Below are 72,089 nucleotides of genomic sequence, written 5' to 3' on the forward strand. Positions count from 1 at the left end.
CACCCTTCCTTCCCCAGCAGGACCTTTTCTGACCCACCAGTTTTAGTCCTTTCTCTGCCTCTCACATCTCCTGCTTTCTTCTCAGAGAATGAGGCAGGGGAAAGGGATCATTTAGGAGGCTTGTACTTCATCCTGCTCAAAGAAGGATCAACACTGAATTCAGACTATGTTGCTCAGGGATTTATCCAAAAAAGTGATGGAATTATGTGAACAACCTATGTCAGTGGCTGACTGCACTCCCCATGGTGTGACTCTTCGCTCACTTCCTGCTCAGATTTTGGCTAGCACATGGCTCATGCTCTGTGTTATTCCCTGATGCTGGGGTCACTGCTGTTTGGCCAAAGCAAAGGCAACATGTGTGCTTGACACAGTGGGCAGAAAGGACTAAAGGTCCTTATGCAGCCATTATCACCTGGAGCCTGCTGTCTCCTGCAGCCATCATCTTTGCCTGTTGCTTGTCTGGCAAAACCCACTGACTCCTGGAGATGGTGTAGACCAAATGTCCAAGCTGGAAGGTGTCAGCTTACCCGAACAGTTTTTGAAGTGGCTGCAGCAGCAGCTGGATTGCTGAGGTTTTCATTCTTCACAGTGTGACACCTGTCCCATGGCAGAGGAGGAAGAACAAGAGCTCTCCCCAGCAGCTATGTTTTGCTCATAGGTGCATGAGTTACGAGCTGTGAGCTATGAATAAGAGAGCTTGTGAATTAGAAATCAATCAATTAAATCCCAGCTAGGGTGTCTCCTGTTCCTGTCATCCAGCTCCAGGTCTAATTTGTTTTCCCCATCTCTGCTAGGATCTATGTAACCTGCAAACTCCATGAGAATCTTTCTACATCAAATATTTAGCTTCCCTCTTCCCTGTATTTGCACCAGCTTCCTTCTCAGTGCTGTTTGGACTGACCTTGAAAAACAAGCTTAGACTTTACTGATGAAATCCAGACACAAAACTGCTGGGAACAGTTTCCTCTTCTTTTTGAAAGTTCCATAGAGATAGAATATGCTTAACATGAGAAAGCATAAAATATTCTTCAAAAGCATATACCCTGTGAGAGTCCAGAAGAAAGAGAGGAAGGAAGAAAGAAAACTCTTTTTAAAACAAAGCAAAACTCACATTGCATTTCTCCTTTCAAAGTAAAATCTCTAGGTCTTTACAAAGAAAAGTAGCCAAATTTTTAAAATAAATTCCAAAGAACGCATTTTTTTTCCTAGCCTCATCTTTAGAAGAGTAGAACTTTGAGGGCTAGAGACAACCCAAGATAATTCAACTTAAGACACAAACCAGAGACACAGAAACTGTCAGCTCTAGCAGTATAAGCTTGGCAAAACTATGGGACCTCTGATGTCGAAGTCTTAAATTGACAAATGCTGAGCAATTTGAGAAACAGTCAGATATAGGAGAGTCACATAATGAATATACTCTGTATGTTGGCAGGGTGTGTGACTGCACATCATATAAAAGAGATGAGATGCACATTACATTAAATACATTACATTCAAAGCAGCTATATATATGTCAGCTATATATATGTCAACTGCAGATTATTAAAAAGGAAAGAATGATACAGCTTCACACTTTCTGTTAAAATGTACTGGAAAGAAAAAGTCCCTTATGTTTGCCACGCTGCTACTTAACACCACGAGAAAAAGAACCAGAGTATGCACAAAGATTGTTGCATTTGCAGAAACCTATCTTAAATGCTAGATATCCTTGATAAAAATGTGGAATATTATATGAACCAACTAGATACTAATTATTGCCTATCACACTTATTTAAATATCTCCCAAATGCAGAATACTTCACTAACTCCCACTCACTGAAGCATATGTGGGATGGTGGTCAGGATGCAGTTTGCTACCTTCTGTATCACCAGCTTGTTAGCAGAATGATCAGGGATGAACTATTCTCCTTTTCTTATGCATTGATCAGAAAATGCTGATATGTTAAAACTCAGCTTTGTGCAGAAGCAGGTTAATTTTGAGAAGACAAATTTTCTCATGAAGCCAGTAAAAAGCTAATCTGACAGCAACAAAGTTGCAGGATTTGTCAGTAGAAATATCTGAACAGTCTGTCAAGTTACACTCTGCACACACGTGGGAGTTCTCGTGGTTTACAGAAACACGCTTCATGTTTTTTGTGAAGAAACTTGAAGTTCAATTTAACCCCTCTACGGAAGGGAACACCTTTGAAAATTTTTCTTTCAGGAGACAGAAGTTTTCCTCCAAGCCAAGTCATGCACCAGACCCTTTCCAAATGTCTGCACTTTGCTCATTTGTCAGCAGCAGAAGGAAGAAATACAGCCAGGGGAATGGCTTAAATTAAGCACACACAAGCTCACCAAAACCACTGGGGAAACTTACACAATAGAAGTTAGATTTGCAAGTTTAGCTACCAGGTCTTTAGGAAAGCAACAGTAACAACATAATTTTTTCTGTAATCAGACAACACTAAAAATCAAATTTCTGATGAGAGATTCTGGGCATCATTAATGTACTTCAGTAATAACAGACAACTTGCTGTATGCTAGCAGTTGTTTTACCTATATGCAGCATTACACAACCTTGGTTAAATGGAGGGCTCCTGTATAGGATTTAAAATGCCTTTTTGGCAAATTCAGCACATAAAATATTAAAGATCAAAAAAACAAAAGAAAAAATAAGCAGCTGCAGCTTCAGCTCCACAACACATAAATAAAGACATTTTAAAAAAGGACTTGCAGATATTTTGAAACTGTCATTAAGCCTCATAAAAATCCCAGTGTAAAAATCCAATACACATATGCTTATTGCTGAAATGTCTTCCCAATGCCCAGAGAAGATGAAATAATTATTTTATTAATTTACCATAATTCTGAGCTCCAAATCTCTTTTATTTATTATCTATCACCATGAGAAATCAATCAAATCACAATTCATAAAAACAGACAAGGAAACTGCAATATGCAGAGCACCTTTTCTTTACTAAGTAAGCTTATATAACACAATTCTCAAGTCCTAAAAACTATTTTTCAAATAAAGTACAATTCATTACTTAGGCTTTTACTTTTTATCTATTCCAATAGCTCTTCAATGCTTCTTTAAGAGCAGGGAAAAAATAGAATAGCTCCTTGGATCATACAATATTTAGAATTAATAAAAGGCATAAATATTATCTACTGAACAAAGCAGCCGGACAAAAGAAAAGGAAAAAGGACATCTGTTTATTCTTTCTACAGATCTGGATATTTTTTGTAAAACAGAGTTAAGCATTATATTCAAAGCTGTAGAAAAAGCCTCTGAGCTACAAGTGTATTTTTTAATTGCATGGCTGATCCCAGATCTATTGGATTTTTGTTTTTACTATATTGCATAGAATGGATCATAGCAAGAAGCAAGGGAAATATAAAAAAATATATATGAAGTAGTATATCCATTGGATAAAATGCTCAAAAGAAGATAAAATTCTATTCCCAAATGCCCAAGACCAATGTGTGTATACATATTCTCAAATATATACAGATATGTCTACATACTGTGTGTATATATATATATATATGTATACATACACACACACATCTATATATGACTGCAGAAATTATGGAGCCAGAAATCCAATTCCAACCATGGTATTGTGTCTAATTTCATTGTCCTTCTTCCTGTGCCAGCCTTGTTTACACAGAAGTGTACACGTATACCTTGATGAGAAGCAATGTTTTGAAGATTGAGCTGTTGAAGTGTTTTACGTGTCCTTTTCCCAGCAAAATTAATTCTAATTAGTAAATGCTAATAGATTGTAGTAATTTATTGACTTTTTGTTCACAGGGAAGAAGCAAGACAGTGGCTACAATTCTGTATATTTGTTTTCATTATCCCAGACATTTAGAATTTTTCCTGACCCAGTATCTTTGGGGAAAGGAAAAAAACTCCAAAACTTAGAACCCAACTAACAATTTCATTTTGTGTTGAGGAATCTACTGTTCAATGTTCTCTCCCCACACTTTATATATTAAATACTTTGTTGGTGAAATAATGCAAATCTGAGATGCACTTTTAGATTTCCTTTTCAATTGATAACAATTTGATAGTCTGTGGTCCTGGTCATGCTGCTATTTTTGGTGAACTCCTCCTTTGGTTTACCATATAGATAACAAATTGTTTCAAAGCCAAAACCTCATTGCTTTATAGTTGCTATCTAGAGTCTCCCATTGTCTAAAATAAATTGGCTTTCTGGTAATCACATGGTGGTTATATCACAAGTATGTCTGGTATGTTTCCTGTTTTGGGTTTGCATATTAAAGTGAAGAAAATTCTTAGAAGCCTGTGGTGAACTGGGAGAGGCTGAATTAGCAGCTTTATTACAATTCAGTATTTTTTCTGACAAAGGCATAGGTAGAGAAGAAAATGGCATTAAGCAAAAAAACAGAAATGAAGGGCTTCAGAGGAGTCGTACTGCACCAAAAAAAGTACCGTCTCCATCCAAGGATATTTTAGCCCTTCTTCGTGGTATTGTAAGCTGAAGTTCATCCCCTTCTTCTAATTTTGCAATGCCTGGTAAAAAATTAGGAATATTTTTAAGTTAATATCTCAAATACACTACTTTATAAATGGTTCTCAAAAGTCATAATGTGTCATCTTCCAAATGTAAGCATGGTTTGCTACTTGCGATGAGTGTTTTTATCTTTAGGTACAATCTTAGGTTTGCAGCCTATCCAAAGCTGACACTTAACATCCTCTGTGAAGATGCACTTAATTTCCACACTGCACTCAGCATAGCACAGTTCACTTCAGCAAACACAGCAAAAATTTCTAACAGTGGTGTACCCAGGTTCCTCATGTTACGGTGATGAGACAGTCAAAATCAGCATTAAGTATTACGGGCCCCAGACCACTCTGTTCCCACACTTCTGGAGGAGGTCTTATGAGCTTTACCAACCTAATGAAGTTACCAGACATCAGCTGATCCACTGCAACTGCAGAGCACAAAAGTTTGCTTCCTACCAGCCACACATCAGCTGATATGATAACCAAGAGCATGTCCCCTTTGAGCTGCAGCCACTGAACTGAGAACACATCTAATATCTGCTGTGACACATGCTCAACAGCATGAGAGAGCAGTCAGAACATTTTTTCCAAGTGAAAACAGAACAGTGTGAATTTGGGAAGCAGGAATCGTGAAGTGGCAAGATAGAGATCCTAGTTAGGAAAGGGAAGCAGTAATACAAGGATAAAATCAGAATATAGATGAAATTGAAGGTGGTTATGTTTCCAGAATGTGTGACTGAAGGGGCAAAAAATCAAACAAAATGTTTGGACAGTCTCAATTGCTGGGAAAAAGTATCTAGTTCATTAGTTGGTTAGTTTGAATTTATTTTTATTTGGAAAAAAATCAGCTTCCTTCCACATCCCATTTGTTTAATGTCATTACTTGCTGACAGTCAACTCCATCCCTCAGTGTCACCCACTTTTTCATAAGGTATTGAAAAAAATATTGCTGGAAAATGACCAAAGAGAAAACCTTCAAATCCACCATTAAGGTGGAAAGGCAGACAGTTGAGAGATAATATATGGGGCTTTATAGGCCTTGACACTAATTCCTTAAATGGTACTGCAGGAATATACACATATATTGAGCATTGAGCTGCTGGACTTGCATTAAATATTTTAATTGGTCTTTCTTGTGGTGTTTCTAATTTGTGCAGTCATAAAGACCACCTTATAGGAATTAACTGTTTGTCATCAAACCAAAGACTAAAAGTCCAGTAGCCTTTATAAGGAGTAGAAATATCACAGTAAGGTATGCAAATATTAGATGGCTAAAATCCATACATGACATTACAAAGGAGAATATAGCACTTTAATATTTCTTGGGATGCTAAATGTGGAATTCACCTCCTAAGTTAAACTGAGTTCTTCAGTGAGGACAGTAGGTATTCCTCTTGCCTGCTTCAGGCATCTAACTGAAAGCACCAAAATGTCTAACCACATTACAGAGTCAGTGGAGAGAGCAAAATTGTTCAGATCACCAAGCTAGATGCATAATCTCCAATTGCTGATACTTTATATAAAACTGCATTTTCTGAAAGTATTCTGTAATTTTTCAGTTAGCTAGATCCATGAATGCAGACCCTATTCTTTATTACTGCTACAATACAATTGCCCAGCACTACAGATTCTATTTGATACAGCTTATTTGCAAACAAAGAAAAGGAAAATGTAGATATTTACCAGCAGTATAGCAAGAATTATTTGGATAAGACTGTGGCATATTTTGGATGCAGCGAAACAATGTCACCAAGCTGAGATCATCACCAAACACATGAGCCTTCTTCCTCTGTATTAAGTGTCCCATAGCAAATGTTGTATCTGTATATAAAACCTACAGAAAGAAGAGGTGAAAACTTTAAACTTATTGTATGGAAGCATTAAAAATCCTTACAAAAGTCAGGTGCTGCAGTGAATTGAACTTTCTCACCTGGCCATATATGAAAAAATAACCTGTTTCTTTGATCACTATTTTGTTTCCTTGTTCTTCCAGAGCTGTTCCACGTTTAAAGCTCAGGAGCCAAGGGACAATGCTTGAATCATCTAAAAGACAAAATAATTTTGGGTGATTGGAAAGGTTATTTTCCTCCTTTTCACCTGCTGACAATTAACAAAGATGAATTCTAGATAGAACTTCCAGTTTCACTAGGTGGATTTCCCCACTGAAAACATGATATTTGCAAGAGACCTCCAGATGCAGGGACCTCCTTGTTGTTTTTTGATTTTTTTTTTTTTTTTTGGGGGGGTTTTAAAAAATTATTTATTTTATTTTTAAATTTGCTGTTAAAGCTCAGTTACTGCATTGAAGTTAGGTAACATTTGTTAAAAATGTTATCCCATGGAATAGTTAACTATAAATCATGGCACGTATTCTTACCTTTCTGTTGGATATCACTTTTGCTGTCAGCAATCAGTTGCAAGCAGGCCTGCAGCACTGCAAAGTGAAAGCATTTTGAAATCAAGGAAACATAAATCAGTAATAGAATAAACTTAAGAAACTACTTTAAGAAAAAAAAACAGGACATGGAAGAAATCTCTCAGTCTCACCACTTATTTTCAAACAGAACCTATTGGTTTTAACACAGACTTTACTCAAATGTACAAAATGAAAATTCCTGTTACAACACATACTAGATGACTTTCAGAGATCATGGAGCAAAGTGGGAGGCCTCAGGTAGCAGCACAAGTAACGTTTGTTTTAATATCTGGTCCTAATATAATTGTGTAGCAGTAAGTCAAATAAGCTAGAAATCATTAGGTCAATTAGCCTTGTTAATTTTCTAAGCAAAAGCTTGAAAAAAGCACCAAACCTGCCAACTATGATAGATGGCAGATTTTATAACTATGTTTGCCATATTATTTAGAAAAATTACTTTCTGTTTATAGTTGCTGTAAAATATTAATCATATATACTTTCATAATAAATTCTTGAAGTCCATATATATGTACTTTCAATGTGTTTTCAGATACCTACACTTGATCAACCTATACTAAGAGGCAAAATAGAGAGATGACCCTTAGAAAATTAATGCACACATAACACATAGTATCTGTCAAAATGTGTTGCTCAAAACTGTAGAGATTGGTGACACTAATGAGAAAATAGGTATTTCTCATTAGCAAAAAATACTGCAGAATGTTAAAATATAGATTTGCAAATGAAACAAAGATCTTGTAAAAAAACTTGCTTAGCAAAGTGTCAGGCAACTGGATAAAAGGAAAAAAGAATAGCTGCATTTGCTTGGAGCAGATTTTAATTGAAACATCTGGTTCTCATGCCACTTTGAAGGATGGAAAACGGAGTAGTAATACTTACTGCACATGACAGAGACCAAATGAATTTATAAAGGGTCAAGAGAAGAAAATTCTGCCATGGATTGCTCCATTTTGTTTACCACTTTTCAGACAAGAAGGCTATGGATCAGATTTGGCCACACAGATTTGGCTGTAACGGGGAATGCCATGGATATGTGGGATTCTGTTTCTGCGTCTGTCAGTGGTACCCACATGAGCAACCAAGTGTCCAGTAGCACAAACCTCTTTCTGCACAGCAGGTAGCAAGAGGATTTGGGCAGAAAGCAGTCTCTTTATGTTTCTAAGTCTCCTTTTTAAGGGGTCCCTTTTGAAAACAGCACAAGAGGGCTGGATGCTCACCAGCACACAGCAGTGCCAACTGGCAGCACACAAGGATTCAATTCCAGAATGATCACACAACCTGCAAGCTCTATTCACGGTAATAGGAATGTTGTCATCCAAACTCCTGTGTCCTACACTGAAATGTGTCCTTGAGTCCTATCAATACACATCAACAATGTGCTACAATTTATAGATTTTTCAAACCAAGAATTTAAGGGCATCTGAATTATCTACCTCCTGGTAAGAAATCAAAAAACTCAAGCCAACACAAAATTAAAAAGTTATTATACTTCATACATTTTTCTATCACACTTGTGAGCAAAAGAGTTTTCTGGAAAATAAACTTCTAAATAAAATTAAAATGTGATTTTATGGACACACAAAGCACATCAGACAATTAATTTCAACAGTCATTAATTCTTCTTTGGAACAAAATGCCTTCCTAGTGAATGGAATTTGCTGATCACCTAGTATTTCAGTAACCTAAAACAAAATTTCAATGCCTGCTTTTAAAAGAACTCACTAATGTGGGCACCAGATTTTTCACTAACCAAATGAGAGGATTTGTGATGCTTCCTACTTCAGCTGCATACCAGTGAGCAGTGTCTACAGCAGTGAAAGCTATGGCTCTTTAACTCTTGTTAAACTCACTCTGCAAACTTGGTGGGCACTCTTCAAACAATCCTAATTCTCAGTTTGCAAGTGTGGATTTCTGCCCTGAAATTCTAGTCAGCATTGCTGAGAACTGCTCACAGTAATTAAAATTTGCAAGATCAGTGCAGTTTGAAATCATTTCCATCTTTAAAAAAAAACACACCAACTCTACTTCATTCTACAGACATCAGATCTGCACTTAATCTCTAAAAAAACACCTCTTTTCTTTTTATATATGCAGACAGGAACAAGCCCCACAGAATGTAGTACACTTGCTTTTGGAGAAGATGCATGCAATAGTGTCCTTCATGACAATAAGAACTAGCACAGTGGCCATTTTGCCTAAAACTACAAAAGACAATACCTAAAAATGTGCTTGAAGGATTGAACAACAACGTGCTTCAAAAATATGTTCAGAAGTCAAAGCTGACACATAACTATTTCCAGTATATACAAGTACTTTGACTTCAGTGGAAATACTTACATGCCTAAAATTAAGTAATCCATTGGAAAAAAAAAAATCCAAGTAAACACTACTACTAAGAAGGAGAAGATATGGATATACAAATTACATTTTCTGGGTAAATTAACAGGAATTTTCAGTAAAAAGTAAATGTTGTTAAAAAACACCAGCAATTCTATTCCAAGAAGTACCCTAATCTTAAGTACAATGTGGAGAATGCATCTATTACAAAATACACATTGAATGGTTGCTATTTAATCTCTTTTAGCTCAGTGTAAGTGAAATCTGAGCAACATCTTTGTAGTCTAAAGGATTTTTGATTAATAATGAAAGCAAAATACAGGATTAATACAACACATCTTGAAAATGTGTAAAAATATCTAGACTGAGTGTTACCATGAGATCTATCTGTAAAAAAGTGTATCTAGAACGACAAAGTATGCCCCATCCTCTTGTGACTTTATATAATAGCTTTGCTTTGATGAACATTCTTTTTCCCAGCTTATTTTAATTGCTCTGCTGGCTGTTGGTTGGCAGAAGTTCATTTCAGAGTCTGTCTTATTCCATGAACAGAAGACCCAATTCTGAAGATGTTAGTCAGTACAGATGCCTTTATAAACCACAGCCAGCTCATGAAATGATGTATTCTCTACTGGTTGAGAATGTAGTCACAATTAAAAAAAAACCCTGCTATCTTTTGCTGAAGGACAGCAATCCAGATTTCTGCCTATCTCCATGATTTAAGAATTTATATTGGTACAATAAAATTTTCTCTCACATACAAACTTTGTTATTTTTAAAATTGCATAATAATTTTAGCATTTTGCAATCTCACTTAATGATCCAGCCAAACAAAATCACAAAATTTCAAGTTTAATATTTGTGAGCTCATTTATAAAATTTAAAGTTTTGATATCTGAGATCTGAGACATCTGTGCCCATTTTTGCTGAAATAAAACGGAGGAAAAACCCTAACGTTGAAAAAAAAAACCAAACCAAACCCAGACCTCCTTATATAGGTTCCTTTTTTGTCTAGATCTGTTCTCTGTAGGCTTCCCAAAGCACATTTAAGCACTAGACAATTTAATTTATAAATAACAAGCATTTTCTTGAAGCATTTGCAGTTTTTCTTCCCTTAACTTCTTGGTTTCTCATCACAGGAGATCTTCTAGTTTTTGTTTTGCATTTTTATAAACTGATTTTCATGAACTCTATCACAGCAGAAACCAGGACAACTAGTTAATCTAGTGCTTTTTAATAGAGATGTCTTTATATGGCATTAATTATGGATTCAATCAGTCCCTGCATTAAAATGCCTTGATCATAGTTGCATGTATGACTAAGATCTAACAAACATCTTCAAAGAATTAGCAGCATTATTTCAACCTTCACATAGTTGCCAATAACATGTTATATTTAGAAAAACAAGGGAATTTTTTGTTAGGAATTAAGACTTTTGTTACACAGTATAAAACAGAATGTTGGTTATAAAACTTAGAGCCTATTTGGTGTATTTTTGACTGTACAGTGTTCTGCATAATACACAGTACTGATTTATTCATTCATTCATACAGTGAAAGTCTTCATGTAAAACTGCAGGAATTGCATCAAGTAATTTTCTATCCTTTTTGTATAGAAGGGTCTATTTCCTTTTGAGTTAGACTGTTGTCAGCAGAAACAAATAAGGATAACATATTTTCAAGAAGTAGGCCTTTCTTTTTCCTTTTTAATTTGATTCTAATTTTCATTTCATATTTGACCTCTTCAAACAATAAAATATGAAGTATTGTGACTATTTGGCAAGGAAATTTTATATGTGGCATTTGTTTAAGCTAGTAAAAAAAGTTTACATCTCAATTCAAAGATCACTAAAGTCAAGTACCACTTGTAAAACCTCTTGCTATCCCTCTGTCACAGATATCTAAAGTAACAATATACACAGTCAAAACACTTCCAACCAACAAATGTACCAGTTTTCTAGTACAGCAATTTTATCAAGAGCAATGGCAAAATTCTAATACCATGCTTGGAAGGTAATAGTTACTTCCCATGGACACAACTGCTAATGGAGTAGAACCTCAGAATTGTTAGTAAAAAAAGCAATTGCCAAGTCACGTGCCAGCTTACCCTGCCTCACTGATTTGTGGAATTACATAGAATAGCTCCTCAGCTCCTTCACACATGCAAGGAGTTGGACAACCTCAATACACCAAAGGAAATGTAGCCCATGGGGGCTCCAGTCTGATTTCAGCAGGTCACCTACATTTGCATTTACAGAAGACCTGATTCTCACCTCCTTTGGTCATGGAAATCGGAAACTCACAATAATGATCAGAATGAGACACTGAGAGAGTGTGAAAATGAAACCTGACATTCATACTTTGGCTTAGGCAATGGAACCTAAATCTTGTTCCTAGGCTCAAGTGCACATGCAGCTTAGGAAGAAACACACGATCAATAACTGTGAATAGAATATAGAATTCAGGAGAGGCCTTCTGTTGTGCACCAATTTTCCTCCATAGATTAAATTTGTAAAGAGAAACACAAAAAGTGCATTTGTTGTAAGGTGTCCTGATATGACATTTGCCAGAAGCGTACATTTCAAAATCACCCATTGCATCAAGAATTCTGGTTCTGACTGCTGACTGTGCAGCTTTATTTGGAATTGATGCTTGAAACACTTTTCTTCAACCTACCCAAGCTGGAAATTTTTGCAAGACACAAAATGTGCAGCTACTGATGACTAATAATTTTATGCATAAGCATAGACAAATGTAAACCCCATAAAAAAAGAAACAACATTGTGTTAAATTCACTTTCGTTCAATTGTTCTTTTAATTAAAATGCTTATTTGTGGCCACTTGTATGCATTAAAATGGAAATTCAGTATGTTTAAGAAAGGCTGTGCTGGGTGTGAAAAAAGAATGATGGGGCATCCATTCCTGGAATTTGATGATTAAAGTCTAAAAATCCCGGAACTGAACAATAACTTTATTTATAAACAAAATATTAGTTCTATATTTTACTTCTGCTCTCTGTTGAAACACAGGAGAAGCAGTTAGATACCAGTGATGTTTCCAAATATTAACTTTCTAAGGAATTGATCTATATAAAAGTAAAACGATGGCTCAGCAATTAACTATGAAATCAGACTCTACTTTGAGACCTTGCTGAAGCAAACAAAAGTAGGACAAGAACAGGCACCTCACTCAATACCCTGATTTATTTTTTATTATAATAGAATAAGTGCCACACATCTGCAGGACAGTTTGGAGACTGATGGGATTCTGGTACCCAGATATGAATGTCAAACGATCAAAATGCAGGGCCTGTAATTCTATGTACATGACCAAGTAGTAGACTGGATTCAGCACCATGAACAACACCATGTTCTTCTATTTAACTCACTCTGCTAAAACAAAATTTAACATTGACTAGTAGGTTCATGGCCATCAGTGAAATATGATCTGAGAAAATATAATATGTTACTAAACTCTGAAAAGCTAAATTTTTTGTAATTAGAGCAGGCAGAAAGCTAATTCTAACAGACAAACTTTGATAAAAATGCAATTTACTTTTTTTTCTTTTTTATATACAAAAATATGAGGTTCATGTTACAAAACATTTTTGTAATAGGTCAACTTATGTAGCTTTTCCCTTTAAAATAAATGTTCATATTCTGTGTTTTCTTTCATCCATCCAAAACAACTTTAAAGCCAGCTGTACCTTAAAAAAAAGTTTACAGAAATAAGTAGCTTAATTGAAATTTTATGTTTTACAGGTAAACAGGTATAATTAGAGGTGGCTACATGATGAGAAGAACCAAAAGTCTACTCAGAAGCACAGCTGAGGAGCCCCAAACCCTGCTTGCTTCAAATAGCAATAAGACTAAAGATGAAAGCTATTGTGAAGGAAACTGGATCGCTTGCCGAGTATTGGTTCTCTAACATTCATTTAAAAAAAGACATTTCCTTATTTTTTATGATACTTGCACTTCAGATCACTTGTTTTTATTTGGGAGTTCCTAGGGTGGGGAGGGCAGGGGAGCTCTGTGGTTCCTGTGGAAGGAAACAGGCTACAAGAGATACAATTTAAGCAATCGTGATCTCAGTCCTGTTTGCGAAATCTTTCTTAGCCAAGATCTTGAATCAAAGACTACTAACGAAATAGAAAAAATCTCCTATAAACCTGTGGATTTTAAGAGATGTCCTGAATGAATGTTTGTTTTTTTTGTTTTTTTTTTTTTTTAATATTAGAATTAAGTGGAGTGATTGTACTCTAGAACTTTAATTTCATTTGGCTTACTGAAGCTCAAGTGAAATATATTGCATGTTAGTTGCTCACTGACAAACACATTTTTATTCAAAGCTTCATTTAGTCTTTACCTATAATTTACTCCAACTTCTCTAAATAGTTTAAGATATCAGTTAAAATAATATAAAGATATACAAAAGAAGAGTGAACTGATTTAGCAACCCAGGAATATTTTAGTTACTCAGTGCAATTAGAGTATGTGTGAAAACTAGTATAATAAAATTCTGCATTTCATCTTATAAGGCTGCATTGTGTTTGGAATAAGAAAGAAATGTAGGCATTTTATCCCCAAAGGAAAAAAATATATCCCATTAATTTGTCAACTCTATAATACACATTGGAGGTCGTTTATGGAGCACAGTTTTCAGTGCTCCTTGCAGAACCTTTTAAAAAGGAGAACTATGACAAAAAATAATCTTACTGGATTGGCATTCTTTTATTAATTTTACTATTTATTGATAGATTGTTTTAATGTAGAAATTATGCTAAACTTCTCAATTCCTTGTAGTCTGCCTCTTTTGTCAGGTACAAGCCAGCCTTTCTTCTTGAAAGCTCCTATTTCCCTAAAGTTCTCATTACTTCTCTCTTTTAGTGTGAGCATGTTTCCCAGAAAAGTGAATTGGCATTTTTATTAATAGATTTGCCTCCCTACTTTGATCAGAGAGAATTGAACAGTTAAATAACTGAATGATTTGAAGTTGCCTTTCTCAACTCTAACACATTATGCAGATTTGGCATCTAGCATTCAAAGTTTAACCTGCAGATAGCATAAATATCTGGTACCTTAAACAGTTAGTCCCTACTCATGGCAGGGTGGTTGGACTACATGGCCTTTAAAGATCCCTTCAAAACCAAAACATTCTGTGATTTAATATTCTGTCTTTTAAGAGAATATGCCTATGGTTAACACCATTCATCCACCAATAAATTTGAAAACCAGAACAGGAGCATGGATCAATGGATAGGAGAAAGAAAACACAAACACTACTCCTGCTTTTCTCTAGACAGTATCCAACAGCAGCATCCCAACCCACTTCATCAGCTGGTATTTACCTTTTTCTTCTGTGTTGACAACAGACCGCCTGCCCCTGTTTCTACTCCCGTTCCAGATTTCCTTTTGGAAGCTCTCGGCTGTGCCAGTACCAGCAAGCCTGCTCTCCTAACAAGGAGAAGCAACAGTCAGTGAGAGCAGCCCCACATTTGTCCATGCCCTGCAAGTCAAAACCAACTCCTCCAGCTTACCTGCCTGGAGCCAGCTGCAGACACTTGCAGGAAGGAAGAAACAGGGGTACCTGCTTTATTTTCAGCAGGGGACACGAGTGGTTGGTCTAGTGGAGACCTTGCCTGGATGCTGTGGATGAGCTCGCTGCGCAGAGCTTCTAGTTCTGTTTTCAGGATGATAACATGGTAAAGAGACACTGCTGCAAGACAAGAGGACAGGAGCATTGCAAGCCACAGGAATGTGACAGGAAAAAGTCCCGTGGTGCCTGAAACAGCACCGGGGGGGGCAGAGGGAGAGGAGGCGGTATCCTTCTGTTGGATGACGTGCACACAGTCCACGGATTTCATCGCTGCTCTTTCCTTACTAAAGGCAGAGGGAGAGTTCAGCTGTCCCCTTCCGAGGTGCAATCCATGTTACCAGTTGCTCTCTGAAACTAAGGGCATCCAGAATAAGTGAACAAAACGCCCAGATCATTTCCTGTCATATGAAGCTGTTGATAGCACCATTAGACTTAATGTACAGAGTGAACATCTAAGATTCTGTCTTCCCTTTGTTTCCACCTCTCTGTGCTGCATTTTGGAAACTAATACTTTCTCACACGCTACCTTCCTCCTTTCACTTTCCACTAGTAATTCATGTGGCAGCTTGCTATAGCTGTTTCCCATAATCTTTAAATTTAGGCACAGCCAGTACCACTGGTGATTTGGAGCCTTATCTAGAAGTGCAGAAACCATGTAAAATTTCCTGGCAGCAACCATGTAAAGTTTCCTGGCAGCATTTCATCCAGTGGTACTTAAAGGACATACACGTATGACAGGCATGTGCCTCTGTGTGTGTGAAGGCATATAGATGTACTCTATATATACATGATATCATTTATATTCAGGTGTTTATATTCATATCTAAAGTGCCAATATGCCTACAGAGGAGACAAATTATTCAAAATAATTTTTTTGTCCTTTTCTAAAAACAATAGTGAAAAACATTCCCAGGTATGAGTCACAAATTACAGGTTTCTCAGTTGTATGAAGATGCAAATTCTGCAGTTCAGTTCATTAAACTAACTTGAAAAGGGATGACATTTTATTAAACTTTTCTAATAAATACAGTCTCTCTAAAGAATTCAAGAACCTGCATTAATGCAAAAGGGAACACGAAGAAGCACAAAGAGGAAATTCAGTGGGGTAGAACTAGAAGAGGTGAAAACTAGGGGATGGAAAAGAATGAGAGAGGGGGAAATATGAACAAGATGAAAGGGCAAATATTAATTCAGAGAATTTAAAATTAAAGACAACCCAAAACTTTAAACATGCATGCTGACAATACTCAGGTGAATCCTGAGTGTTTGGTTTAAGTTAAAATTTTAAGATTTTATAAGTCTTTTCATCTTAAAACTCTGTATTAGGAATTTCTTTCTTCTCTGGAACAACAGGGCTACCTAGACATCCCACATATGTTCATGAGATTTTTTTACTATCTTCTTACAAAAAATTCAACTTTTACCCCTATGTTAAAAGTTCCAGTGGTTTGGGACAGAAGAAAAAAGATAAAAAGTATCACAATTATGGCTAAAATCAACAGGTCAACCCCTCTTTACCATGCAAGTAAACTTTATCTTTGCAAAGAGAAATCTTTTACAGGTCAGTTCAAACAGGATTTTTTGTAAAAAGTCCTGATGACAGCACCTACCAGAATAGCTCAGATCAAGTTAATTCTGTTGGGAAGGAGAAGGAAGAAGGAGCAACAATAGAGTAACAATTTCTGTAGCCTCTCCCTCTCCTGTTTCTTAAGGCTACAAGAAATTTAGTGTGATTATAAGCTTCATCTTCCATTGTGATGCAAGGCACTCTTTTCTTTATTTTGCCACTTCTAGCAACCACACACATCCTACACAGATAAGTAAATCTGTTCCTAAATGCAAAGGGAAAAAAATATATCCTGTATCTTGCACCTAGAAGTCACATATATACTGTGATAAATTATATAGAAATCAGTGTGGGGTGGAAAAAATAGAATACTATATCATTTCTGTTTCTATTTTAAAGGCTAAGTTAAACTGTAAATGGGGCTACATTTTGAAGTAAATGTAATATGAACTAATATAATGGGTTTTTTTTAACAGAATAAGCAATTATTGGTACTAAGCAGACATGCCTTCAAGTATCCCTAGACATCAGAACATTACCAGCCTAGTACTGACAGTTCCAAAAATAAAAAATAATGTGGAAAAGTTGGAAAAGAAGTGCTATTTTAGAAAATGAAACCGAGTGAGAACAAGAAAGTTATAACTAGCTATCCAGGAATACCAAGAAACTATTGGACAGTGAGGTCTCTGCAGTCATTAATGTATCAGAAAATAACAGACTGGTATATAAATAGCAGTGCTCTAGCCACTTCTAGAGAAAATAGGCTGTTCCCAGCCTCCACACCCTCTTTAAATAGGGTCATTATTTGGGCTGACAAAGTAATTGTAATGACATAGAGGACTTCCGTAAGATACCCGGCTCCATCTTGCTTATAATTCTGATCAATGACAATTTCAAAGGGGAGATGAGGAAAATCTCATCTCCCACACATGAGAAATTGTTAAATTCAACAGGCATTTGTAGCTAAGCATTAAAGGGATTCCTTTGTTGGCAAGCTTGTGTTGTTCTGTAGATTTATAAGCAGTTATGTGGATTGAAAGAAAATGTAAGTTCAGACAACTTCTGTGGTGACAAAAATGATGGAACAATAACTAATGACAATAAGAGGTCAATCATGAAAACCAGTATGAATTACCTAGAAATAAGCTTAGCTGAACAACTTCCACTATAATCAGATGGAGCTTTAGTTAATTGCAGATTGCTAATTGCATCAAAGCAAATCACAAAAATTACGTCAAAAAGCCCCCCAAAAATCACCAAACCCAAAAAAGCTCCCAAACCAAACAACAACTCCATGATAGTTGCAGAGCCTAGAACTTAGAGTCAGTGTCTCAATGCTTGCCACTGTCTTGTCATAACATACTCTCCTTATGATTCCTCTCGTTAGCAGAGCTGCAAAGCGGTCCTTAGCCAGCTTAAAGCAAAATCAGTATGATTAGCACATGCTGCTTCTGCTGTGTTTTAAACTAAGGTGCGACTAAAGAGCACTAAGGAGTACTCAGATCAGCCTCCCATAAGCAGATATGGGAAGGTGATGGCTTCAGCTGATCATAAGCTCTCAGTGGAATATTCTTGTTGAAATAGAGGTATACTATTTGGATATATATGCTGCGGGGAAATAGCATCATGCTTTTATATTGACAAAACCTATTTGCTTGTAGCTAAGTCTGACAAAACTGAACTGTGAAAAAGGTCAAAAATCCAGAATGAATATAATACACCTGAGGAACTAATCTCAGAAATGGTGTTCAGGTTTTGGGTAGCAGCCTGCTTCTACTGGACAGCTTTCCTGAAAATACTTTTGCAAACTTTTGTACCACATCAACAATTTTGGTCTCAAGAAACACATGCAGTCAGCAAACCTTAGGGGCTGCCTCAAGACCAGTTCAAAGCAGCATTTTCCAAACTATTGCTACAAAAGAAAATGTCATTGCATTAAACTGCAGAAACCTAGTCCTGGCCATTTAACTCTGCAAACAAACAAGATTAAAAACTTATAATAAAGGCATTCTGAAAACATGGTCATAATTTGCATGCACCATACATGATCTGTGCATATATACCATAATGTCTCCTTAACCCAAAGTATGAGCTCTGTTGAACACTCAGATTAACTGACTAAAAAACCTCTTTAATTTAGCCAAGGAAAACTATTAAGAAATGCCTTGGCTAGTCTAAGAATTCTAGTTAACCAAGTCCTTTACTTCCAGGAAAAAGAGCAAAAATTTAGGTAAAATTCAAAATAATAAATAAATGAAAATCGAATTCCAACATTACCACTGAAGATGCTTAAAGGTGAGAATGTTTCACTACAAGACAGGAAAATGGGTTCCTGAACCCATTATTAAGGGTTCCTGAGCCCAAAATTAAGGCTGTTTAGAACTTCCAAGATGTTACAGCAGAAACAAGCCCTGTAATTTTATGCAGGTAATTAACTTTTTTTTTTTTAATTTCCATTATGCAGAGGTTCAGATTAAATTATAAAGATGGATCCTACTAATCTGAAAATTTATAAAAGATCAACATTACATCTGGTGGGGAACCAAGGCAGAGATAGCAACCAATCATACAGGAAATTTGTGGTTTAACCAGAAACTGAATTCTTGATTTCCTGAAATCCATTTATGTACTTTAACCACAAAAGCATCTTCTTTGTGGGAGAGGAAAAACCCATAACGAAGTTCAATATACAAAAGAGAAGCAGTTGATATGACTGTGAAGGCTTGCGTAAAAACCCAATTTACTGAAGAAACATGAAAGTTTACTTAAAAACAAATGTTCTGTTTTTCAAAAGGAGGTTGTACAGATGCTACAACCCAGAGATCCAGGCAAATGTGTCAAAGGCCACACTAAAAGTATGCCTCCAGTGGCAAGGGTCCAGCTTCACATACTTCTGAAGCAGCCGCAAAATGGTCCCTGTGGTTATTACAAGAAAGAGACCACGATATCTCGCCTTACCACACAAGACAGTGCAGAACACAGAAAAGGCCAAGGTTCCATTCTGAAATTTTCCATTTAATTTCAAGTCCTTTCTGAAGATGGACAAAACTGAAGATGGACTATTTTGGGGGAGATCAGAATAAATCCTGTATTATAGTTTTCTGCTAATGAAGAGATCTGCATTAAGAGTATTCACAGATACCCCTCTGAAACAGTATACATTCCCTGCAAGAATGCTTAATTAGTTCTTTCAGCCATTAACTACAACTTACACAGTAGCAAATCCAGGCAAGGTCTGACTCACAAATGCATCCCAAAAGTACTCTATTTCTGGATACCCCACTCCTATGGTTGTATATCTTATTAACTTCTAGGAAGTGTTGAATACCTTGTAAGCAAAGGATGTATTATACAAACAGTTTAAGCCTTTTTTTGATAAATTATCTTGTTAAAAGGAAAACAAAAAATTCTATGAGATTTTTCTGAGATGAAAAGGGTAATATTTTCTCTTTTCCTCAACATTTCAAAATTGCCGAGGATAACACAAATGTCTCTGCACATTTTAGGTATGCCATCCTTGTTTCATTCCTTGCAATATATTACTTCTCTAGATATCTAGACAATTTGGGTCCAAATGAGTACTACACAAAGTAAACCTACATCTGACTTGCATCCACTGTCATTTTTTACGTGGTTATTACAGTGCTTTCAAAGAGAAGAGGAACTGACACAGAAAGGAAAAACAATTATTATAGGTGTCTTTCAAAGTATGCAGCAGAACCACCTAGAAAATAATTTTCAAAACATGTAAAATATAAAAAGACAACCCAGGATTTATATACTACAGCAACTTAATGCCAGCCTCCTCCCCTTCCCCTTCCCCCCCCCCCCCTCCAACCCCCCCCTCCCCCCCCATGATGTTACAGCAATTGCTTCTTACTGCCCAGGGAAAAAGGAGCTCTGTCATATAGCTGAAGCCCACTCCTCTTACAGTCTCACTGGCTTTGCTATCCAGCAACATGGAGAACTGCATTTCTCCACCTCTTTGACACTATGCAATAGTTTTTGCACAGATGGGCTAAAAATGCTTTTGTATGATAACAAGATAAACACTGAGCTATGGCTCTTCATGTGGGAGTGGCTGCTCTGCTGCTGCTACAGTCTGAAGACCTTCAGTAGAGGGCACAGGACAAGGATTCAAGTATTTCAAAATTTCCTTGTAGCTGTATTTGCTACACTGTCCCTGAGTCCTAGAGGACAGACAGGAAAGGGTTCTCTGCCTGACCTTTCCCTTTGAATTTCTGTAAATAGTTAGCCCACACTAGACGTTAAGTGTAATTCAAACCAGCTGTAGAACTTCCTTTCTTTCTGTTCTCAAGCAGCACAATCGCTTCCTTAGTTACTCGTCAAACTAGCAGCAACACCTCTCTGAACTTGGTATGTGAACATACATTTCAGTCAGCCACCTTGCAGATTTGCATTATTCAGCTCATTGCTTCACAGTATTAAATATGTATCTCCAGCTGGGAGTGAAACCATGTTCTTTAATACAGTAAAACCAAGTCTGCTCCTAAGCTGCATTGCCTTTCAGAGAAAGAAAAACTGCTGTTTTTCCCAGACATACAAGAGTTATTCTGCCCTCATCCAAGCTGAAGCATAACAAATTAATCACACTGATGTTTTCAAAACAAATCCAGAAAATAATCAGTGTATCTTCCTATCTACTTACAGAGACAGAACTCAGTACAAAATCTAAAATGAAGACCCTGAATAGGGTCCAACAAGAGATTTAAAGCTCAGGCATGTTCAATATCTTTGGAGAAAATAATTTTTGCTAAGCCAATGGTTCAGCATTTTCTCAAAACCTTACTTGTCTGTACTTGATCTTTTGAACAGACGGAAAGCCCTTGGTCTAGGTTTCATTGCAGAGTCATAGAATGACCAGGGTTGGAAGGGACTTTAAAGATTGTCTTGTTCCAACAACTCTCTTGTGGCCAGGGACATCCTCCACTAGATCAAGTTGCTGAGACCTTCATCCAGCCTGGCCTGGAACACTTCAAGGGAGTGTTCCACAACTTCTTGGTTACAGTGTACCTGTTACAGTGCCTCACCACCTTCACAGCAAAGAACTCCCTCCAAATATCTAATCTATACCTACTCTCTCAAGTTTAAGCCTTTCCCTCTTGTTCTGTCACTACATGACCTTGTAAAAAGCTTCTCCATCTATCTTGTAGCCTCCCTAAGGTACTGTAAAACTGCAATTAGGTCACCCCAAAACCTTTTCTTTTCCAGGCTGGACAAGCCCTATTCTCTTAGCTTTTTCTCATCACCGAGGTGCTCCATCCCTCTAATCAGATTGGTGGCCCTCCTCTAGACTCCCTCCAACAGCTCAGTGTCCTTCCTGTGCTGAAGAATCAAGACCTGGATGCAGCACTGCAGTGAGGTCTCACCAGAGCAGAGCAGAGGGACAGAATCCTTTCCTTTGCCCTGCTGCCCACGCTGCTTTGGATGCAGCCCAGGGCACGTATGGCTTTCTAGACTGTGAGTGCTCATTACTGGGTCATGTCCAGCCTCTCATCCACCAGCAGCCCCAAGTCCTCAGCAGGGCTGCTCCAATTTTAGTTTCAATGTTCATATGCCCTCATGAATGTTTACTATGATTTAATCGGTACTCGCAAATTCAGAGAAAAATTCAGGTGTTTTGCCTGATATGAAGGCCTACACTCACCTACTAAGCAAATGAATATAACATCATGAGACATTCCAAGACACAGTTTGTATTGCACTTGGTAGCCCAGGTGCTTATCAATTTTCAAGTAAGAAAAAGCAAATGCAAGACTTGTGTTGTCCAGAACACTACTGTGGAAGCAAGTTTTAGTGACATAGTTCATAAGACAGCAACTTGCTTCTCATTCAGGGTACTATTCACATGAAGTACCCAAATCTGGAGTTGTTCCTGTACTGTCATTTCTTCCTTTACAAAAATTAGAATTTTTTTTTCATTCCAAATCAATAGGTATCTTGAACGGAGTGTCCAAATGTACCACACCTACACCCCCCACCCACAGCCCCGTTTCCTAGGTACCGGGTTAAAAATGAACTATAAGCCTTGCAGTAATTCAGGAGAGGACATAAATTTTGCAGCTTCAGAACAGACATCAGTAAGCCCTTATTTTCTGGGTATTTCATATTAACCATGCTGAATGGGAGCAGAGGTGATATAAGCTTAGTAATGCACTGTAAACTCTGTTAGAAAGTAGAAATTACTTCAGACCGAGTATCCCACTCCAACTGTATGAATTAACTATAATTCTGAGTGGCATTATAGGATTTAAAATTGACATTTAAAATATTGCCAGCATAGGTGGTAAAACTAGTCAGAAACATTTCAAAATACTTCCTAATGGACATAATAGTTAGACCATCTCTCAGACCCCCAGACAACAGAGGAATTTTGAAATGCAAAATGTGTTAGAAAGTGATGCCACCACATATCAGTTTTACTTACTAACACTTCCTGAAAGTGAGGATACATGACAAAGCTTAGAAATATATTTGTAATATGCTTTTCCCCCTGATGTAATAGCTTTCCACAGAGGCCACATCTAACAATGTCTATCCATGTGCTCTGGCTTTAGTCAGTCACTGAAAACGATACCTTGGGGTTGATCTGTCACTATGCAAACACACTGAAGACAGGCCACAAACTAGAATAAGACATTAATAGCACTTTCAATGTATCAATTTATTGCATATGTCAGTACATAAAAATAGAAAAGTGTTTTTTGTAAAATTAACTTTATTGTAAAAACCAACTAGAATGATAATGTAAAACTTTGCCACAATTAGCACATATACAATAACATTTATGCTTTGTCTACAAAACTTAAGAATACTTCATAAGACAGTTTTGGTTTAACTATATATTAAAGAAAAATCAAATAAAAAGCTTGCATCTCATAATCAGTGACTGTTTCTGAATTCAAAACATAAGTGTTATTTAGAACTTCAATATGCTATCTCTATTTACACTTCTGTGGGGTTCTACTCTTAATTATACAAGCAGGATGGCATTGCAAATTATACCTAATGGGATACATCAGGCTGATCCCACTACATGCATGAGGCACTGATTTTATATTTGGCAGAAGTGCCCCTAGCAAAATTGCCTGTCATTAACAAAAATAAAAACGTATTTTTCAAGAATTGATGAAATACAATTGGAGGTACGTCTGCATCTTTTTGCTAACAGAAAAGACCATACCTTGGACTCTCAATTCTGCCTTGCATTCCTCACTGTGAATATCCAACATGAACCCAATTATTAGCTTAGAGATGCTGATATGCATATTTTGTATAAATAGTTAATCCTTCTGCCCTTCAGCTGACAGATTGTCCGTAGCCTACCAAATGCATTTGTGCTCTATTTCTAATTTTACCTGAGAAATGGACATGAGGGCAGCTAAACCAGTTAGTGTTTCTCCAGAAGAAAGCACAGCTTATCTCTCTGCATTTCACATTTCAGAAACAAATTCTGGGAATGTAAACTTGGGTTAGTAGGAAGCCTCAAGTATTTCCACTAATTAAAACCACAATGTGTGCACACACAAGGTTTTATGCTTTCTTACAAGGAACTCTACTGCTGTTCAACTCCTGACCCCTCCCCAGGAACTTTGTTTTTATTTTTTTTTTTTTTTTAACTTAAATTTCTTCTAAGAAAATTCCTTTAATGAACATATTTAAACTAAGGCTTTCTTACAAACCTGTGAAAAGAACTCGACTTCTTCTCAGACTAGAAATTTATATCTACAGGACAAATATTTGGGAAACACCTATACACAAATGGATAACTTTTATGGGAAAACATATAATGGTATTTAATAAAATAAATGCACCAGTATCATAACACATAATTTGGCAATTTAAACTTATTACTACTATGTTGCTTGCAGTTCAGTTTTTAGCAGCAGATAACTGTGGTTTCCATCACACAGTCCATGAAATAAAAACAAGTCTTCACTTGTCAGAACAAGTTTCCTCCCCCTTCTTCCTCCCTCCCTCCCTCAAAGAATTGTATGCAGAGCAGTGAATACTTGCATAAAAATATCACTTCCCTCCTATTTTCCTTCAGTGGACTTCATAACCAATGCAATGAAAAATAGCATAAAACATTCATTCACAAGTGTATGTGGCCAACCCATTAAGTGAGAAACAAAACTGTGCATATGTGGAAGGTGGAAGAAACCACACAAGGGTAAAGGATGCATATATGACTATCGTGTCAACTCACACCCAATACCTGCAAAATTAAAGTTTCATATTTATGCCCTTCAGACAATATAGTGAAAACATATATGGTTTGAGAATAAAAAGTAATGTTTAGATACAGCCCACATTGAAGAGTTTCAGATTGCCATAATCTAACACTACACATTTGATTTTGTCTTAGCAACTGTGTGCTCAAATAGGAATACTTAATTTGCATACAAGTACCACATAATACTAAGGGTATTCTGGGGTTGAGGGTTTTGTTTTGATTGGTAGGAAGTGGGATTAAATGCTATGTTACTTTAGAAATTGATGCTTTGTGAACACCCTCCCTCAACCCCACAATGGTATTTAATGTCAAGATATCACAACTTCTGAAACAACTACTTTCTCTTCATTCTGTCTCCAACAATTAATCTACTCTTTTGGCTTCATCAACTGAATTTTAGAAAAGTAGTATTTGACTGCTAATTTTCCTTCTCTCCCTCCACCTCTATTCTAAAGCAATGTGAAATAGATGAAACAATGTATGCAAGGAACTTACATCTCACTGTAGAGTACATCAGGGAAAGGCAATGCTATGTCTATCAACTCTTTTCTGCTACACAAACACAGCCTCATCTCCCAGCCCCCAGTCAAACTTCTCCAATATACCTTGCCCAAGTACCCCTCTCCCCAAAAGAAAAAAAAAAAAAAAGAAAAAAAAAAAAGAAAAAAAAGTATCACCACTGTAAGGCTGAAAAGACAGTTTTGGTTTCACTCAGATTGAAAAGTATGCTCTATGTTTTTACATCTATAGACCCACAAAGATGTATAGTTTTTTTCAATCAACTCTACAAAAACCTTAAAAATAGTATCACAAGATACTATTATTACACAAGATAATAATAATAATATTATTATCACAAGATACTATGCTCACCAGAGAAAGCAGCAACTTCTGGTATGTAGATGTTTATTAAAAAAAAAAAAAAAAAGCAGTTTATGAAAAAATGTATCATCCTATCTACAAACTGCTGACAACTATTACCCACATGTACGTAAGAACTATAATTCCATTAGGAGGCATAACCATTAAGGCACCAGTTCAGGAAAGCAGTTTTATTCAACCAGAGAATTTAAGCACAAGCTTAAAATATGACTGTCCCTCAGGAAACAGATTTTAAGTGTGTGCTGAGATGCTTTTCTGAATCAGAACAACATGGCAGAAAAGTTTACTTAAAAATTTGAATCCAAAGGGCAACTTTAAAGATTGTGTGGAAGATTTTCCAATTTGTTCTTTCCATTAAAAAAGAATATTTTGAAGAGGCAAGCTCAGCTGCAGCAGATGATAATTAAACCTGCAGAAGAGATCTAAACAGCTCCTACACTCCATTAGAGACTAAGCTAACAGCATGTCTTTGATCACAGAATCATCAAGGTTGGAAGAGACCTTCAAGGTCTAGTACAATTATCAACCTAACACAACCATAATGACCCCTAAACCATATCCCCAAGTGCCACATCCAGATGACTCGAGTGATTCCAGAGCTGGTGATTCCACTACCTCTCTGAGCAACCTAGTCCAATGGCTAACCACTCTTTCAGTGAAATTGGTTTTATAATACCTAATTTGAACCTTCTTTGATGCAAGGCCTTTTCCTCTCATCCTTGCACTTGAAAAATGGCAGAAGAGGCTCACCCTCACTTTGCTACAGCCTCCTTCCAAGTGGTTGTAGAGCAATGAGGTCTCCCATGAGCCACCTTTTCTTTCAACTACACACCACTATATCACTCAGCTGCGCCTCACAGGACTTGTGCCCCAGACCCTTCCCTGCTCTTTTATACATCTCTGGACTTGCTCCGGCCCCTCAAAGTCTTTCTTGTAGTGAAGGGCCCAGAACTCAACACAGGACTTGAGGTTTGGCCCCACCAGTGCCAAGTACAGGGGGATGATCACTGCAGTGGTCCTGGCCACACTATTTTTGATACAGGTCAAGATGCTATTGGCCTTCTTAACCACTTGGACACACTGTGGGTTTACATCCAGGCAGCTGTTGACTAGCATCTCCAAGTCTCTTTTCTGCTGAGCAGCTCTCAAGCCACTCTTTCCCCAGTCTGTAGTGCTGCATGGGGTTGTGACTCAAGCACAGGATCCAGCCTTTCATCTTACTGAATCTCGTGCAGTTGGCCTTGGCTTGCTGCTCCAGTCAATCAGTAACTGCAGAACCTTCCTACCCTCAATGACAGGACCATCTAGGACTATCTGCTCATTTTCATTATCCTTACTGTAGCAACTGCATCTATATCTAATCATGTGATCACTGATAATTATTTGAATTTGTTTCTTTAGGAAGTATAAATAAAGGACACAAACATTTAACTACACCAGTGTAAAAGTCTGAACAGAAAAACCTACTTTTACCTTGTATGACCACCCATTTTGCCTTAATAATCACCTCAAATGCACAAGCAGACTAATACTAACAAATAGTTTGCCTGTGCATTAGTGAGGAGAGCTTGAGGCAGAAAGGAGCTTAGATTGCACTGATCTCTTTTAGAAAAAGTTACTTCTGTTTTCTATACAGAAATTGCCTGGGTAAAATCCTGAAGTCACAATGTTAGGCACATACAACCTTCTGTGCACTATTATAATACAAACAGCAAAAGAAAATAAGGAAAGTATCTTTTCATCTTCAGCTGCAGTTTGACATATGTAAGTTTGCAAAACCATAGAAACCAGTAATCACCCAGGACAGTATACCTGCAAGTATACTCTACCATTTATGTTATTTCATATTATTTAGCCCGTTAAAGTCTTCCCACTTTGCATAATATAAAATTTCAAGAAATAAAACACTAATCTCATGCATGGCACACTTTAAATAAACTCTAAGAGAAGCAACTAATCATTGTGCTAACCATGGCTGTCCAAAAAGCTCACACATACAGCAGTGAATACCAAAGAGCCTCCCGTTGTTCTAAATACATTCTGTACTACTTTTGTAGCAAGTTTCTTTAATAGCATCTGTTGTACATATCAAACAAGTGGAATATATGGACAGAGATACCAAAAAAGTATGAGAAAGACATAAAATGGTTCATTTACAATGCTGCAAATGTAAAAGTTATCTGGAACACCTTAATAAAATATCAGACCTTTCCAAGTTTAATTTCACTCTTTAGGCAAGTACAGACATGACATACATTTAAAAACAGACATTCTTTTACCACTTATCACAAATCAAGGTACAGTGCAGGTACTTGCCCCACTCCACCCCAAAGGAGAATATCACTTATATTATTGTTACGTTAGATGATGTTTTCGCCATTTCTTCAGGGGAGTGACTCTTTATTACTTCTTTGATGAACTGTTCTAGTGCAGTAAAATAACCCTGGCACTGCCAAGTGTCATTGTGAGTTCCATCAGGAAATATTGCCAATCTCTTAGTCCGAGCTGGGGATAATTCGTAAAGTTGCTTCATCATAACTGGTGGAATTAACTGGTCAGACAACCCAGAGATGAAGAGAGAAGGCATTCTGCACTGAGAGATTTTTCTGTAGGATAGGAATTTATTTTTGTAGCACCACAGCGGAAGATACCTCATTGGAAAGAAAGAGAACAAAGTGCTGGCCATGTATGGGATGCTAAGAAAGGTGTTCTCCACCACGATGGCAGAAATCCTATGGGAATTTTCAGAAGCTAAGTGAATAGCTACTGCTCCCCCCAAGGAACGGCCAAAAAGAAAAATTTTTGTTTTATCAAGATCAGACCGAGTCATCACATAGTCTAAGACAGCCTCAGAATCTAAGTACAAGCCTTCTTCGCTTGCTTCTCCTTCGCTTTTGCCATACCCTCTATAATCGACCAGAATTAAGTTTACTTTCAGGTTTACCAGCATTAACAAAGCATTTGGCAACCTGTGGCCAATGTTGCCTGCGTTCCCGTGAAAGTAAATGATGGTTGGAGAATACGCTGCATTGTCCCCTGTGTATCTCAGCAGAATAAGATTGAGAAGAACTCCATCTTTGGTTTTGATGAAGATGTTTTCATGTGGTATACCAGTGGGCATAGGAACATAAAGGCGTGATGAAGAGGGCTGTTCAGGAAAGTAAAGCAGAACATCCTGGAATTTATATAATATACCTGCTATTGATACAAATATTAATATAAGGAGTATAATGCCTCCGTACAAATGAAAAGTCACTATCAAGGGCAAAAGACAAATACGGCAGAGACTCCAAGACCAGGAAGCCAAAGCTAGTAGCCATCTTTTAGCAAAGGTCCAAAGCATCCATGATTTTTCCATTGTGGAAGTCAGTGATCTTTTACTCCAAGTAAATCCTGCAAAAGAACCCAAATGTATACATATAAATATAGGAAAAGGAAAAAGGTAGCAATTTAAGCATTTGTACTTGCGGACGATTAATAGCAAGTCAATGTATTGGAGCATTAACATAAAATTTGGTGGCAAACCCCTTTGAAGTTTTAGAAACCTTTTGATTCTGTAAAACAAGCAGAAATGCAATCATAAGGAAAGGCTTTAGAACTCTACAAAATCCCATTTACAGTATTTCTGCAGGCAGTCCATTAACAGCACTGGAAGACTGGTTGACTGAGACCACAGTAACCTCTGCTTTCCCTCAGACTTTCCTACTAAGCAAAAGAACAACCACACAGACTGTATCACTAGTTTGTCAAGGCTGCTCAGCTGCTCATATACGTAACTCTAGAATTCAGAGAACACAAATGAAAATAGCCTTTATTTCTAAGTTGCTAAGTAGCATGCAGTAAGCCTGTGCACGTCACTCTGCAGCCAGTGAAGGCTCACCATACATCCCAGCACTGCTATAGATTAGTGGCTGTCTTTCAGCATTTCAATCAACTGTGGTTACAGAGCAACACCTGAACTGCTCAGAAGAGAGAGACTCCTCTATATTAAGACATCACATTGTATGTGGTAATGTACCATTTATGACAGCTTTTTTTGGCTATATTTTGATTGCTTCTGATTTATAACAATAATTTTCCACTATCAGATCAGTAATCCTCATGAAGTCTTTAGCTGTATGGAGGATTTTATCATCATGCAAGACCACTGAAAACAGTCCATTAACTACATTATTCTCTGATCAGTGAAATGCACTGCTGAAAATACCAAACATGAAAACAGACTCATGATAAAAGCATAAAATGAGGAGAGTTATGTTAATGACAATGGATTAAACCTTCTTTCCAGCCAAAACTTATGTCGCACTCCTGGTTCATATGGAAACAGACAAAAACTGCCAAACCTACACAAAAACTACAGTAACCATTTAGTCACCACTGACTTGAATAATCACACTACCTGGAAGGGAAAATACAAACTCACTTGTCTGAGAACACTAAGCTACATAGCAGATAATAGTTACACTTTTGACACAAAGTTATAATCTCCTGAAATGATATAGCACAGCAATAATCTGAATTCAAACTCCAAAGGAGTTTGACATGCAGAGATGCATCCAAGCATTTTATACCAGCCGTCTTGGTAGGCTTGAGTGATAAAAGGTGACCTCTGCAGCTACAGCCTTTGCATTCCACAGATATAGGCACCCAATATGACCAGGAAAACCTGCTGTCTCTATTTTATGCAAAAATTAGAAATAAATCAGAAATAAAAATAGTATGTCACATCTTAAGATTCACATCTTAACCAAACCCAATGTGATATTAAGCTTTTATATAGTGTGTCTACTCCAAAAACATAAAACTGGTGAAATATAAAGTAGTCTGAAAGAGCAGTTATCTCAACTTTGTTCTCTTATATTATTTGTAAGTTCATGTTTATTATCTATACCCAAGTATACACAAATACTGTCTATAGGAAAATTTAATTCCTGTGATCCATTTCCCTTGAACTCACAATGATTAGAAGACATATCAAGTAGCTACTTCAATTTTTAAGATCACTTCCTAAAGAAGTTAGCAAACATTTCCTGCATTACATTTCAAGACTATAAGAATATCGATAATGAGACAATAAAAACATTCTCCTTACCTACACTATTCAACATTTTGCTGGCTTTCTTAGAAAATGACAGAAAGTCCAAAAATTTTTTCTCAACAAGATATTCACAAGAGTAAGAGACCCACTGTTAAACAAAACTACTAAGCGACAAAGAATTAATAAAAATCTCACTTCAAGTGATGAAGTTTTGCATCAGCTATCCCACGTGCATTATGGATTATTATTTGGAGACTGATACCCACAGTTGATTTTATAAGCCATGTTAGTTTCATGAGAAGTGCATCACTTCTATTTTTACTTCAGCAGGCTAATACTATCAATATATTATACTACTAAAATTGCAAAGCCAGTACATCCTACAACTAAAGGTCAACATGCAGTAAACAGTTAACAGGAAGAGGAAACTACACAGCCACAAATATTTCACTCTCACTACATATTTAAACAAAGCTGACTACACCACCATATTGAACAACTACATTGCTACTAAGTTTTTTTCCTGGCAATATGAAACTTCACTGGTTCCATTCATTTCCAGGCCTTCATATCTTGTTGCAAGAATTGTCAGTTAGGAAACTAAGATCAAAATTTTTCATAGGTTCCTTCCTATCTTTCAATACCAATTAAAAGATCACTAGAACAGAAAAGGATGGTCTCTCAAACAAGCATACAGGCCTAAAAGAGACTCTAAGCCAAATTAATATAATCTCATTTTCAATAAAGCTACAACCCACACTTTCTATGGAGCTCAAAGCAACACACCTTCCAAACACTATCTTGGAGAGCAGAAGATGAAACAAATAGAATAAAATTTCCACTTGAAGGACAAAAATAAAAAGGGTAAGCAAATATAGTAATATTCAGTGAGCAGTAAGGTCAGCACTTTTTGAAGTGTATGAGACTTGAGACTGTTCAACATACTGCAAGACAACACACACAAAATTCTCTTTTTGGTCTTTATTTCCCACTCCTGGTATACTGGATGGGAAGTTATAAACCTTTCAAGCAGTTTACAATATAACACCTTATGATGAAAATACTCTGTCATGAATTATGAAGAGCATGTGTTGAATTTATTTTGCATCTCTAATTTTATGACTAATAGGGGGCCAGAATAATCTGGAAAAGGCATGAGAGTGGGAGAACAGCATATTTAGATTTCGATGTCTGATGTGGTCAACTTCTGAAACAGAGCAGACCCATCAACCCACCCAACCTGGGCAAACCCGATCCTCTCTCTAGCCAAGACTGCTTCTGTTCCTAGACTACAACAACTAGTCACAGACTTGCCCACAACTGTCTGATGTCCCAGTCATATCAAGAAGCATTCGGCCCTTTAAGTTCTTGGAGGGCATTTTTGTGTCACTGAAAAAAATTTTTTTTTTGAAGAAATATTGTATTACAGCACGGTAATTCATGTAATTGTTGTAACTTTGAAAACAAGATTTTCCTGTAACAAGGAATCACATCCTATTTTACAGCATTCACAATATTTCATAATCACTGATTATTTAAACTAAGTAAAAGTCTAGGTAAATAAGCATAAGGTCATTTAAAATACATTTTTCATCTTGTCACTCTGATAATGTGCATTAGAAAGGCTAGCCTTCAGAAATCCTGATACTTCCTACAACTATTTATTTGGTGATGCTTGTAAGCTTAAAAGACAAACAGAAGACAGTACTGAAATACAAAGCCTTACAGGGGAAACCATGGCTATATAGGAACAGCAATGCAACCCAACTCAAGGTTAAGACCTAATGCAAGTAAGACTTGGCCAGACTGCTGCTGTACCTTTGGTTTAAACTGCCATGAAACTGTATTGTCTCTCAAAACAGAAAGGAAATTTGGAAGCAGTGATTTTCACTTTTGTGTTGGGATATACACACATGTTGATATATACATGCACCCCCCTGTATCTGTACATTTCCACTGTTTAATCCACAGCCTAGGAACTACAGCAGACCTCTACCAGATGAGTTACAAGTCCCAAAATTAGGTAGCTACTGAAAATACAAATCACTCACAATAAAAAATTTTGAGAAAAAAAAAAACTCTTTATCATCAAGGCATTTTAACAATATTCTATTTTGCCCTAATGCTATTTTTAAATGGTTAACACCATTATCAACTGAAAAAAATCACAAAAATTCAAGTATATATTTAAAGTACTAGGGAACAATTTTTCATTCATTTTGAATGGCAGCTGAAATTACTCATGTATCTGCCACAGGTTCTGTTGTTTTGTCTTTGTCTAAATTTTTAAAATTAAACAGTATTATTTTCATACACTAATCATATCATAAAACATTTACCTTTAGATGTGATGATTTCCCAGGCTTCATCTCTGCCTGAAAGACAATTCCATTTATGATTTTTGAGTAAAATTGTTTTGAATTACACATGTAATATCTTGTTACTTGAAAGAAGTGATAAGAGCCAAACCCCCTAGAAGTTACAACTGCTTCACTAATGAAACTGTGCATCTCATGCTCCTCCTATCAACCTGAAGGCTTGTTTGAGACATTTGATGAACTTGAAAACATCTTATAACGAAGTTCAAGAATCATAATGAAATGTCCTGGACTATATACACAACACACAGTGTATGAAAATACTGTAATATTATAATAATATACATATATAATTATAATAATTTTACTAACATAGCATATATATATAGTGCTTAAAAACAAATATTTACATTCTCTCTTTAAAACTTTTAGTGCATAAGTAGCTTTAAAGTTAGTGTTAAGAAGCACGATCAGGTTTTTGATGGCTGCTTCCTGATTAAAGAGCTTTAAAAATAACCTTAAATCTTAACACTCACTGCAATCCTTTGGATTTCAAAACAAACAGACAAAATCAAATAATTCTCTGTGTTCTTAAGAAATAGCTAAGAACATCTCTTTGTCTCCACTTCTTTTTCCTAGACTCTACCTCCTCCAGATGAGATTTGCACAAGCGTTACATTTACTCATATTTACTCAGAAGACATCTGTAAGTAGAAATATTAGGTCCTCAACTATAAGAGGTTAGTTTCAGAGGGGGAACTGATCTGGAAGAAAACCTACAAGCTTAGTAAGTATCAGAAAAATATACTTTCTTAGTACTAAAATCCTACAGAAACACTCATTAAAAAAGAAAAGAAAAGAAAAAGGAAAAAACAACAGCAAAGTAGCAACTCTTAACAAAGGAAAAAGTGCAGTAAGAATAACTTAAGCGTCACACATTTCATGGCTCTGGCTTTAAAATCGAGTCACTTGTCCTGCTTATTCCAAACAGCCAACATCCACAGCTCTGCATCCAGTTGTACATATTGATAACTGAAAATGTTTTCCCCTTAACTCCGCGATACTTTTCCTCCCAGCTGACAAACGGTACAAAGTATCATCGTGATTCAGTATCTCGAATTTCGATGATACTGTGTAAAAAAAACCCCAAACAACAACAAACCAAGGTTGGCTATACCTTAACTTTCTAGGGACCATAGGCTCCGAAAACACAGTAATTTCGAAGCTTATTAAATTGCTTCCTTTTTGACTGAAGTGCAACACCCAGCTCAGTCTTTTCAAAACGACCACTTGGCCCATTTAGAACACGGCAGTTACCATCAGCCCCACCTTTTACAAGTACCCATTTACAGGAATTGTTCCATCTGGCAGTGGAGACAAACGAAACACTGGAGCGAGACCTTGCTGCCAAGAAGCTTAAGGTCTCCGGGGCTTCGCAGGAAGGCACCTGCAGGAACTTTTATCGGCGCTGTCACGGGAGCAGCTCCTCGGCAGCCACGTCCCGCTGTGCGGGCGCGGGAGCCGCACACCGCCCGGGGCCGTGTCCCGCCTGCCGCCGCCCCAGGGAAGAGCCGCGTTAGCTCCGCGAGACCCCAAACCGGACCCCAAACCCGCCGGCCGCCCCGGCTCCCCCGGCCCGGCCCCAGGGGCCGGGACCGTCCGCCTCCCGTGCCGCGGCCGCGGCGGACCCGAGGCCCGCCAGACCCACCCGCCGCATCCTCCCGGGCGGCCGCCGCTGGTGCCTCGGGCCAGCGCAGACCCCGAAGCGCAACTTCAACCACCGCTCCTTCCTCCCGAGGCAGGAAGTCACCGCAGCCGCGGTTCCGCTTCCAGGGCACAGCCCGGCCGTTCTCCCTTCTCTCCCCGCCTTTCCCCGCCCCGGACTCCGCCACCGTTCCCCGCCCCGGCCAGGGGGAAGAGCGCGGCGTCACCGGGCTGGCCCTCCTCTTCCGGGGCAGTGGGAGGCCGGTTGTCAGCCCGGCTCCGCAGGTAGCCGCGGCTCCCCGTGAGTCTCCTGTGGGTGGCCGTTCCTGCATGCCCCCGGCTGTGTGGTCCCGTGCGGAGCGGGAGGTGCCCCGCGGGCGGTGTCCGCTGCCCCCGCGCTGTGGCCATGGCAGCGCCGTGCTGGGGGATGTGGGGTGCGCCTGTGCGGCCCCTCTCCGGCCCCGTTGGACACCGCTCCCTCCGCCGGCACGGAGCAGCCGGGGGACAAAGGGCGAGGCGGGTGGTGTCGGGGGCAGGCTGCGTTCTCGGCGAAGGTGGAGGAGGAAATCGGTGTCCGAGCACTGAAAGCTCCCGCCTGGGCAGCAGCGGGAGGAGAGCGCGGTGCCTTCTCCTGCCGTGTAGACCTTTGTCTAGGTGATGTCAGTGTTTCAATGTCGCAGCCTCGCTGCTGAGTTTGACCCTTAAATGAGGAATCAGCTGGAGACCTTTAAGACAATGGTTAGATCTTAGGTAGAAAAATGAGAAAAAACGTAAATCCTAATTAGAGATGGGTTTTTTTTAGACAGAGTAACATGCTGGCGCTTTGTTATAAATATATAATTCTGTTTTGTTCCCAGTGAAAAACAGACTGATGGCTTCTGCACCTGTTTCACAGCCTCCTCCTAAAAAAACAGTGGCCTCTCACGTGCCTTTTGCAGATCTGTGTTCTACTCTGGAGCGAATACAGAAGTCCAAATCTCGTCCAGCGAAAACCAAGTGTTTCAAGGATTTTCTGGATTCCTGGAGGAAATTCCATGATGCACTTCATCAGAAAGAGAAAGATGTCACAGATTCCTTTTACCCAGCTATGCGGCTTATTCTCCCACAGTTGGAAAGAGAAAGGATGGCATATGGAATTAAAGAAACTATGCTTGCAAAGCTTTATATTGAACTGCTTAGTTTACCAAAAGATGGAAAAGATGCTGCAAAGCTTTTAAATTACAGAACGCCTACGGGCTCACGTGGAGATGCTGGAGATTTTGCAATGATTGCATACTTTGTGCTAAAACCTAGGAGCCCAAAACAAGGCAGACTGACAGTAGAACAAGTCAATGAACATTTAGATGCGATTGCTAATAATAATGCTGCTAAAAACAAGGGTCAGTTAAAGAAAAGTCTTCTTCAGTTAATTACCCAGAGCACAGCACTGGAACAGAAATGGCTTATCCGAATGATTATAAAGGATCTAAAGCTTGGTATTAGTCAACAAACTATATTTTCAATTTTTCATCCTGATGCTGCTGAATTGCACAATGTTACTACTGATTTGGAAAAAGTTTGCAGACAACTGCATGATCCCTCTGTCTCACTTAGTGATGTTTCTATCATGTTGTTTTCTGCCTTTAAACCAATGCTTGCTGCTGTTGCAGATGTCCAGCAAATTGAGAAACAAATGAGTAACCAGACATTCTACATAGAAACCAAGCTGGATGGTGAACGTATGCAGATGCACAAAGATGGGGATGTGTACAAGTATTTTTCCCGAAATGGGTTTGATTATACTCAGCAGTTTGGTGCTTCATCCCTTGAAGGTTCATTGACGCCATTTATTCATAATGTATTTAAGAGCAATATACAAAATTGCATTCTTGATGGTGAAATGATGGCTTACAATCCTGAGGCACAAACTTTTATGCAAAAAGGAAACAAATTTGACATAAAAAGAATGGTGGAGGACTCTGATCTGCAGACCTGCTTCTGTGTATTTGATGTATTGATGGTTAATGATCAGAAATTGGGGCATGAAGTACTAAGCAAAAGATATGAAATCTTAAGTAGTATATTTACCCCAGTAAAGGGCAGGATACATGTTGTCCATAAGAGAAGTGCCAGAACAAGAAAAGAAGTAATTGATGCTTTAAATGAAGCCATAGATAACAGAGAGGAAGGAATTATGGTGAAAGACCCTATGTCCACCTACAAGCCTGACAAACGTGGGGAAGGCTGGTTAAAAATCAAGCCAGAATATGTCAGTGGGCTGATGGATGAACTGGACCTTTTAATTGTTGGTGGTTACTGGGGGAAGGGGTCTCGTGGTGGAATGATGTCTCATTTTCTATGCGCTGTTGCAGAGACGCCCCCTCCGAATGAAAAACCGACCATTTTCCACTCCATTTGTCGTGTTGGCTCTGGCTATACTATGAAAGAGTTGTATGATCTAGGCTTGAAACTGGCTAAACACTGGAAGCCCTACCATAGGAAGGACCCTCCTGGTAACATTTTGTGTGGAGCTGAAAAACCTGAAATGTACATTGAACCTTGCAACTCTGTCATAGTTCAGATCAAGGCAGCTGAGATTGTTGACAGTGATATGTATAAAACTGACTGTACTTTGAGATTCCCCCGAATTGAGAAGATAAGGGAAGACAAAGAATGGTATGAGTGCATGACTTCAGACATGTTAGAAGACCTCAGAAACAAAGCACAAGGAAAGCTGGCATCTAAGCACCTTCATATAGATGAGTATGATGAGCCACATGAGAAAAAAAGGAAAACTGTTTCAAAGGTGAGGAAGGTAATTGGAATAGCTGAGCAATTTAAAGCTCCTGATCTTTCTAGTGTAAGCAAGGTTTCAAATGTGTTTGAAGACGTTGAGTTTTGTGTTATGACAGGAATGGGAAAATACTCAAAGTTTGAGCTGGAAAGCAGAATAGCCCAATGTGGTGGCAGTGTGGTACAGAACCCGGGGCCGGAGACTTACTGTGTCATTGTAGGAGCTGAGAATGTCAGAGTGAAAAACATCATTGCTTCCAACAAATACGATGTGGTGAGGGCAGAGTGGCTCCTTCAGTGTTTTCAAACCAAAATGCTGGTGCCTTGGCAACCAGCCTTTATGATTCACATGTCTCCTGACACAAAAGAACATTTTGCTCGTGAGTATGATTGTTATGGAGACAGTTACACAGCAAACACAGATGTTACACAGCTCAGGGAAGTGTTCTCAGGAATTAAAGACAGAGAGGCAATGCCTCTGGACTTGATTGCAGAGCTAGAAGAACGTTATTGGTGGAACAGTTGTCAGCTTGGTATGTTCAGAGGAAGCACTATTTATGTGGACTGTTATGCTGTTGTTAATGAGCCCCAAAGCAAAATCCCTGGAACTACACTTTCAATTAGAGCTTTGGAGCTCCGTTTTTATGGTGCAAAAGTAGTTTCTCACCTTAATGAGGGTGTCTCCCATGTTGTTGTAGGAGAAGATTGTTCACGGGTAGAAGAGATGAAAGCACTCAGGAGAACATTTGGGAAAAAATTTAAAATTGTATCCGAGCTGTGGGTAACACACTCAGTGGAGGAAGGAGTCGCAAAGAATGAAAATCAGTACTTAGTTTAAAGCAGTTTTTAAGACTCTGGAGCAAAAGTACGATTGGACTTGGATTTTATGAGGTTGTCCTAAATTTTTTGAGTGTTTTCATGTCTATTTAAAGTTGGCTCTGGCTAAAGAATAACACTGAATTGCAGAGGAGGGCTTTTAATTTTACTGTTGCAGAAACAGGAGGATGCTAAGCTATGTTGGAGGGAAAAAAACACCACAAGATAAATAATTAAAGCCCTTTAATCTACAAACAGGTCTCAGGAGAGATCTAAAATTTTACAGAAATAAAATATGTTTGAAACTGGATAGTTTGTTCTAGCTTTAATAATGCTTGCCTCCATTGTTCAAAGTGGAGACAATAATTTATAATAACTCGTAATTATTATTTTATGGAGGTTCTCTGTTTATCTATTATTTAGCTATCAATTTGCAATCACATTCATGTTTTTCTGGACTTGTTTTGTATGTATTCCATATGCTAGAGAATTCAGTAATTTATAAACTTCATCTGGAGTATTTTAATTTGCTCACATTGGTTTTAGCATTAAGCACCACAAGCCTTAGAAGCACTTTGATTTTAGGATATTGTGTAGATACCATGTTTCTTTGTGTAAATAGCCTTTGTACAAAAGAAACTAAACTTTTGATTGAGATGATAATGAATTAATAATGACCTATATATGTATGACATGCAAATCAATTTCTTAAAAATGGTAATAGCCTCCTGTGCTCATTACAGTTTAACTGTGAATTGTGACAGGATTAGGCTTTTACAATTAACCGTCACTTTATCTTTTAAAAATTTTATCTTTTAAAAATGCTTAAGTTATTGTAGGAATAATTTCCAAATATCCAGTTCAATGTATATTTTTCCAATTACTAAATAAAATCTATTTTTAAAATCTGCCTGGTATTTATTTTTAGTAAGCAGCCACTTTTGAATAGCACAAGACTTAATTTCTTATTTTTACTGTTAGATAATTCATGTATTAACTTTGAGGGGAGAAAGGTTGAGGCCTTGTTTCTTGTTACGTCAACATTGGTATCAAATAGGAATTAAGTTGGGCAGACCACACAGAGTCAGTTTTTAGTTGACCTCTTTCTTCAATGCTTTCTGTGGTCATGTTCATGCAAAAGTTCCTGAAAGAAGAATTGGGAATTGTTGTATGAAAGGTTTATTGGAAGTATTGAAGTATTGGTTAATTGGAACTGTATTGATATCTCCTAGTGCATTAGCAGCTCCCTTATTATCTGAAATACACTCAATAGGTAAAATGTAATAGTCACTGTCCACAAATTTCCTGTCGTCAGGCCTGCTTTGCTCTTTTTCTCAAGTGGGGCTGGTGTGGTGGGAGGTGCTTTTTGTCAGTGAGGACTGTGCCTTGTGCCTGTCTTGCTGTTCCCTCAGCGTGCTTTCCCTCGTGGAGCAGCGCAGCTGCACCCCTTGACCCAACAGGGATTTGAATGAATGAAGGAAAGCCTCGCTTCTCTCTGTTATGGAAATCCTCACCTTTCTTTTGTCCCCCTGATATTCATCTGGTCTTTAGTTTGAATGTGAGCTCTTTTCCAGAGCCAAATTTAAAAATTCTAGAAAGCTTGTCACTTTTTTACTGTAGTACATCTGTTTGGTGAAACACTTAAAAACTGTGGTTCCTGTTGCTCAATTTCTAGTTACTCTTTTCTGAAAGAGGACATCTGTATGTTTTATGAGTCTGTATTAATATCCTTCAAAAGCAGAAGATCCACTTATTCAAGTGAAATTAGCCAAAATCTGTCAGCTATAGTAAATAACAGGTGAGATGTACTGTTATGTTTATGGCATCTCAAATATGTGGTAGCTTGCTTGTGGGGTTTTTGCAATACTTTGTGTCACTCTTTCTATTAAAATACAATCAAAAGCTATTTAATCTTTCCAATCTATATGTAATTGCAGCTTGAATTATTTCAAAAGAGGGACTTGAAGTTATAAAATGTCATGAAAAGATTAAAAAAATGTTTGTTTGAAGGTGACTAGGGAAATGCTTTTTAACATAGTTCAACTGAGCATAAAGCATCTCCAGCTGGTAACAGCTGTTGCACCACAAAACAGTACATGGGCCTGTAAAATTGTATGGAACTATTTTTTGCTGTGAGGGGATAGGAATGAGAGAACTCTGTATGTTTGACTTATACAAACCTAACAGTGGAGGAGCTTGTAGGTATAATGTTTCTCCATGTTCCTTTCTAGAAGCAAGGAAGTTAAAAGGCATCAACCTCAAAATTATTTTCTTTTAGGAAAAATATATTTAGCATTATTTTTGGATGTTTTTAACAGATGTAGCTTTTCTCTCTGTAATTTTGGGGAAGATTATCTTGAGAGAATATATAAAAGAAGTTGAATTTAAGTTCAAACCACAAGCATTAATATTCACAGCATATGTGATTGTATTTGAAATATAATGTAATAAGAATGTTTCAACATGTATAATTGTCACTAGATTAGTGACAAAATATACTTCAATCTATTCTTCTGTTAATAGTATGGGGTAGAGGAACTATGTAAAGCTATGAAACCAGAGTTTATTTTTCTCCCTGTCATACATAAAGTAAAATACATTTTTCAAGACTAAAAGTTGCAAGAAATAAGATGCCAGGGGAAAAAAAAAGATTATTATATGCAAAATGAGTGGGCATGTTATGAGGGGTTACATATTCCATTCTTTTATCCTCAGTCTTTCCCAGAATAGAATGAATTCACATAGTCTGGTTCTATATAGGGTTGTACTAGTTAGAATAAGTTAACTAGGGTATTTCTATAGCTTTTTAGGAAGTTCAAATTAACCTTTTGAAATAGATTCAGGTAGAAGGTTGTTTTGTTTCATTTTTTATAGAAGTCCTTGTGGTTCTAATTTAAATTTTCATAATTTCTCCAGTGTTTTGTGTTTTGTTGTAGTATGAGACCATCTTGATGGAGAAAAGTAGACCTCTAGATGTTGTTTTTCTCAGCTTTTGGAAGCCTTCTGACACTTTCCTGTAATATTTTCATAGACAACTAATGAAGTATGGGCTAGATGAATGGACAGGGATGTGGACTGAGAGCTGGTTGAAATTCCAGGCTTGAAGAGTTGTTATCAGCAGCCAAGGTACAAGACAAGAGTCAATGGGCACAAAATGGAACAGGAACTTTTGCTTAAAACTAGGAAAATTCGTAAGGGTGGTGAAACACAGGAACAGGTTATTCAGAGGGGTTGTGGAATCTCCATGCTTGGTGACACTCAATGTGCAATCAGCTACAACTTGCTCTACCTGACCCTTCAACTGGACAGTGTTTGACTAGATGATCTCATGATCTCAAGAGGTGCCATGCAGCCTCAATTATTCTGTGAATCAGGTCTGAACTAAATTTCCCATTCTGATTTTAGGTGTCTTGTGAATGGTCAAAGTGTCAAGTGATGACATATACATTGCAAATTTAATGGATTTTTTTTAAATTTGCAGGACAACAGATATTAGTATATCTATATTATTATATCTATAACAGATACCTAGTATATCTCTTTTTCAGCATGGCTTTTAAAGCTACACATATTAAACTGGAGGAAAAAACAAAGCAAACCAAGAAAACCTAAAGCATAAACCAAATTGAGTTACAATGAACATGAACATCAAGATTGTTCAGTCTCCTGAGCAGTGGAAAGAACTCTCTAAGTGCTGTGTATAAATGTTTAAATACTAGCCATATCTTAAAGAACAGAAAAGCTCGTTTTCAATTTGAGTTGATATATAACTGTACCAATTGTGAAAGTGAAAACAGGCTCCAGTAATTTAACCACTTTCATCTGATTGCCCAGTCTTGATTTGGGGGTGCTAAATAACAGCTTCTTTTTTGTGATGGTAGACTTTACAAACATAAACACTACAGATCCAAGGAGGAGGTAGGATTTCTCCACGTTCTTGCAGATGGAAGATTCCTCCTGCAGCTAATATGCTACAGCCTCAAAAGACTTTGCTATTGCAGCAACAGCAGCAAGCAGAGGCAACATGTTCTCTGAAATCTGTGTTTTTAGCCTGCACATCTCACACCTGCAGTTAATGCAATAACTGTCTGGTCAAAGGCAGTTGGATAGGAGTTCCTGTTGATGTATATACGTGTATTCAACTAAAAGACAGCAAATAGATGTGTAACATAGCTAGTCTCAGCTAAGTTTTTGTGGTTGCTTTTTTCCTTCTCAGTCTCCCACAGCTTCTCTCTTGAGTTGGCCTCTTTCAACTAGTGTATTATAGATGTTATATGTCAGACCTGTGTGCTACCAAAGTGGAATGAATTTATACATACAGTTTAAAGTTAGTTCTCATACCTCTCTGTTATGTTTCAGTCTGCCCTGTAAACATGTTCACATATAATTATAGCAAACATAGTTACATACATCTCAGATTTGGGGTTTTTCTTGGGTTGGTTTTTTTTGTTTTGTTTTGTTTTGTTTTTGTTTTTTTTTTTTTTTTTTTTGTTTTTTTTGGTTTTTTGTTTTTTTTTTTGTTTTGTTTTTTTTTGTTTTTTTTTTTTTGTTTTGGTGTTTGTTTGTTGAGTTTTTGTTGGTTTTTGTTTGTTTGTTTTTTAATTTTTATTTTGCTTAAAATCTCTGAGTGCTGTTAGAGTAATAAGAAAGATTATTCAAGGCAAAAGTAAATATGAAGATGATAGGTATCACATTGTTCAGGTGTCTGAACATGGTTGTATGAAGAAAAGAGGAATAAACAGGGTAGCCAGTTTTGCTGATTACATCTCTCTGTAACTGAAACACAGCAGGTGCTGAGAGTAGACTGGCTGACACACTGCTATAGCAGCAACCAGGGCAGAGCAGTGAGGTCACATGCATTAACAACATTAACAAAGTTAATAAATAAAAGACAGTTAAAAACCCCACAATTTTACTCTTTTTCCACTCTGAATTATGTGGTAACTTGAGAATAATTTTTTTCTATATCAATTATCTAAATTTGTATGCTTGGTGATGAAGACCTGTATGAACAGAACAGCTGCTGCATACAGATCTCATACAGATTCCTGGCAGACACTCAGCAAAGGCATGTAAGGTGGAGCACAGATAATAAATTTTTTAAAGACTGAAATATGTAACTTTTTTTAGTGACTGGGAGATATAAAGAAACATTTTACCACTGGGAAGAGATCTGGGTCTTAATATGTAATGGTACAGGAGAAATATTCTGCTCTATTTGTTTTGGATAACCTGGCTTCCTGACCTGTGTTTTTGGAAGACTCAACCTTTCCAAAATCATGCTTACATTTGCTCTCAGTGCAAAATGCTTTTAGAATTACGTGCTTTGTACTGGGTTGTCTTTGTTTATGAATTCTGGTCTGACTTACACAATTCTGGTTTATTCAGGGTGCTGAACCCTTGGCCCATGTTTTGGCTGCTGCCCAGATATAGACTGTGGCTCAGTCATGACCCTGCTCTGGACTTCTGCAACTGCATGATTGTCTATCCAGCATGTGAGTGAGCTCCAGTGAGCATGGAGGGGAGGGGGATTTCTAATTCAGAGTAGCCAAAACCTGCTAGAACATGTGTAAATGTGCACACACATATATACACACTCTATGTGCCCTCCATTTTTATTATTCCTTCATCTTTAACAATGCTGAGGAATATTTTTAGAGATTCCAGAAGTGGATGGGAAGGCTAGACAATGAGAACAAGACATCACAGGAACTTGTTATGGTGTTGCAGAATTCGTACCCACAGACTGCCCCAGGCTACCACACCCACACACAGTCACTGGCATGACTGTTCCTGACACACAGACCTCTTCCTCTTCATCCAGAAAATGGACTGTGGAAGTTTTACAGACCATTTCTTGCATTCTGCTGCCTACACTAAACAGAAGTGGTTCCCAGTTTCAGTTCTTCAAGCTACATTGTCAACCACCACCAGCTATTTTTCATTCATGCACCAAAATTCTCATTTCTTAAAATAGTCTGGTCATAAAAAAGCTGTACCCTTAGCACTGGTCAGACCATCCTAGCTGGTGCTTCGTCACTGTTTTGGAGAATATTATTTGGTCCAGACCAAGCTGGCCAACATTATGGACAGGGTAGTGGTAGGCCTGTTCTGCTGATCAGGATGAGGAATTGAGCCTGAGTTGAGCATCTGACATGAAGAAGAGCCTTGAGACCATGGAAAATATATGCTGTGCCCTGGATTATGTTCATGAGCAGAGAAGAAACATGGAGAGGTTGCTGGGTTTTGTAGTCCCTGAGCACAAGCAGAGCTCTGCTGTTGGAATTTGAGCTTGTGGGAAGACAATTAAGTGTTCACCTACCATGCAGTTATAGGTAACGTCAAAACAGAATGAGTGAATAGAGACCAAGAAAACAGACCACAGCTGCCTCTTAGACAGGCTGAGGAGAGATAAAGAGTGCTATGTTGATGTAACCAAAGTGTTCTGTGTGCATCTCCTGCAAGGGCAGTGGCAAGACTTTGCTGCTGTTCACTTAAGCTTTCACTCACAGTTATCTGCCCTTTGGCTATATTCCAGAATTTCCATAGGGAATTTCAATACTCATTTATTATTGCACAAAGGTTTTAGCAATCAGACAACACACAAATCACATATTATCTTTTACAATTATATTAAAAGCTTACAGGAATTAAAATAAAGATTAAAATCATTTAGCAGCATTCACACAATAACAGTTCCCCAAAGATCAGCACAGGCAATCAAACATTGGCAGGAAATAAATAGTTAGGCAGGTGGCCAGCATAGATGACTTGGCTCATCAGTATTCAAGCAGGAACAGCCTTTGCATTATTAGTCAGCCTAATTTCCCCCTCCACACCACAACCACCTCCAACCCCAGCATCTCTCTGTCCTTCACTTACTCTTTTTAGGTGGGATTGCACCCTGCAGAATCCTGTGCTAGGTCTTGTTTTAAATGCTGCTGAAAGAGGGAGAAAAGCTATTTCAATTAATATGTTTTTATCATGATGACTTGGAACTTAGTTAAATGCAAATAAAGAAGTTTATGCACCAGCATTAAGCAGTATGTGCTGTGCTGAAAATGGTGTGAAATAATTTCTGTGTACAAGACAAATAGACTGGACTGGCTGTTTTACATACATGAATATACTGTGAGCAGGTTCAAGATGATCACAAGGAAGAAATAAGTTTTGCCAATATATCCTTCTAACTTAAATGTTGACCCATCAACATTATGTGCATCTAGCTTCAAAGCAGAACTTTACATTTGCTAAATAGCCTCTGAAGATCTGCAGAGAGAAACCAAGTCTGCCTGTCTCCACTTAATTTTACAAAAACTTCCATCACTTCCATGGTTCCATGCAGATCAATGATTTGGGAGTCCAGCCTGTTCATTGCAGCTGTAAGCTTAGTGCCCTGTGAAGACTTTCTAAGATAAAGTGGGTCCTCTTCCCAGTTCTTCTTTGTAAAATGGTCAGCATATACCCCAGAAATTCAAAGGTAGACACCCTGTCTTAATCTGTCTCACAGACATCTGTAAAAGTGAAATCTGATTCCCTTTGACTCTTCACACCTCTTTCTCCCCTTGATGTTTTTAATCACACATGGTCCATGTTTTGGGAGAACAGTTAAAAGAGCTTTCACCCTTCTGTGTATTCCACCTACTTTATTTACAGTCTGTGATTTGAGTGTTTCCCAGAAATTGGAGGACCATGCTACTGCTGTATTGTACAGAAACATCTGGCTGCCTGATTCTCTGACTAATGGACCATTATACAAAAAGGGGCCTCTAGAAGCCCCACAAACTGGGTGAAACACTGTGTGAGATACTGGATTGGTTAATGACTCAAACAATCGACCTTTTAACTGCCCAGGTGCAGAGGGCAGTGAACACTCATCTCAGGAGGCTACAGCTGGGGTTGAAAAAGATAAGGGAGAAGGCTGGTAAGAGGCAAATCTCATGAGGCAGGATAGTGCTTTGTATTGTGCCAGTGTCCTCCCTTACATAATGGCTCTGGTGTGAAAACTCCCCTCCGGGGAAGTATCTGGACATTCACAAGTAGCCTGAAGGTACGCCCCTTCTGATGGTTTATTGTTGACTCAGCCGTGCTGACCTGAGAGGCAGCTCTAAGGTCTTAAACCACCAAAGACTCTTGAAGTGTGCCATGATCCACAGCATTATATGCTTCAGTGTGAAACTGCAGTAATCCTACCTTCATGCCCCAGGGAAGTACCTGGGCATTCCCTCCTGAACTGGAGCACATTTAAACCCAGTGGATGCTATTTTGTGGGTTTTCCCCACCCTTGATGGATCAAGACAGTGACCATCGCTTTGACCAACAGACTTTGAAGTTGCAATAATGAAGTCTTGTGGCAGGATCCAAAAGGGTGTGACTATAGACCTTTCTACTCTTTCTCTTTCTTTTCCCTATTTCTTTCTATCTATATGTCTATCTATCTCTCTACCTCACAATTACTGTTAAATAAAAATCTGTATTATTGACTTCAGCATATGGTCTCATTTGCACCTTACTTCAGGCAGTGGCATCTCTCTAATAATTTTAATAATTAGATTTTAACACACTGTTAAGGGCAAAGAAAAATCTCATTAATTGAAAGAAATTTGCTTATTTCTTTTTTCCTCCAAATTTAGATATCTAAAGCCAGGTTGGCACAGAGCTCGAATTCTTCCTAAAGCTGAGTGAACATAAACTATTCTTTGAAAAGGACTGGTAAACCTCCAGATTTTTGAATGGCTTTTTAGCCTGGATTCACGAATGAAATATTTGCCATGGGAAGTTTCAGTCCCTGCTCTCAAAGCTGTTTATTTGTTTGATGTCATAGAGAAATCATGATAGGAACTGATACAGTAATCCATATAAATGCCCCAGCCATTGGCCCACAGGATGTAATGAGGAGTCTTGGGCTGATGTGAATACTGTATTTCCAGTAAAGTCTCCAATTAAAAGAGATAGACTTCACACACCACAGTTCTTCTGCTGGTTGAAAATACCTATAAATTTCCAAAGTGTCAGGTCACAGTTTCTATTGTGGGGAAATAGCTTACCGGTCGGCTACCATATTGCTCCTGAATGATTAGGAAATGTTAAAAGGTACAGGGATGCAGTCTGAAAATGGGATATTTACAGTGTTGAGGAACTTTGATGGTACCTCTAGAGTTTAATTACACACATATGTGTGCTTAAATATAAAAGAGAAACAGTTAATGAATAATGCATTGGCCAGAGTTCTACCAGTATATGCAGTTCTACATGGAGTCTCCATAGATGTGTCATAAGCAGATTCCTTATGAACTCTTGCATCAGCACTAGTCCTGATAGTGGTTGCCTGTAGCACCTCAGCCCAGCTGTGGGTCTGTCCCCCAGCCCAGCTCTGCTTCCCAAAGGTCGTCCCTAAGCTTGTGCCCCTGAATATTACCATTCCAGGATGGTTTATAAGGCAACGCTGAGATTATTTCTCAACTCATCACTCAGAGTGAAATAGACATCTTTGGAGTTCACTTGAGTTAACAAAATGAATTAAGCATTTAAATTTTAGCTTGTAGAATTATGTGTTGAATTTTAACCTTTTACTTAAGAAACCTCTGCCATGGTACAAAGGGCATAAGAAAATGCAAATTTCTGAAGCTTCTTGCATAAAGAACAATACCGAGGAGACCAAAAGATGCAAAGAACCTAGATAAAGGGGCTCCTCTATCTCCAAGCTTATCAAGACTGACAGACGTACTCAGATAAGCACCAAAGGACCAAAAGCGCACGTGCAGAGAGGAAAAGGTCAAAAGTTCAATCATGAGGAAGACCACAATCTTCAGCTTCAGAGACCACTGAGAGACCCCCGCGCGACCACCACAGCAAACCACGCAGGCCCAGAAGGGTGAGGACCTATTTAGCATGAGAGGCGAGGACAGGTGGGGCCAGGGGTTGAATATGCATTGAAAGGTTGTGTAAGGTATTGCATATGGAACACCTTTGTGAATAAAGATGTGGGTCAGACCAAGGTTTGGGGCGCAAGTTTTTGGAGAGCTATCTCACTTGTGCCGGGCGCTGACATACATACCCACTTCATAGCTAGCCCAGGTTGTGGAGTCTGTTTATTTATTCCACGTATCACTTCAAGAGAACCTTTATTGCCTTGCAAGAAGTCCATCTGTCTCTGCCATTCCTGATTCCAGACGGGTTAACCCTTTCTTGGAGTTAGGCATTCCAGCCCTGCATTCCAGATCATTAATTAGCCACAAATTACCATATGGAGCAGCTACAATTAGACCTTTCCCTTCAACAGCCAGATTTCAAAGACCGGACCATGCAGTGAAGAGCACAGATCATTTAACTTCTTTCCTCTTAGAAGTTATACCTCAAAATTCTCTCCCTGGCCAAGCTCTGCTACCAAATGCTTTTGGTCTGTTTGGGTTTTGGCAGCATCCAGAGAAACTCAGCATGGCTGGGTCATTACCTGTTCGATGTAACTGTTTGTAACACTTTGGACACCTTTAGTTATTTGCAAAGAGACTATGACAGCATAATACATACAGCTATAAAGTATATAGCAATTACTCATTGCTTGGCATGTACAGATGTTGGCTACCTAATAAATAGTTAGGCTAAATGTTAGTGTGCTCAGTCTTCACCCCTTCCCTTGTGACACTCAGAGACGCCAGGGAGAGATAGCCAGGGATCAATAATGAGGTCAGGTCAGGAAGATCCTGAGTCAGCTAAAGGCACCAAGGCTGGCCCTTGATGTTCTCTGGATTTCATTTCTTCCTGAATTCTCTTTCACCTCCTCCTTCTTCCTTTAGAGTTCTTTCTTTTCCACCTTGGCATTTTTTTTCCTTCAGAATCTTTGAACCACTCAAAGACCCAGTTTCAATAATTCTACCTCTACTGTCAACTTTACCTTTTTTATCTCACATGGTTCCACTCTGCAGATGTTGTCACAGCTCTTTCTTCCAACTTAGCAATTTCCTCAGAAGTCTGAGCCAGGTTTCTCTACCAGAGGAAAGCCTTGGATTCTTGAAACATAGTCAAATGAAATCCTGTGAGGGAGGAAAAGTTGTATGAAGGAGATACATTCATAAACTATATATATATATGTGTGTGTGTGTGTGTGTGTGTGTGTAATGGAACTTGCAAGACGCTTATTTTGAATTCAGAGAGAAGCTGCATGCATTAAGTGCTGTGTGTAATAAAATTGTCTTTCCAGAGACTTGCTTTTTTCTTTTCTTTCCTCCCCATGAGAATTTTATGTTAACCATAAAGTGAAAAATCAGAGGCAAAATGAAGGGAACTGCAGCTTGTTAGGAGTCAGACCTCTTTACATAGAAAGCAGATTATTTACTTGTTCTCTCTTCCTCCCTTCACATTTTCAATCAAGGTGCCTGAAAAGAATGAACATTGAGCAATCAAAGTGTGAATGCCTGTGTCTGTGTCTATTCATATACAGTAACTTCTGAACCAATGGGCTAGTTCTATCCAAATTTCACAAAGAAATAGCAGTACCCCTCTCTCTTCCCACTCCTCTGCCCAAGCTCCAGTATGGGAGATGCCTGAGAAGAGAGGGTGGTAATGGCCTCTATGAGGGAAAGAGTCTGTGTACCTATCCTGGAAAGAAAATATTTCAGGAGCCAAAAGAACTTCTCCCAGTTGTCTCATTTTCTCATGAAGTCAGTCCACTCAAGGCACAGAAACGGGAACACAAGCTTCTTTGCTTGTGACACTGCCTCTCCTGCTCCAGTCTGCTCCTTAGTGCTCACATGAAGAGGGAACAGTGCATGCCCAATTGCATGAAAATCTCATACTTCCTTAGGCATCAAAGTATATAATCACTAATCTGCAAACTCTTTGAAACCAGGCTCATCTGGTTCCATTGCTCAGAGAACTCTGTATGTTCAGCATTGCTGCAGTGTATGATGTATATCCTGATGCATACCACTCTTGCAAATGCCATGATTTTTTATTTGCATTGTTTATTCAGACTCTCAGATCCTAGCACACTCCTGCTATGTTACTGTCTGCTGTAATATGGTGCTGATTGTAATTTTTATTTAGTGAGAAAGATAGTAAAAATACAGTGCTATCACATCCTTTTTATGAATATTCAATGAATCTAAATCAAATGGAAATAAAAGGACAGTACTCATATAAGAAGGCAATTTCTACCTGAACAGAAAGAGCCAAATATGAGGAAAAGAGTCTGATAGACAAAATGTTCCACAGATTGTTCCTTTTAGTTCCATAAACTACATAATTGCCAAGATCACAGCATAAGGAGAGTGATTTGATAACCAACAGACAATTCCAAAAAAATCATGTGATTCGGTTATGGTTTGGTTTAGATGGTATCCCAGTGCTTCACCAGAGTTACTGGATAGTATGTGGGATGAAGGGTTGCAGCACTGTCCAACCCTGTAGGAAAACTACTAATTTTATATTTTTGTTGGTAATGCAGTTTCAGAGTATTCATTTTTCTCAGGACACTGCAGTTTCTTTAGAAATTTTATGGCTATGGTTCAGTCCAAGTCTTTGGCAGTGCCATGCTTTTCCTGAAATGGTCGTAATAATATGTCACTAAAAAGTATTTTTTAAAGAAAGCTTTGTTCTTCAGGATCCAAAATATAAGCTCCAAATATAAAAACAGGTATGATGCTACAATTTATTTTTTAACTTGTTCCCACATGATTTGATAATGTCATTGTGTAATATTGTCGGTTTTAGTAGTTCTGTGCTCAAGAGGTATATCTGTTTCCTTCATGTTTCAGAGTGAAAGTTATTTACACTAAAATAATATCAGCTTTCATTTAGGGAACAGTTAAAAAAGCTGTAAGTTATAGATTTAAGAATTAAACAAAAATTAAAAATAAAAATGTGTATTTCTATGGATGGGGCGGGGTGGGGGGGAAGTTTCTAAAAATGCTTCTCCTGAATAAAAAACTCTATTTTACAGCAAAATTTTAGTGTTGTAATCCAAAGGATAAACTAAAATTCATGGATGGTATTGGAAACAGATGCAGTAGCTAATATAAAAATTAATTGTCCCAGGAAAAGCAAACTCAAGAGGGAAAGACTCACCCTTGTGCTGTGAATGATTTAGACATTAATGAGTCTGTGTTCATTAGCAGTGATGATTGTTAGCACTTAAGACAGCATAAAACATCAATGTCTCCTTTTAAAGACACTCATAAAGCAGACAAATTCTACAGCAATCAGAGTTGAATGAAAGTACTTAAAAGTGAATAACAATGAAATCAAGCAATGACTTTGGATTTCTTCTTCTTTTTCTTTTTTTTTTTTTTTTCCTTTGGCTGGCTGTTCTTGTGCTCTGTAACCCAATATCCCTGACAGCAGCTGGCTCTTAATGCAGACAAAAAAATCCTCATGAATACTGAGTTGACATTTAAAGTCTTACAATCACTCAACTTAGGAAATACATTTGTACATGAAAATTCAGCTGACATATAACTGAAAAAATCTGCTGAAGTAACATAACTTTAACTTCCTGAGCACAAAAATAAAGCAAAGATATTATTCTATGTTTTTAAAATTACCTAGGCTCTATAAAGTTTAAATAAATGAAGTATTCAATCCACAGTTCTTGAATCATCAGTCAGCATTCCCAAGTGCAGAAGTGAACAAGACCAGAGTATGAACTATGGCACCACTGGAGTGAAACATTTAATGAGAAAATGCATGTTTGAAAGATACCAATCAGCTTGCATAGACTGGCCTTTACCTGCTAATGTGTAGTAATTTCAATGATGTGACAATTTTCACCTTGTATAATTCTTGTTTTCTAAGTCCTTTGTCGTAAAAACCCTTTGTTATCTTCATTTTGTTAAAGTTGCAAAAAATAGGATTTAGGTGTTACAAACACACCTTAGGCAGAGTTTAGACTTCTAATTAGCATCATCTGCAAGATCTCTCTAATTACTACCAAAAGCTACTAAAGCTATGTAAGTTATCCCTGGTAACATTCAAGGTCAGGTTGAGCTGGGCTATGAGCAACCTGATCTATTTGAAAACATTCCTGTTCATTGCAGGGGGGTTGGACTAGATACCTTCCAACAAAAACTATTCTATGACTCTATGATTCTAAGCTCCTTGGTACTTTATCTTAAAAAAATATTTTGTCTCCCACTTCTGAATATGAAGAGCAGCATGTCAGTTTTCACAGCCCTGAGTAAAGCTGGTGATGAAGGCTGATAATATTGCATCCAGCACTCCACAAGTGCTGGATTCAGTTATCACTTCACAGCAAACCTGCTGCTGTGGTTCAGCCTGGTATGCAATGAAATTTGCTGTTTCTCTGAAGTGATGCTGGTTGTTGTTATAACCAATGTTAACATGCAGGATGTGGGTGACCTGTGTTAAATATCCTGTGGCTGAGAGGCTACAGGGTCACTTGTGCCTACTTTCCAGAGGTGAGCAGGCTGGAGGCCTTGAAATGCTATGGGCATTCTTTAACTTACCTGTGAAAGCTGTGCAGGAGCTCTGCATTGTCTGCTCTGCTTCAAGAGCTAGTTTTATATTTCATCCAGTACCAGCTTAATGCAGAATTCAAAAACAATACTTCATGAGTAGATTCAAGTTTAGAGCTTCTGCATCTTAAACTAACATAAAGCTAATGGATTAATTTGTCACTGTATATGTATATATATTGATATATACACTTACACATGTATACCTTGTATATACATATTAGCTCTGTATATATCTATATATATGTACACATCTATTAAACTGATGTCCTCCTCCAAAGACATTCCACCTGTACATTTTAACTAGATGGAAATGCTTCTGGGTAGCCTAGAGATCTGTGTCTAAGCCCTGACGACCTCTCAAGCATGCCCACGTCCTTGCTTACTGGGTCATGCCTCCTTCATAGTCAAAATAGAAAAAGCAATCCTTTTTCTATATGCATCTGTGTATAATTTTGTTTCCTTATGCCTGTATGAGTACTAAGAGAGGGATTACAGATACTCAGAGCTTTCAAGACATATTCAGTGAGAAGCCCCATCTGATTATTACTAATGTGTAGAAAGAATTGCAGAATATTTGAAATATAAACCAAGAGTTAAAATTTACCTTTACCTTAGTGTCATGCAGAAAGCCAAATGACTGTGTTTATAGAAATGACATTTTAAGAAAAGGAAAATCACAAGATAAGAGAAATATATCTGGATAATTATGTTCTTTATGGTTTTGTATAAATACATCTTTGAAATTAGAAGGATGTTGGTCTGTATCAAAGTGCTGACTTGACAAGAGCATCACTTTTATTCTGGTGATATAATCAGTGAAGAAGCAGTGCATCTGCAGTAATAACTGACCTTTTCTGTTCTCCACTTTTTAAAAACTGAAGGTATATTGTTCTTTTATTGCTGAAAATGCATTTGCTCTTTGTGCTAAGTCAAATCAACAGGGAAAAAAAAAAAAACCTGTATCAGTTAGTGCATCAAGAGCAAACAATTTTGTTCACGTGTCATCCTCACAGTAGTTGAAAATCAAAAATGCCAAAGTTCAGTGCTTTGGCTTGTAGCATTTTTGTTGCTCTTATCCTGCAAACTGCTTAAAAATATGGTTAAGTTTAAGGGTGGAAGTGGTTTTACTGACTCATGTATTTTTGAATTCCTTTTTAGAAGGCTTGTATTTAAGCATGTGTAGGACTGGATTAAAATTTAAATTTTAGTTTTCACATCTGATATGCACAGATTATTCTGGGCATCTTTATACACAAGTGACATTTTGAACCAACTCTTTATCTTACAAAAGTCAACCTGGTACAGTTTGACTTTGATTGAATGGTACGATTTTACGCTAGCTGTGATCAAACGGTTTTGTTTAGTTTACAGCAGATTCAATTTTTGGTGGATTTGGTTGAGAGATTCTGTGGGTGAAAGCACAAAACAGTGTGGAAACAATTTCCTTGTCAGACAGTATTTTAGGAGACAACCCGCAGAGTTCAGCAGAACAGAGAAAGCAGCAATAAAACTGAAATGCAGTCTATTTGTCACTCTGTTTTGACTAAACCGAAGCAAAACACAAAGTAAAATAAAAATATTTGGTTGGAAAGAATATCCTTAAGAGAGATTCTCTTGACTAATCTTTATATGTATTTATCTGAAAATGAAAGAAGGGGTCCTTGCTTTAGAAGTATATGCACTGCCACTGATGTGTTATCAAACACATGTACCCGTAAATATGAAAATATTGAATTTATGAGGCACCTACATAAACATGCTTCAAATATTATAAGACACATGTAAAAAGAGAAAAAAGAGAAGGAAAATATTTCAAGACCAGAGATGGCTCCACAAATGTCATAGTTCTTAAGTGACACCAAGATGACAAGAAATGGCCTATATAGTTAAGGAGGTATGGCATCTCTCCAGAGAGGCAGGGATTTTTTAGAGTGAAACAGAGACAATCACTAAAGAAGAAAGAAGTGAGGTTTTCTTAATTTCCATCTCCCCCAAAGGACATGTTGGGATTTCTGGGACATTGTTTTACAGTAACTCTTTTTAAAATTTATTTTTTTAATTTAAAAGAATCTTACACTAAAATTTATCAGTCTTTATTTTTCATACTCAAAAACCCTGAATAATTAATTGTTGCATCTGTTACTAGTACAGTAACAGATTTTTCCTGATGTTTCCTGGAACAACATTTGGTTTACTCCCAGATTAAGTTAGTCAAAATATGGGACAGGTCTTAAGGGAACAAGTAGTTTTAGGCTTCATGTTTAAGATAAGAGAAAGCATTGGAAAACGTGTTTTAAAGATGGAGGGGAGAGTGGAAAAAAGGAAGGAATTTAAGGACAGAATCATCCAGAATCAATTAGGTTGGAAAAGACCTCTGAGATCATTGAGTCCAGCCTATGACCCAACACCATCCTGTCAACTAGACCATGGCACTGAGTGCCATGTTCAGTCTTTCCATAAATATCTCCAGGGAGGATGACTCCTCCACCTTCCTGGGAAGCCCATTCCAATATCTAATCACCTGGTCTTGAACTTCATGCTATTGATGTCAGCCAATCTATCCAGCTTGTCCAGAGGGACAGGTCAGTAATGAAATGGGGAAAGACTGCATCAAAAAGAGATCAGAAAGTTAAGAATTACTGTTATTAATGGCTAGGAAAGGAAGGCCAGCAACTCCATTACATCTTATCCTACAAGATAGATCCTACAAGACAAGGGAAGTCTCCTTAGCTTAATTTGATAGCCTAAAATTTTCAGCCATAATGTCTTCTCTCACAAAAAGTCTTATTGACAGAACTCTCTCAGAGGGTAACAAGAGTCCCCGGAGTCCCCCAGCAGACCCTTTCCTTGTAGTCTTGAATCTTTCTTTATTTCAATTTATTAAGCTAATTCTGACTGAAGGATGACTCATAGCATGACACTTAAAGAAATATGCAAGTGAAGCAAACTGAAGTAGCTCTGCTTCTCCCCATTCTCCGGCAGAGAAGGAGATACCTTTACATTTCCTGGCACAGTGGATCCCAGGCACCATGTACAGTTTCCCACAATGTTCAGGATAGACAAGTCCCAAGTGAGGTGTGTTCCAATGTTGTTCTAGGGATGACATATGCTAGCGCTACTGCTGGAGGTGGTATTCATACAAAAAGACTCTGCTCTAAGGAGGAAGGCAATGGGGCTTTTGAAAGCGATGCATGAACATATGGCAAAATGTTTTGACATTGTAACAGTTAGAGAAAGGGAGCTTTGAGATTTACTAAAATGAGAGGAAATCAATCAAGTCTAGCAAGATAATGGTTATGACTGAAAGATTTGAAGTCTATAAATATAATAGGGGAAAAAAGAAGAAAATCAGAACAGTGATATTAGGGGTAAAAAAGAAGGCATTCTGTTTTGGAGAGACTGTGCCTGAAGTGATGCCTGCAATTGCCATGAAAGTGTGTCCAGGGGCTGCCCAACCTGGACAAAGGGAGGAAAGAGTAAGAGGAGCAATTTTGGTGGGGTTAATGGGTAAAAGAGTGGCAAGGAAAATAAAAAGTAAAGTGACAAGACTAGTGATCATAAAACCAAAATAAAAAAAAAAAAAGGAAAATGAATAATTAATTACTTTCATTGTTGTTATTAATATTAGCATTTAAAACTAAACAAATTGTTCCTGTCATCAGCATGGGTATGCAGTGAAAAAGCACACAATGGCATAAGTGGTAGGTTGCACTGGGGTGGGAAATCCTTTCCATATTTTTGGCCAGATGCTGGTTGTGCCTTGGTTATGTTCTAACTACTGTAAAACCTCAGAGAATGCCTGCATGTGCTGGTGAGGGAGCTGATGTTCTAACTCGGCAGTGTGGGGCTACCTACGTCATGAGACAAGGTACCCAGCTCTAGCACTGCTCTTAACCCCAAATTTCCCTGTGTGTATGCTCATGCTACACTTGGAGCAGGAGAACAATTTCCCCACGGCCTGACCTACCTTAGCTTCAGTGCAAGACGTGCTGCAAGTCCAATAACTGGGTGTACATCACACAGACTCCTCTGTTCCCTCCAGTCTGCTGATATGGCTGTGTCACCAGATGTACCAGTGTTTGGAAAGTGTTTTCATTATTGGGTTTCACTGTTGGAAAGCAGCTGCTGCCATGGACAAGAGGAGAAGGCAATCTAGAGGGAGCTGCCATTGCCTCCTGCTGTCCTTATGCCTGGGGTGGCTCCTGCTGCATTTCAGGCAAAACTGTCCCACACCATGGGAACACCAGAATGGTGTTCCTCAGCTCCAGACAGCAGTGCAGCACGAGGGTCCAGCCAAGGTCATCTCAGCATGGGGCTGACTCTGCTCTGCATCACCACCTGGCAGCCCACAGCTGGTGTGGATTTGGGCTCCCTGTGTGGACTGAGAAGAGAGAAAATTCTACGGGCTGCAAGACAGCCACGTGCTGGAATGACTGGCAGCAGGGACAAGATGATTAGGATATTTTTTTACAAAAAGCAAGCTGTAGAAGCTAGAACAATAACTGAATTTGCTGCAGGACAATGTGTTTGGCTTCTCTTATTATCCCCTTCTGCACTTGTATTTTCTAATGTAGCATAAGCACTACATATGCACATGCAAATTATTGATACAACATAACCCTCTTTTTGCCTTCTTTTGCCTCTACCCTAGACTCAATCTTTTTTTTTCCGCCTCCAAAATCTTGAGTGCACATAACAAACCATTTTCCAGATTGTGAAAGCAGCCTAAGCCAATGCCTTGATAGTACTTACATGGATTTATACCTGCTGAGGATTTGGCAAAAGAGCTGTTTACTCATAATTACCTTTTTGTTTCGAGTTGTACAAATATAGCAGGGAAAAAAACCCAGAGAAATACATATAGCCATATAGAATGTATCCCTTTTCCCTAAAATATTCTTATCCTAACAAGTAATAAAGAGACATCCTGATTTCCTGCATGTTTCTTAGCCTTTCTTTGAGTCAAATGGGCAACTGGGTAAAAATTATAAATATTTTCATAATTAGTATTCTGAATGTTTGACCCCTCATGGCTTGATTTATTAAAAAAATCTGCTCACCTTGAATCAACTGCTAATTTCCGAACTAATTTTTCTGTGTTTGGAAATGATTAATCTTCATAATTTTTACTTAAATAATTTATTGTCAGTTTCATATCTACAGCTGAACTGTTTCCTAAATTTCCATGTTTCTTAGAGACTGCTGGATGCCAGATATTACAATCATATATAACTAAGAAACTTTCAGGGTTAGAAAATATTTGGATGAATAGCTAATTAAATTATCATCAGAAAGAGATGCCAACAATCTAGCTGTATTTTAAATCTAAGGTTGGCTGCCTAATGCAGCTTTGAAAGCTCTGAAATTGCAAAGGCAGTTTCAGTTGCTTACAGCAGGTGGTAGCATGTGCTATTAAAATAAAATATTTACTTCCAAGAAGGACTGCAGCTTAGTTAATAAGAACATGAGTAGAATGGGCAAGAAATCGACTGCTGTAAATGTGTTAAAAGCTTGCAGATTGGGAAATTGAGTATTTATTACTTCTTTTTCTTCAATGCTTCCTGTTTCTCTGCCACAAGACTACAGTACTAACTTCTTGTGGGACATTTATGGACAAGTTAAAGACATATTACCAAAAATAACTCAAATCACATAACTCTTACAGAGTAGTTTTCATCCATGAATCCCACTGCCTTTAATTCCACAGCCTTTTATATTAAATACTTTAAAACAAGATCTAAATGGAATTTAAGTAGGTAAAAGCAAACTGGTAATTCTGGTAATCCATCTAAGACTGGGGTGAGTGGAAGTTTCAGAGTGTCTACTGCAGAGTCCACTAGGGGCCCAAACTGCTGTTTCTGTGTATGTGCCCTAAGATCAGTTGGGTCTAATCCCAAAATCACGAGGACTAGAGTCTAGATGTTCCTACAGCAATACCCTGACCCAATATGTATGTATACATGACACATACAGCCAATAAGATGAGGTGATTTACAAAGGAAACTGCACAGATCCCATGTAGAAGAACACCTTTTTGTAGTGTTTCAGGATGCACTCCTCACTCGTCTTCATTTTCCTTTTACATCCAGAATATATCAACTTCAGAGAGATTTGCATATTTCTGTCCTTGTGCCCTTGGGAGAGAACCTCCACAAGGCCATGAATTTCTGTCATGGGGACAACATATGAAAATCAGGGCATGAGATACCTGCTTCTATTGTCAGAGGTAGTTTTTTATGAGTGTAAACATGGGCTTCCCACATAGGGTGCTGCAGCTCCCCCTGCACAGCTACTTTCTATTTTCCTTTGGGTAGGTGAATTTTGATGCCACCTTTCAGACTGGATTCTAGAGGTAAGATGAGAGGCAATATAATTAATGGGTCATGAGAATCAGCAAGATGTCTACCAGATTCCAGGCTGCAGTTGATTCTGGGTGAAACTAGCAGCAGATATTTAGGGCAAGTTTATCCATAAAATTATAGTTACCATGGCATTTCAAATGCCTACCAGAGTGATAAAGCAATAAACATATTGTCAAGCAGCTCATAGGCACAGCTGCAAACCTGAGTTCTTTTGTGAATTTTTATAGGTTATTTTTCAGTCTCTAACGGCCTTTTTGCCCTCATTTACTACATTAATACAATATGTCTAAAGGTTGTTCCCCTTGTGATATTAGTTTAGCACAACATGGTCTTTAACTGAGCCATCTTCTTGGAGTCTGTGCAGTTATTTGCAAGTACATAAAACAAGCAGTTAATTTAGAAAAGTAATTTTTCTTCTCACAGAAACTTCTAAGTAAAGTTTTGATATTTCTCAAAATAATTTGTTGTCTCTCAGTTCTGCTCAAACATTGCAAAGGGAGGACCCATAGGATGTTTGTTTGAGTTAACATCAGGGGACAAAATAATAAGGAGGTGCAAGGGTACCTGAGAGCTCAGGTTCTCTATAAGCCATGTCCATCCTTTCATGCCATTGATTTTGCACAACTGAAATATTTTTCAGACAATGTGTTTCCATTACAAAATGGAGAAGCTTTTTTGTATTTTTCCACCTTGGAGGCTCATTTTTAAAACCAAACAAGTTCATATCTCTGCAAATTGCAATCTCCAAAAAACCAAGATTTCCCTTCAATGAATAGGATCTTAAAAATGTCAGTGTCAGCTTTGGCTGAAGCTAGGCTGTTACTCTGACATTCTTTCATTTTATACTGACCTACAATAACCCCATAATTTCCATACTCCCTTGAGCAAAAGTTAACATTTATACCAAGCTGTGTTAAGGCATCCTGATTGCAAATATCCACTATGAATTTAGCAGAAACACTCTTGGCTAGTGCATTACATAAAATTTCAATCCAGGAGCAGAGGCAGATAAAAGAAACTATAATCAACTGTGAATTATCTGCGGGTAGTTTATCCGGTTTCTGATTAATCACTCCATTAATGCTTACAAAGACAGAGAGTTAACTCAGTGCAGAGCCAGTTCCTGTGACCAGGGCTTCTAAACTCAAGTGCAGTGCCATATGAATCCAGCTGTGTGTGTCTGGAAGTATTCACTTTGCACAGTTTGGAACTCAAGTCAGTAACTGTGCCATTCAGAAACTCCTGAACTTCTTCATGCAAGCCAGGCCCTGGTCTCCCTTGCACTCATTCCCATTACTGAGAGCTCTGAGAAGAGTGACACTGAGTGATGCTGCATAAAGCCAGTGCAGATTCAGCATGGGCTGGCACAGAGGGAAGGTGCATGAGATCATGGATATCTGAGGGAAATTCTTGCAGAAACACTTTGCATCAGTCTTGCTAACAGAAATTTCCATTTCTGATGCAGAATGAAGAAAATGAAACCAACACACAAGCAGTACTGTATCTGGTTTCACCCATGTGAAACCAGAAGCTTGAAGCAAGAAAGCAACTGTGAGAGTAATTCAGGTCCAGCCAGTGATTCAGTGATTATTGTGAACTGGAGTCTACACAGAGTTGTTTGGAAGCTTCTGTACAGTGTTGCCAAGCATCCTTATGATCTAGCGTGGTTCACTTTCTTGCTTACCCATCTGTCCTAATCCACTCCATTACCCTGGATGGAAGAGAGTTAGTGGTTCTCAGATGCATCATCTCTTTGTCCAAATGCACTGTGAGTTTCAGCTACAGCTGATAAGAAGCGTGCTAAAGAGCTGCAGAGACTGCAAATTGAAACTAGGAAACTGAAGCACAAAAACTGAACAGTAAAGCTTATACTTCAGTTATACTCTGGCTTTCTAAGCTTTTTTAAGCTTTGGATTACTGAAAGATGTGTTTGGGCCTAGCTGAAGGCACAGGCCTCCAGTAAATAATAAAAGACTAAGGGTAAGCTAGATGGCTATATTTGTTGTTTTCAGTTTAAAAAGTCAACATGGTGATGCCTGCAATAAAGATAAAACATGAGGTAGGTTCTGCAATAAAATCTATTGATTTACAGGACTGATGAGTCTCAGTTTTAAACTTCTGATTTTTGTGTCTAGCTTCCACACAGATATTTTTTTATGAAGAAATAATTATGAGGAAGATGAAAGGCTTTCCAATCTCTCCCTTCCCAGTGGAAACACTAGTATGAAAAAGGCAGGTAGGTGGCAGTAACAAGTGACTAATACGCTACTGGATAATTACATCTGCCACAGGCTTATCTCTTGGCACCAAGTGCCTCAAAATTAAAAGCAAGGAGTATAAGACAAATGTTAGATATTGAATTTAGCAGAAGGGAGAAAATAGCCTTTAGAGAGTCAAAGAAACTGTAGGAGTCGAGTTGGGCAATGAAGATTGTAATGTAGCAGAGAGAGATGTGTGGAAGCTGCCTTAGGGAAAAGCTTTCAGGACCAGAATCTGCATAGACACAGACATATTTTGGGCCTGTGACACAGGTGTGGCAATGTTCTGAATGCAAGGCTCTTTGCCATAATTTGCTAAGTCCAGGTGAGGTGCCTAGGCTTTCAAAGCAGGAGGAGAGAAGTGCTTCCAGATGTCTGAGCAAGACACTTGTTCTTCTCTTTATAAGGAGCCAAGGATTTCTGTAAAAGGATTCAGTACTTATACAAAAGCCTATGTCCCTGATTCAGAACTTCACAGAAGCTTTCCCCATTTCATAAATCTGAGCCCTTGTTTAAATGTAGACAGAAGGAGAGGAAGTCTCCTTTTTAGCACGATTTGTGTAGTTGCATATGAATTCACAAGTGAGTAACTTGAGCTACAGGCTTTCCACAGTGTGACACATATTAAAATACTTACTGTCATGTTTTTAAACTGTTAGAACTGCAAGACTGTGGTGTTGCAGGAGGAAGGTCACTGCACATATGTGCTCTTGAAGGAAGACCATTTTGCTGTGCTGAATGCAAAATTTAGGGCCTTTTTTTGTAACCATGGCTATTTTCTCAAAATAGATACCCACTTTCAAAAGGGCATTTCCCACAGTAGATATCAAGTGGGTGAAGATATAGCACTGTAACCCGAGAAAAACATGCTGGGGGTGGGCTTGATCTCCAAAAGTTTCAGCACATTTTTTGATCTTTAGTCCTCTAAACATGAATAACAAATGCATCTTATAAGAAATGTAAAACAGCTTCTCCTCATCTTGGAAAAAAAAAAAAAAAAGATGGAAGGGTATACCAAATTCCCTGTTAAATTCCCAAATGCCTGTTCTTATCAGTTCTTTCTGTCCCAATAATAAGTGCCAAGTACAGCCTGTTCTGGTCACCACTGATCTAAACATGTTTCTAAATAAAAATACCCTGGAAAGTTCTAAAACTGAAGGAAAGTAACTTGCTGGAGTCTGAATACTTTACTTTTTATTCATCAGAATGCTTTCATATTAAGACATGTCTTGTAAAAATAAAAATAAAAATAAAAATAAAAAAACCCAAAACAACAAAAACCCCCAAACCACTGATAATTTAAAAAATATTAAGGTTGGCACTACTGGAAGCAATTATTAGGACAGAGTGGCTGATGAACCATGGCTGAGTGAGTGTAGTCTGGAACCTGGTGCAGAACATAGTTGAACTGTAGCAAGTAGCTTTCCAGAAAATAAGCCACAGAAATACCACAATTCTGAGAGGAATTTCAGCTATGGATTTAAACTGAGAAGATTTTCAGGGTCAGAAGTAGATGGAGAATGAGGGCAAACTTGAGTGGTGTCAATGGTGATTATACTGATGTCTTGGAGGCTTCTCTCCTCTACCAGAGCGGTGTACAAATGTCATCCCTGAGGAAATGGTGTTTGTGCATGCTTGCCTCCATACTCTGGCCAAACTCCCTAAGATTCTGTAGTGGAATAGCCTTGTCCCTTCATGAAATACTGTATTGGGTTTGCATGGCCTGGTTTTGGTAGTGAGGGCACTACATGGGTGACATATGTGAGAAGCTGCTGGTAGCTTCCACCATGTCTGGCAGAGCCAATCCCTGATGGCTTCAAAGATGGACGTGCCTCTGGCCAAGACTGGACAATTAGAAATGGTGGTAACATCTCTGTGATAATATAATTTAAGTAGAAAGAAAAACAAAAGTTGTTGCTCAGTTTTAATTGTGGCCAGAGAAGAGCAGGGTGAGAACATGTGAGAAGAACAACTCTGCAGACATGAAGGTCAGTGAAGGAGGGGGAGGAGGTGCTCCAGGCACTGGAACCAAGATTCCTCTGCAGACCATGGTGCAGACCACGGTGAAGCAGCTGTGCCCCTGCAGCCCATGGAGGTCCATGGGGATGCAGAGATCCATCTGCAGCCCATGGAGGAGCCCCACAGTGGAGCAGGTGGATGCCTGAGAGGAGGCTGTAAATCCATGGCAGACCCAAGGCAAGGGGCCCTGCTCCCATGCTGGAGCAGCCTGTCCTTGGAGGATTGCGCCCTGTGGAAGAGTGACCCACACTGCAGCAGTTTGGGGAGGACTGTTTGCCCATGGGATGGACTCACCCTGCAGCAGTTCACAGGGAGCTGCTGCTCATGAGATTGGAGCCACATTGGAGAGGGTCACAGAGAAATGTCTCCCATGGGAGGGACCCCATGGTGCAGCAGGGCAACAGCTCCTCTCCCTGAGCAGGGGGACAAGCCACAGGTGATGAACTGACCATAACCCCCCTTCCCTCCCTCCTTGCACTGCTGGGGTAGCAGGTAGAGCTGGAAGGAGGGAGGGGTAGGGGGAAGATTTTTTAAGGGTTTATTTTTCTTATTATCCTGCTCTGATTTTGTTAGTAATAAAATCAATGCATGTGTCTAAGCTGAGCCTGTTTTGCCTTTGATGGTATTTGATGAGTGATCTATTCTGGTCCTTGATTCATTAACCTTTGTTAAATTTTCTCTCCTCTGTCCAGTTTATGGAAGGGAGAGAATGAGTGGCTTTGCTGCGTGCCAGGTCTCTGACCAGCATAAACCTACTACAAATTCACACACAAAAAAGAGCAATGATGCTGTTCATCTAGTTTTGATAGGCTGTGGACAGTTTATATAGGTCAAAAAGCAAGGCATGGATAGAACTGAAAAAAAAATATAGGGAATCAGTACAGCTGTTGTAAAGAAAACTGAATTTATCTCAACACAAAGGGGATGGAGAATGACCATTGTTTTGGATGAATGTCAATGTCAGTCAAATGGATCAACTGGTTGTGTAAGTTGCCTTCCCTGAATTAATCAAAAGGTGTGAATTTCTTCCCAAGCTATCCATACAGTAGTGCCTGCACTTTGATTCAAACACATGAAATAGTGTAAAGAAAAATAGTTTTCACAAGGATATTTTGTTCATGCTTGCATCCAATACTTTTCTTTCAGGTTCATCTTGAAATTCTCAAAAGTTGTAATTTAATGCTCAGCCATCAGTGTATTTTTTTTCCTTCTCTCCAGCTTGGTACCAGTTTTTTATATGTATACTATAGTGTGGGAGGTAGATTAGACGCTAATCATATCTAGTAAAAATGTGTTCTTGCCAGGAAATAAAGATATATTGATCATAACTTAACTGTGTATTGTTGTACTTACATTGAAATGTCTGCAGTTGTTATTCTGTCAGCATTGTCCTACTGCAGTCACAGAACTATCCATCTCATAAAATTCAACACAAGAAGTCACTTTGAATCAGCCAATCTCTCAATCATTCCCAATCAAGTGAAGGATGTTCATAACATCATCTCAAAAAAATCTTCCTACCATTCCTGCCTTGGTAGAAATAATAATTTATCTTTCACCTCTGGGTGCAATGACAATTGTGAGGAAGAATTGTTTATAGGTTATCAAGGTTGCTTGAAAGACTGATCTGGTTCTAATCCTCTATGACAGGGAACGAGGCTGAGATGCTGTCCATGTACCATTAATATTTACGTAATACTAGTCAGAAGTATTCAAGGCAAGTAAAAATGTCAAATTTAGCTTAACTTGTACAGGTGTATGCTGGTTTGCTAGATTCATTGCAGAGATAGTTAATCAAGCATATCAATTTAACATCATTTAAAGGAGTACCTTATCTTAGTGGGTATTTTATTACTAGAATATTAATTAATAATTTTCTAAACAATTGAAGAACAGAAGCCAGGACTACACACAGACAGACAGACAGACAGACACACTTTTCTACGAGTTTCTGAAACTGTTTCCTCTCCGTTAAAGCAGTTGTTTTTCAACTTAATGAAATAAACTGGTTTCAAGATTAACATGCCCTTCAGATCCTTCAGATGAACACTGAAGATAAAAGAAATGTCTCAGCTGACAACCAGATGAGATATAGATGATACAATTACTTGCACATCTAGCACTTATATATATATATATATATATGTTTTAGTATTAGTAATATCTCTATCTATGTAAATACAAGGGAAAATAATAATAACACTTATTATTAAATCAAATCCACCTTTAACTCAGGTTAGTATTATGTGGCTATTAATCATTGTTAGAATTTTCCCTAACTGTGAGAAAAAATAATAAGCTATATTAAAACAAATAAAAATAGGATTAAAAATACTAAATTAAAAACTAGACACATACTTAATTGTCTAATATTATAACATTTAAGATAACAAAACAGCCAAACCAGGTAGGTACAGCCCTGTAAATTTTATTCCTAGCCATTTATTCCTTTGTCCCAGCAATTTTTATGTAGTCTCATGGAAAAATATTTAAAGGTGCAAAATCTGCTACAGAGAAATAGATATGGCTTATATATATTTTTTTTTCCTTATAGAAATATTTGTGTATCCTTTCTAGCATAGCAGTTCAGGGCATGTTTATAGATATAATTTAGCAACTCTTCCATGACAAGCTGCTGACCCCTGTGCTAATTACCAGCACATTCCTCCTTCAAGTGCCCACAAACTTTCCTGAGAGTCTTGGTGGCCCAGTAACCTCTTCAGCTGCTTAGTTACATTTATAATGGTTTGACTATCCACTGTGGAAGCAAGTGGTCAGAACACAATGATGACCTTTCATACAACTTCAAGTAAACAGAACTTTTGCTCTCATGTTCATGTTGAAAAAGATTGTGGCTGAGAGTGATCAAATCTGGATGCAGTAATCTCACAGCTGGTAGACAGAATTCACAAAAAACAGTACCTTGATAAAAACGGGAAAAACATACACCTTTTCAAAGGTATCCTCAGCTGTAAGATACATTTCAAACAATAGCCCCACAATAATAATAAAATTATTATTATTATTACAGTTGTAGTCAATAATTTGTTAATTTCCCTTTCCTTTCAATCCACCCTTAAAGATAATTTTTATAATTTTTTTTCAATTTCTGTCTTGAGAGTGTCAAGTTTTACTTTATGGGGTTTGGAGGGTTTTTTTTGGTGGTTTTTCATTTGTTTGTGGGTTTTTTGATGCTGTCCCTTTAGTTCTGCAGAAAATGGTATTTCAGAAGGACATAAGCATATTTTTGTTTCTATTATTCTATTAATTCAATGGAATTGATTTGATCTCAACTTCATCTACATAGGGTTATTGTTATTCTACCTAAAAGAAATATAAATGCCTTAAACATGCTACATTTAATATTTCTCTTGTATGTTCAGTTCAAGATGGCTTAATTAGACTAGTCACTCTAAATGGATGAATTAAAACAACAAGTTAGTTTGTGTTTAACCATATTGTTTCTTGGATTCTAAAATCTTCCTCTTGGATTCTAAAATGGTCTTAATGCCCTCACAATATTTTTTTTTCTCACATACTTGTCTTCAGTTTCTGAGTTTTAGGGCTGCAGGAGGGTAGCCAGCCATCCTTGTCACTTTAGTCTTTTGCTTTAGTAAAAAGGGTGACAGAAAGTGCAGTCTCCTCTCAAGAGTTTTTCGGGAGACATTTGTGATGCTTTCTAGAGCTTTTGCAGTTTACTATAGACATTCTGAAATTTCACTATTGAAGAGGTTCCTCCTTCATTAGGTGCTCACTACCATGAATAAAAACCTTGTCAAGGAGAAGTGGAAGGGCAGAGACCCCACCTCAGCAAAATAATCTGAAGTGCCAGCCTGAGGTCCCTTCGTATTTTAAATTGAAATCTTTGAGTTCCTTTTGTACCTGCTTCTGGCAGACAAACAGCTGAATGCTCAGTCACCTTTTCAATTCAACAACTAAAATCAAGGTAATAATCCTAAATTCTAAATGGCATTTACATGAAAATGCACATTTTTTACATGTTAAATAGGAAATACAGATGACAAAAAACATTTTCTCAGATGTTTCCAAAATACCATTGCAGTGCATAAGTTTTATTGTGGCTGAAAATTCTGGTGAACTGTAATTAACTTTCTAGCTGGATTTTGCTCTGAAGAGGTCTGTTTTGGTGATCTTGTCATAACTTTATTTTCAAAACAATTTTTATGTCATAAAATGAATATTCCTTAAAAGCAAAGCAAGTTTTATTGGAATGTTTTATTTTCTCACAAGTCAAAAATCTAATTTAGAGGCAATCTTACTAACCAGAAAATTAATGATTTCATAGTTGTGGAAAACCTTTAGGGATCAGTCCCTGTTTTATTCAAAACTGTTGGGCCATTTGGTATTTTAAGGTCAGTCACAGGGGTTTTTTGTCTGCTTTATACTGTAAGAATATCTCAAAATCTAGGTTTTTTGTCATTGTAGAATGGGAAAGATTTTTGGAAAGATATGTCAAAATATGTCACAAGCAAGGAAAATAGTTTTCTGCTTTATTCTCTAGTGATTCAAGAGTAAATAATTGGGATTCCCCTTGGCGTGCATCACACTTCATGTGTAAGCATGGGTTCTAGGACAAGCAACACTGGTATAAATCAAAAATGTATTTGCTGACAAATCTTTATTGAAATTTATTGGCTTTTAGAGAGGTGAAAGAGGGTTTGTGATGGCCCTTCTCTTCATGATACAAAGATCATGTCTTCATTCACACACACAGAGGAGGCTGCAGATTTGTTGCTCAGTTTAGCTGTTTGACATATTGCCAAGAGATTTGGACAAGACACTTTTCATAAAAGGGTTATAAAGTCATTTATTTTATTCCTTTAAGGAGTCAAATCCTCACATTAAAGAAAAGGATGTTCTTGTAATGGAGGGCAGCATGAAAGACAGCATTTTTGGTCGCTTTTTGTTATATCAAATCATATGAGGGGCCATGGGCAGAAAATTTATGTACATTAATAGATGAAGCTCTCAAAGGTGCTCTTCAGCCTTCTGCCAGAAAGAGGAAATGAGTCGTAATTTACATTCTGTTGTTTGGTAGAGGAACAAGCTTTGATCAACAGGCAGAACCTCTGAGGATCTGTGTTTGTAAGAGATTACTTAGGAACTGCACTAAATAGTTCATTTGCTGCATGCCATATGCCCTAATGCTTTCATACATTTTTTTTCTGATAGCTAGCACTTTCCTCTTCTGGTGAATGTGCTTTGGGCTCTCTGGCTGAGTGAAGAAAGAAGTAATGGAGTGGCACAGTATGGATGCAGGTCTCTGCCTGACATTTGCCAGCATAATGCAGCTGAGGAGTGGGCCACAAGTGACACAGCTCCACATCAGCCTGGCAGCTCTGCCCAGGGGTGAGGGGAATGAACCTTCGTGAGGAGCTCAGCCCTAGATAATGCTTCGCTTTTCTGTCAAGGTTTGATGTGAATGCATAACACATATTGTCTTTCACCTATTATTTCTCTGAGGCTGAGTGCTACTGCTAACAGTAAAATTTCACAGGCTTACTTTAGCAGAATATTAATAGGAACTTCCTAAATCTTTGCACATATACATGCAAGGGAGAAGCTGCCTTTGGTGCTCAGAGAGATTTCAAACATTTACTTTCTGTCGAGCTTTATGCATATACGTGCATGTGAAAGGTCAGAGATGGTCGTTCTATCATTTGGGATGAACACAGCTGAATTGAAATGTCACAGCAGTCGTACCTAGCAATTTAAAAGCTTTGGAGTGTTGCAAACCTCCTGCCAAGCAAATAAAAATCAACTCTCTGACTGTACAAATTTACATGATTACAGATAATATATTTTACATCATGCTTGTGGAGTTTCTGAGCACCAGTAGGCACAGGCAGCTTTTGGAGTTGATTGGAGTTGAGAAGCTTGCTGTGCAGCCCTGGAGCAGAGAAGCAGGCTGCTCACAGCAGACCATGGAAGGCATCAGTCAACCTGATATGTGGCTGATAGATGTTAGCCTTTTTAGACCTCTCAGACATTACGAAGGAATTCTGTAGAGGAAGTCAGGGGATGTTACAGTGTAATAAAAGAGCATGAAGAAAATGAATTTTAAATAATTGAAGAAAAGGCAGTGTCTCTGTAGGAAGGGCTAAACTAAAAAGAGACATAATCTCTTTGTCAAATACTTATATATGATTATTTCAGCACTTTCCTTGCTGACAATGAATGCTGTGCAGGACCTTTCTGACTCAGGGGAAGGGGACCTGCTGGAACATGTGTAGGTGCTCCTTCCCTCAGAGAACACCTTGCTGAAGAATGTGATGCTTAGTTCAGATGGGATGAGGAGGGTGAGGTGGACACCTTATCCATGCAAATGGAAAGTGCCTCTTTGTTGTAGATGCCACACCTGTTAATGAAAATCAATCCAAATATATGAAGATTACACAAGATATTTTTTAATTTTAATTTTATGTTTGTGGAAGGAAAATTAAATAAAAAGGGTAAGAACAAACAACTTGGATTCCATCTTTTCACCTGAGATTCATCCTGAGAAGAAAAGAAATTGAGGTTAATTTATTTAGTGTATGGAGTGAATACAAACCATAATGGAACTCATATCCATGTGGATTTGGAAAGTGTACTCCTGATTACTTCTATAGTCATTAGGAATTTTTCTTCAAACAATCCTCCAGAAGTGATAAGAGTCTGTGTAAGTTCTGTAGAAATTTTTTTGAAACCTACAGAATTTAATATTGTGGGATAATTAATGCTACTTAATATTAAGTTGAATGAAGCTAAAGGTTTACAAGGCAGAAAAACTTTTCTATGTCATTTAATATAGTTAAGATAGTTTATAATTGTCTAATGAAATTCTACAAATTAAAATCTACAAATTATTTTTAAAAGTTTGCATATTTTGCTTCTCTAGTGAAGGTAGATATTATTTGTTTGGGAATAAACAACTACTATAAAAAAATATGCTGTTTTCAACCTGCCCACACTTAACATACGTTCTGCTTATCAAATATAAAATTAGTTTGTATCTTGTACATCATCCCCTAAGTGGGTGCTTCATAGCATCAGTGCATCTGAACATATGTTGTTTAATGAACCTGTAGCTGTCCCGATTTTCAGCATAACTGTATTTTATATTTATATTTGAAAATAATATCTGGTTGACAACAGGCACAAAATATCCATAAGAACTCAGTAGACAGGATAGTCATACTCTTAGGAGTCTAATAAGCCTTTCCTCAACCATTCCTTTGTCTTATTTGTTTATTTGTTTGCACAACTATTTAGGACAATATCTAGTTCTTCCTCTTCTCCTTTCACAGCGAATCTCTAACTTTAGCTGTTGACACCGCAGTGATAGTTTTTTCTAGCAAATATATAAGGCTTTGGAAGAAGACAGTTTTATTCCCTGTGCCTGCCTTCAGAGGCATAGGACATAACCTCCCAGCACCTAGATTAAAGGTCCAGAGAAAAAAGAGATCAAGCAATTCACCCACTCTAAGCAGCCCTCTCAGGCAAAGAAAGAACATTTCAGTGCTCTCAGCTGTTGCCAAGATCCCAGTAACCTGAATGCAGCTTTTATCATTAGCACTCATCAAAGCTTCAGAGAAGATGGAAACGATTTTGAAGTTCCTAATTTCATGAGGGAATGAAGGTAATAAATTCATAGATCATTTGAGTGACAGAATAAAGACAACTGTCTGGGGAAAGTTGGGGATAAAAATGACAGGAGTTTCATATGTTTTTTGTCCTTTAATAATAATCAGGAAATAACATAAAAATGCCTTGCTGGTGGGGTCCACTTAGAGAGACCAGAGACATCCTGGGGAAAGGATTTGGAAAATCTAAGAAAAGCTCTTCTTGCTAAAGGACTAGCTGCAGTGTTAGCGTTACTGTGGCTGTGGATAACAGCAAAGAGGGAAAAACAAGAAGAAAAGTTTCTGTGGAATAGCCCACTAAATGCAGTCTGCTTTACAGACAGGAAGCGATGAGCTGAGATATGGTCCATCTCTGCCAAGTAATCTGCTCTTGGTGTGTTTGGTAGTGGTGATGGCACAAGTGTCCAGGTTTCAGATAATTCCTTTACAGATGAGAGAATGGGGGTAAAGCAAAGCATGTCAGTATTTAAACATATATTCTTATATATGTGCACCACTTTCCCCCACCAAAATGCCAGTCACCCTTCTTACTTGTCCCAGCAAACCTAAAATAAACATAGAGACAGAAAACCACAAAGCATTATTCTTGAGCATTTTTGTTTTGGAAACATAAAAGCAGAAAGGTAAATGATACTCTGAGGCAGCAGACCTCACCCTTACAGCAAAATGAGGAGTTTAGGTGCTCTGAGGTTGAAAAAGGAGCTGTGTACATATCAACTGCAAGACAGATATATTTATGTGTTTAATTGTAAGGAACGGAGAGATAAGAAGATAATTACCCTCTAAATTTGGTAAGGAAAATTAAGAGATTTTTGCTACTCTGACTGCTCTGAATAGAGAAAGTGTAATCTTAGATTTGGATATAATTTTTAAAAAGTCTGCTTTGGATCCCAGAATTAATCAGGACAACTGGTTGTCCTATTAAGCTTCAGGAAGCAGGAAAACAGAGGGCTGCTGACAGACAGTCAGGCACCTGCCGGTTAGTGTGGAGGAACTGAACCAGTGGGTGCTTTCTTGTCTCCTTCACTTTGAGTGTACTGTGACAGATGGCATTTGGAATTGATTGGCGTATCTTCGAGGGTTTGCGCT

At 38.0% G+C, this 72,089-nt stretch overlaps 2 protein-coding genes across 17 annotated transcripts; one reads left to right on the plus strand and one right to left on the minus strand.

The window, feature by feature from the left end:
- Window positions 1-3,182: 3,182 nt before the first annotated feature.
- ABHD13 (abhydrolase domain containing 13) lies at window positions 3,183-37,698 on the minus strand. Of its 10 annotated transcripts, XM_053969702.1 has the most exons (8): window positions 34,658-34,989; window positions 32,971-33,006; window positions 14,829-15,007; window positions 14,640-14,745; window positions 6,897-6,953; window positions 6,450-6,562; window positions 6,203-6,353; window positions 3,183-4,525 (listed from the first exon to the last, which is right to left on the minus strand). In XM_053969702.1, the coding sequence occupies exons 1-8, from the start codon at window positions 34,983-34,985 to the stop codon at window positions 4,413-4,415; spliced, it is 1,083 nt and encodes a 360-aa protein (XP_053825677.1). In that variant the 5' UTR covers window positions 34,986-34,989; the 3' UTR covers window positions 3,183-4,412. The 10 variants fall into 10 exon arrangements, with proteins under 10 accessions (XP_053825677.1, XP_053825682.1, XP_053825678.1 ...); XM_053969707.1 differs by lacking the exon at window positions 32,971-33,006 and having other exon boundaries at window positions 14,829-15,241; window positions 34,658-34,714; XM_053969703.1 differs by lacking the exons at window positions 3,183-4,525; window positions 6,203-6,353; window positions 6,450-6,562; ... (2 more) ...; window positions 14,829-15,007; window positions 34,658-34,989 and adding exons at window positions 27,643-28,986; window positions 31,946-32,020; window positions 37,634-37,698.
- LIG4 (DNA ligase 4) lies at window positions 34,862-41,350 on the plus strand. Of its 7 annotated transcripts, none has more exons than XM_053969697.1 (3): window positions 35,096-35,391; window positions 35,511-37,958; window positions 41,273-41,350. In XM_053969697.1, the coding sequence occupies exons 2-3, from the start codon at window positions 35,525-35,527 to the stop codon at window positions 41,278-41,280; spliced, it is 2,442 nt and encodes an 813-aa protein (XP_053825672.1). In that variant the 5' UTR covers window positions 35,096-35,391; window positions 35,511-35,524; the 3' UTR covers window positions 41,281-41,350. The 7 variants fall into 7 exon arrangements, with proteins under 7 accessions (XP_053825669.1, XP_053825670.1, XP_053825672.1 ...); XM_053969696.1 differs by lacking the exon at window positions 41,273-41,350 and adding an exon at window positions 38,124-39,147; XM_053969694.1 differs by lacking the exons at window positions 35,096-35,391; window positions 41,273-41,350 and adding an exon at window positions 34,862-34,938 and having other exon boundaries at window positions 35,511-39,147.
- Window positions 41,351-72,089: the final 30,739 nt, after the last annotated feature.

Source organism: Vidua macroura, chromosome 2, assembly GCF_024509145.1.
Source record: "Vidua macroura isolate BioBank_ID:100142 chromosome 2, ASM2450914v1, whole genome shotgun sequence".
Lineage (NCBI taxonomy): Eukaryota > Metazoa > Chordata > Aves > Passeriformes > Viduidae > Vidua > Vidua macroura.

Bases quoted from the DNA above. Each gene is read 5' to 3' on its own strand.
- LIG4 (XM_053969694.1), top strand. From the start codon at position 35,525: ATGGCTTCTGCACCTGTTTCACAGCCTCCTCCTAAAAAAACAGTGGCC.
- ABHD13 (XM_053969702.1), bottom strand. From the start codon at position 34,985: ATGCAGGAACGGCCACCCACAGGAGACTCACGGGGAGCCGCGGCTACC. The intron at 6,563-6,896 runs GTAAGAATACGT...TTTGTCTTTTAG, and splicing joins AAGTGATATCCAACAGAAAG to ATGATTCAAGCATTGTCCCT. The intron at 4,526-6,202 runs GTAAATATCTAC...ATTTTTTACCAG, and splicing joins TAATTCTTGCTATACTGCTG to GCATTGCAAAATTAGAAGAA.